A 72089-nucleotide genomic window follows, 5' to 3' on the forward strand; every position below is an offset into this window, starting at 1 on the left:
AAGCGAACCTGCGTTTTTGTTACTTCTGCATATGTTAGCAAATTAAACAGCATGAATCAGCAGCATAATACAAGTAGGAGGATTATTATTATAATTATTAATATTATTACTATTATTATTATTATTATTATTATTATTATTATAAATATTATTATTGACATCACTACACAACTGAATGGTTTAACTGCACTACCGGCTGTGCAAATTGCATATTTTTTCAAATAAATTTGAATTCAATGACATTCGCTTTTTCTTTCGGTCGCTAGATATCCTTAACCGTTTCGCGTGTATGAAATAGAACAATGCACGCATCGTTCGTTTTGTGTTTTCTTCTTTTTTCGGTGTTGTACATTTTGTCAATCTATATGGCGATTTGAAAACTTTGACACTCATCGCCCTGTAACATCGGAACCGGAAGTCGGATCCGGATGAAATTTCACAGTAGATTTAAAAATAATATGAGCTTTAATTCAAATCAAGATTTGTGAAAATCGGTTCAAGCATCGCAGAGAAATGGAAGTGAGTTCTATTTTTGGTGTTTTTCTTCACCACTTTCGGTGCTACCGGAACAGGAGAAGGGGGGACCAGTAGTGCCGAAGTAAGTTTTGATGTTCACAAACTTATAAGCTCTGCAAACTAGAAGAATGCATCAGAGAGTACCTGTTTTTGACCATCGTTCGTGAAAAAATACTAATGAAATTGGCAATTTTCCACTTATCACACTTTAGTTCCGGAACCGGAAGTCGGATCCGGATAAAATGTTCTACAATTTTTTAGGAAACTATAAAACCTTTCACTTGAATCTTAATTTGTGAAAATCGGGTGAGCCGTTTTAGAGAAAATTGAGTGTACACTTTTTCTATAATTTTCACATGGTACTATGCAGTGTTGGTGATTGCCGAAAATTTGACAGAAGCTGCTATATTGCTATCTATATTGTATACAACATTTTCAATCCGGTAGAAGATGCTACAAGAACTCGAGTCTCTAAATGCATGAACCGTGAGAGAATTTTGCTACATTTCTTCGCTCCACTTCATACTCTGAGTATTTAACACCCTTAAAAACATTACAGTCTGATAATGATCGTTGCTGTGTGGAATTTCCCAAGCGAAAATCGCAAGTTGACAATTATCGCAGAAAATCGAGTCAATTATTCAACTTGATGATTCTCGTATTAGGTTGCAATATTTCAAAACCCTTGTGTGGAGCATTCACAGACATTTTCATAGACACAACTTATACAAAGATTATATGCACATAGTTAGAATAAGCGACAATAGTAAAATGATGATATCCGTATCTCTTTGATGGCACTGATTCAATCGTTGAAGAGTTGCCAGTGAGCGTTCTTTGATACGATAAAAGCCATCCTTGGTACTATGTAACTTCGGAATCGGAATTTGGATCCAAATGAGGCTATGGCACCATTAGACCTTTCATTTGAGTCTAAGTTTATGAAAATCGGTTCAACCATCTCCGAGAAAAGTGAGTGCATATTTTTGTTACATACATACACACATACACACACAGACATTTGCTCAGTTCGTCGAGCTAAGTCGAATGGTATATGACATTCGGCTTTCCACGCCTCGGTTAAAAAGTCGGTTTTCACAGTGATTGCATTGTCTTTCTATACGAGAAAGGCAAAAAGAAGTGGTGAGGTACGTGAACAAGAAGTTGCGACAGCTATCGTCTAATGTTGATAGGGTCGAAGGACCCAAGTTCTGTGTGGCAGAATGTCTTTGAATTTGCATACAAAAATTACGAATAAGTTATCAAATTTGTGGGCAATAATGAACAATCAGCCATATGGTAAAAATCTATTGCCGGTATAATGATTTTTAATCGTGAAATCATGAATCATGTTTTCATATGGAATTTCATGCGCAAAATGATTGATTCATCGAAATTTTCATGAAAGATGTATTATTGTTCATGATATCAATCGCTTTGATCATGAAATGATGACTTATCATTCATGATAGACATGATTAATGATTCATGATTTTTAATCATGGTTCCGGGAATAGATTTTTATCCGTGAAGCTATCTTAAATGTTCGAAGAAAACCTTTTTAAAAAATAAGCGCGGAACAAAACTTTTCGATGAATACTGCGAACATTTTTTTGTTAATATAAGGAAGAATTGTGAGTGAGTGTAGTCTTTGCATAAAACTTTTACTTTTGTTTTCCATTACTTAGACTAGTTAGACGGGTGCTAACGCACCCCATTTACTCCCACTACCCATCAATTCAATTTAGAACTGAAATATTATACTAATAGCACTCGCTCGATACAGGCAATACCTTCCGATGGCCTTCCATCGAAGGTCGCTGTGCTGCGAATCTATCATCTCTAAGTATGTGTTTCAAATTAAGCAAATGGATCATCGATTGAACAGTCGATACACAGCGAATACTGCATTCCACACACGTTACTTCCCAGGGCCGTTCGAATGCATTTCCGCAATTATATGAGTGGTATTTCTCATCCCATATCCACCATGCAGTGGCATCGCTAATGCCCCGTTTACACTTCTGCTGGTTGCCAGCATGCTGGTGTCAGTGTACTGCCCTCTTAGGAAAAAAACGTTCAACGGTGGTCCTTCGTTGGTCTAATACTTTGAATCATTGGACCACAGTTGAACGTTTTTTCCTAAGAGGGCAGTACACTGACACCAGCATGCTGGCAGCCAGCAGAAGTGTAAACGGGGCATAAGTCCTTACCCATCGCAGCCAATACTAAAGCGAAAAACGGAAAAAATACATCCCGCACGATTGCATAACACCCGGGTTCGCCTTTGCTCCGAATCGGATTGTAAGCCGAGCACACGCTTCCTGTCACTTTGCTACAACCCGTTCTCATTCTCAATCCGAAAGGGGAGTGTAAGACACTCAACAAACAGCACATTGAACTACGTCCACCGACTATCTTCGTTTTTTTTTCTCGTATATAATCTTTGACAGTTCTTCGACATCAGATATTAAAAATCAATCCAACAGATCTCTTGGGATGAGAGACAGCGGGAGCACAGAACACGAGTAATAGCTAGCGGGAAAATTGAATTCCACTCTCAAGCCGTCCGTTTCTGTACCCAAATCTGCCATGTTAAAGAAAACGTTTTTCCCCACCCCCCCTTTGGAAACGATGTTCACTATCCCCCATGCGAACCACACAACTTCGTCCATTTAACAGCTCTCCAAACCACAGACTCCTTTTGTCAGGATATTTATTTACTTCTTTGGTTATTTGCTCTCCCGCCTCGGCTCACACCAGGGACCACCTAGCATTGCACGCTTTTTTTTTAATTTACACTAAATTAAGCCAGTATCATTATCATCTCCCGGCAGCCTTATTCTCTTTCGTTATCTGGCACAACCAGTTGAAATCCACACCGGTAATCCTATAAGCTATTTTTGCAGACGGCTAACCGATAGTAAAACACTGAAGAAACACCGAAAATCAAAACCCTGAATGGCTAGATGAGACTCTGAAGTTGGAGTTTTCGCAAAACAAAAGCACCGTCGCTGGCAAATCCTTTTCGACCGAACCGAACAAGAGAAAATCTCAACATAGACTGATCTCCGTGGGGCTGGCACCGACACTGTGCATCCAGCATCCTTTACCGCACATACACACATACATACAGAGAGAGCATTTTGTCATGGTTGAGAGAGCACCTTGAGATCCCGAGTGAGTGATGGCAGTTTTATAGCATCGAGCTCAAGTTGATCACGAGGAACAGAGCGGAGCAAAATGAATGAAACGAAGCCAACTTACAAAACAAGCGAAGTGAATAAAAAAGTCAAATGAACAAAAGATATTATGACAAATTTTGATGGTTTTGGTAATCGTAGAATTGAAACAAACAAAAAATTAACAACTGGCTACACTTCCTTCCAGTTGCTGCTTCCATGGTGAGAATTCACGAGAGCCTTTGAGAAGCCAAGAGCAGCGCTCTTTCTCGAGTAACTCATTCCCACTTTCGTTTCTCCGGCGCAAAGTGATTTGTATACAAACAAAATTTGCGGGAAAACAGCTGGGAATCCGACTAGGTTCTGACTGGTCACGTATATTCTGCGTTCTGAGAAAGTAGTGCCAGTTGAAAGCGACAATGTGCCAAGCCTGACCAGGACCAGCTAGCACGTTTCCTCCATCAATGTAGTCTCTCCGGCTAGTCCTCTTCTTTTCATGTCATTGTAGCGGAAAATACACACCCTGCTTCTTACAGTGGGGGGAAAGCTCACTGAACTTGAGACGTGCCAGGCTGGGACGAGAACGGTTTTCCGGTACATCCGCTTGAAATAATAAAAATATATCGACGGGTCGGAATAAACCGGCCCAATCTGGACGAGACGAGCGTAGGCAGTAAAGATTGCATTAGGGATTATTCCGCCTTCTTTGCCAGCTTAATTCTGTAGATCGGAAAATGGTAAAAACCGATAAAAAGAAATGACCAATGAAATAAGAAACTTGGATGCTGGACCACTGAAGCCAACGGGAAAGGAATTCTCTAATCAGGCTGAACGGAATCGGTCGAACTTTGTTGCTGTTTGACCCGAAGAACTTTTCCGGAGCGAGCATTCTTTGCTAGAGAAAAATATTTCCCTGTATCCATGGAATATAAAAAGATGCTTAGTTCGAGTCACATAAGGACACAGGAAGGGATTATTTTATAGGTATCACAGGTCTCACCAGTTTTGGGCTTTTTCGATGATAGCTGAGCAGATACCCATGCTTAACAATGAAACATATTCAGGAAGGATGCTGAAAGTCTCCGATGTCGATTCTCTAATGTAAAGATAGGCATTACAACAGCAGAACATACGCTATTGTAATCACAAAGATGTAGAAATAACCAAAAATAAACTTACCTAATCCACCTTGAAATGTATCGATGTCTTTCTCATAAAAGTTAATATTTAGGCAGTCTGTCCAAGAAAAAGTTATACGAAATCAATTAAACACTTTAATGCAGTGATTCCGTCCCTACCGCCCACTGGTGGGCTCTAGCTCATTTTTGGTGGGCTTCGCTAGTTACAAAAAAAATGAGATTGGCCCTGAGTAAATGTGGAAAACTGTTCAATGTATCATTGCGAAATACAATCCAGAATCAAACACAGAAAGGAAATTCAGGTACAGGGTTCGAATTGAGAATTAGAATCTAGGTGCACATTTATGATTCTGATGTATGCCTCGGATCTTTGTTGAATTTTTAGAATTCGAGTCCAAAATCTTGTTCAAATTCAGAATTAAGGCCCAGAATTCTGCTTCCCGGCTCAGAAATTAGGTTCAGATCATAAATTTCTTCAGGAATTCGGATCTAGAATCTAGGTCTGAGATAAGAGTTCATGTCCAAAACTGAAGTTCAGGTTTATGCTCAGAATTTAGGTTACAGAAATCTATGAATCCCTGTCAGGAGTTCAAGTCTAGAACCCAAATAAAAAAATCAGGCCCAGAACTCGGATCCCAATTTCCGCTTAGGAATTCAGGTCCATGTTCCGAATCTAGGACCAGAATTCAGGTGTAGAGGCAGGATTCATGATCTAGTTTCAGGTTCCAATGCTCTTTCAGGAGTTCCGTTCCTGAATCCAAATCCGAAATCAGGATTCTGTCCCAGAACTAAAGTCCAAGTCCAGGTGGAGAATTATTTTCCAGAATCCAAGCTCAGGTAAAAACTCTGTCAAGTATTTTGGTCCAGAATCTGGGTCCAGATTCAAAATTCGTATCCATGAGTCAAGAGTTGAGGTCCAGCATCTTGTTTCAGAATCCAGATCCAGACTAAGAATTCTAGTCCAGAATCAGTTTCAATACAGATCCAAGGTCAGAATCTTTATTCAGAATGCAGGTACAGCACTTTAAAGTCCTTAATCATGCTACAAAATTTGGACCCAGAATCCCAGCCCAGAGAGAGTTCTGTTCCTGAATACAGGTTCATATTCGGAATCCAAAACAGTGACAATTATGTCGTTTTCGCTTGATACCAAACCTAACCCAGTTTCCACCCTAACTGCTGTCAAACCGTTTGTTTGAAGCTAGTTTCGAACCTAGTTTTAACGTTGTTGAACTGAAAATCGAGTCAGTTTCGAACCTGGTTGTTATATCAGGTTTGCTCAAACCGCCGTTGCTAAGCGCGAAAACAACACTGTTTCGTGAAAAGTGTTTGTTTGATGAAACTACCCTGGGTCAGTTTCAGTTTTCTCAAGCGAAAACGACATTAGTCACTCTATTGCAGTGGTTTCCAAAAAGGTCCCTACAATCCACTGATGGGCTCTAGCTTATTTTTTTCATAGGTAGTAAATTAACGACAGGTGGGCAATAAGTCGCAAATTGTAGGCCTCGCTAGTTACAAAAAAATATTTCGAAGATTGGCCCTGAGTAAATATGGAAAACTTTTCAATATATCATTGCGAAATAAATTCCAGAATCAAACACAGAAAGGAAATTCAGGTACAGGTGTCGAACGAATTCAGAATTATAATCTAGGTCCACATTAATGATTCAGATGTTTGCCTCGGATCTTTGTTAAATTTGCAGAACTCGAGCCCAAAAGCTTGTTCAAATCCAGAATTCTGCTTCCCGGTTCAGAAATTAGGTTCAGATTATAAATTTCTCCAGGAATTCAGATCTAGAGTCTAGATATGGGATAGAAGTTCATGTCCAAAACTGAAGTTCAGGTTCATGGTCAGAGCTCAGGTCACGGAAATCTATGAATCCCTGTCAGGAGTTCAAGTCTAGAACCCAAATAAAAAATTCATGCCCAAAATTCGGATCCTAATTTCCGCTTAGGAATCCAAATCCGGAATCAGGATTCTGACCCAGAACCAAAGTTCAAGTCCAGGTGGAGAATTCTTTTCCAGAGTCCAAGTTCAGGTGAAAACTCTGTCAAGAATTTTGGTCCAGAATCTGGGTCCAAGCTCAGAATTCGTATCCATAGGTCAAGAGTTGAGGTCCAGCATCTTGTTTCAGAATCCAGATCCAGACTAAGAATTCTTGTCCAGAATCAGTCTCAATACAGATCCAAAGTCAGAATCTTTATTCAGAATGCAGGTACAGAACTCAGATCCTGAATTAAAGTCCTTAATCATGCTACAAAATTTGGACCCAGAATCCAAGTCCAGAGTTCTGTTCCTGAATCCAGGTCCAGGTTCGGAATCCAAAATCAGGATCAAGTTCCAAGTACACGATTAAAGTACATATCAAATTATAAGAGTAAAAAATCTTGATAAAGAATCCTGCTCCAGATTTAGACCCAAAATCTACGGCAGTAGTTCAAGTCAAGAAACTAGGTTCAGGTCTAGAATTCGAATCCATGCTCAGAATCCAAGTACAGATTTCTGCTTCAAGTTCAGAATTTTCCTGCCAGAATTCTGATTCAAAATCCATGTCCAGATTCAGTATTAAGATCTAGAAAACTTGTCGGGCCCGGGGGTTCAGTATTCTGGTCTAGGTTAAGAATCTCTGTCAATAAGTCAGGTCCAGAATCCAGTTTAAATGCACAGTCCAAGGGCAAAATACCGGTCAAGAATCCAAACACAAAACTCGCGTCTACAATCTAGGTTCAAAGTTTAGTTTCAGTTCACTCGTACATCTCAACCAAGTCAGTCGATAAACCAAAACCGCTTACGTTCGGGACAGAAGAAATCAAGTACAGAACTTGAAGGTTTGCTTAAGGAGAAAATGCATCTTGACATTAAACGTGTGCATTAACTTCAATGCAATAAGACCAATAATATTGTATATATTCAGTTTTATAAAGAGTTGGATCCAATTCAATTCGCTAAAGACAATAATAATGTGCACTATGTAGAGCATGAAAATATCAAGTACAACATTCCAGTATATATGGAAGATAGTGCTATAGAAGTGCGTGTGCCTGATCTACCCTCATGCGTCCCCGATCCTTATATTCGCGCAACTATGTCCCAATACGGAGAGATTCTCTCTATCGAAAAAGAAAAGTGGAAGAATTTTTTCCCCGGTTACATTCGGTCAGGATACAAGAATACCGTGCAAATCACTTGTTACCTATGACAATCAGATGGCCACATGTCAATATTGCCAAAAAGCTGTTCACTACAGTAAGCCATGTGATAAACCGGACAAGGAGACAAGTATACCAAAGGACAACGGTGCTTCCTTTACACCAACCCCAAGCAACCCCAGTACACCTGTGACAGTCACCAACAACAGGGAAGTATCCCCTTCAACGAAACCATCCAACGTAAACCCTATAGAACAAAGTACACCAGCTGCAGTTAACAGCTTACCATCCAACCAACCAGCAACTGCAAACAATGTACAACAAGGCGCATCTACAGCAACTAGCAATGAAATCAACAACAATACCACGGCAATGGATGACGAGACGAACCACGACCAAACTGCCCCTCAATCCTCGCAGGAGGAAAATGGAAGCTCCTCTCCCCCTAGAAAAAAGGTGACAACGAGATCCAATACAACAAAATTTTTATCTAAAAACTCAGCTAAATCGGCCACGTAAAGCTTGTACGCAAATAGGCCTGAATAAAATATCTTTTAAATAAATAAAAAAAAAGTTTAGTTTCAGAAACTGTGTCAAAAGTTCCAAATTCCAAGTCCAAGACTATGTTTCGAATTCAGGTTCAGGTTCAGAATCTAGGTTAAGATCAGGAGTTCACAATCTCGGTCCAGGTCTAGAATCCAGATTCATGTTCCGAATCCAAGTACTGAATTCAGCTTCTAGTTCATCAATATCCGGATAAAGAATCTCAGTCCAGAATCCAGGTTCAGATTAAGTATTCTGATCCAGAAACCTTGTTCGATAACCAGATCCAGTGTTCAGGACCAGAATACAGATCTAGATATCACTTAATTATTATTTTGTCTCTTACACAACTTAAACCAAAACCATAAATGACTCGAAAAATTACTTTTGGGCGAGCACTCGAAAGAAAATTCCCAGTGATCTCATACATACGCCAAAAGAAAACACACCTAAGGCAGCACTATTCTCTATTACCCAACGAAAAATAAGACTGAAATTATGACTGATAAAAAAAAGAAAAGAAAACGAAATCCAAAAACTGACGTCACAAGCTCTCCGAGACAGTTACAAATCGAATCGGTCTGGGAAATCGTTCTGCCAACTGAACTACTGCGGATGTGATGATACACGACTGAGGAGACTTCCCGGTAGAGAAGAACTTCGTATTTGATCAGACCGTATCAGACCGTTCACGGTCGGTGTGGTTCACATTTTAGGCAATCCCCTGTGGTAGAATTTCGCACAAAATCTTATTGCACATATTTTCTACTAGGCGACCTCTTCTCAATTCGCCGGTTGAGCAATTGTGTGATAGATTTCGTTGTGTCTCTATTGACCTAGAGCTCTCCTCTTCGTGAGGAATGGTTGTCTGGTTATTTGGATCGACAACTTGATGAACACATAGTTTGTTTTCCGAACGGTTCGCTGTTAGATAGCACGGCCATTCTAGTATCGACTGCCATGAAATGAGGCTAGAGCAGTCTTATTCACTTGGTGGATACTGCACTGTGTTCAAAGCAGAGATCCACGTGATTCTGTATGGGATTCAATCGGCACTTCAGCAGAGAATCTGTGGTAAATGAATTTATTTTTGTTCTGACAGTCAGGCAGCTTTGAAAGCACTCAGTTCGAATGATTCACGGTCGAATATAGTGATCGCATGTCGAACTTAAATTGATTAACTCAGCATTTCAAATGCTGTTTACTTCTTATGGGTACTCGACCATTCTCGTCTTACTGGAAATGAATGGGCTGATGAGTTGGCTAAAGCTGGTGCAATGAATGATTTCGTTGGTCCTGAACCAGCTTTACCACTTTTAACTAGTTGGATAAAGCACAAGATTCGTTCTTGGGTTGCATCCATTGTGATATTACAATTATCATGATATATGAATTTAAAATAATGAGAAATCACTCTACTTGGATTAATTTTGAGCATTCTGAACATAAGTTTTTTCCGTTGTTTATTGTTCATATCTTCATAAACAAATTTTGATTGAAGGGGCATGAAAAAACAGGTAATTAAAATTGAATTCCGTTCGATAGTTTTAAAACCGTTGTGAAATTTGTACCTTGTATCAAATTTGTAATTTCAAGTACTATACTGTCTTTTATTGTTGATAGGAAAACATTATGGATTCATTCAATGTTTATTATGGCAAAAAAGTTTCAACTAGTTTACTGAAAGATTTAAAATCATTTTTATACGGGAAAGTGTGACAAAAACTTAAATTAACATTTTAAAGCATTACGTAGTCTAAAGTTACGAGATAGAAATAAGAGCTCAGATGATAGAGCCGATACTCTGTTTGAATCTAAATTTGTAAAAATCCGTATCGCGATCTCAGAGAAAAGTGAGTACGTAGTATATCCATTTTTGGTGCATATTATCCTGTATTTCCGGAAGCGGAAGTCGAATCGGGATGATATACAACAGAAGACTATAAAGCTTTTCATTTGAATATAAGTTTGTGGAAATCGGTTTTCACAGTGATTGCATAGCCTTTCAGTATGGGTAAGGCAAAAAATGATTATTTTGATAATCTCAAGTAATTTTATTCTTTGGAAGATATACCTATATTCAGAAGAGTGTCTCCAAAAGCGGCTCCTCACTTCCCTAAAGACTCACGACAATCTTCTAGTTGGATTTCGCTTCATGCCACTACACGAAGGGTGAGATAGATTAGAGTAAAGTGAATTATGTTGACTTCTTGCCGAAAGATCGGAACCCCCTCAATTCCACCGGAATTGTGCCCATTTGAAGAATACTGGGCCATTGTAAAGGAGCACTTTCTAAAGCAACCAAAGGAAGAAAGAATGAAGAATAAATGAAAAAAACTTCACTTGATATGCCATAAATTGTTGATTCTGAGGTCATAAAATTCTGGATTGACTGGAGCTAATACCAAAAATTGCTCATTTGGTGAAATATAATTAAATGAATGATACCAAAACTAATTGTTTCATATTACTCCCTGAAAATCGTAATTTTATGTGTGCTGATTTGAAACGATACATACTGTGATTGAATCGATGTGTAGAAATATATTCAAAGCTGCACGTGCAATGAAATCGAAAATCTGGCAGAAAAGTAGGTGTTTTTTTTAACCTGGATTGCTTATTTTCCGTATTTTGAATTTACACCTCTAGACGATAGTCTACGTCAAATAAAATGACATGCCAGTGAACAATTAACTTGAATATGTCTCTGAACTATCAAAACAAAATGAGCATATTCTCTGTATAGAACACCAACAACTGAATAATCGTTCCGGATAACACTAGTAAGCTGTAAAACTTTAGCAACAAAACTAAATGTTCGGCCAAGCGATTGTTTTGAAAGAATCTTTCATAATTGATCTTTTCCGGATCTACTTCCAAGTTCTGGGTAGTGAATGTTGACCATAAAGCTTCCTTCAATTAGAATTGATGTGGCTCGGTGGTATACCAGCATCTTGAAAGTTCGAAGCGTAAGTTTACGGATGGATTCCCATCATCTCAGCAGAGCAACCGTCTCTTTCCACAATTCTTGGCTGGAACCAGGAACAGAGATGAGCTGTTCTGTCCAGACTGTGTTACCCACTGCATCTTTGAAGGAGTTTGCAATAATTACAAACTTCGCCGGTGCACAAGATGAATGGCGGACAATGAAATTAATAATTTACTTGTGCAAATCTGCAGTTGAAATTGAACAGATTTATTTTTGTTCCAGCATCCCGTACTACTCAAACTTTTTAAATGCAAATCAATACTTGTGAATTTGAAAGTTCTGGTTTGTCATCCTGCCACTCGACACTAGTTTAAAGTTTAACCCGGTTGTGTCAAATGGTGTTAGATATCGGAGCAATTGCAACTTTTGGCATGCCCAGGCTAATGGTTTTCCTGTTTAATGACCAAAGTAACTTTTCAGGCTAGGTCAAGTCTGGTGTCGTCGGGAAAGAGCAACACGGTGCAAATTTCCTATCCTCACCCTGCTTGGCTCGATGTTCGGACTTTGTTGTGGTTTGTCCATGTCTGTGTGGAATGCCCGGGAAGTGAAGAAAAGCGGTGTTTACATAAATAATTAATAAGATTAAAAGCGATAACGAGACAGAGAAAAATAAGAAAGTTTCATGGTGTAGTGTTTTTCTCAGTGTCTCACAGGTAGGAACGACACGTAAGCGAGGGTGAAAAACGGGATATTAAATTTTTCATAGCTTAGATGAGCTGGTGGGAAATTTTGATCCAGCTTAGCGGTGAAACAACAGCTGCTTCGCGGCCTGCTTTTTTCCTCTAATTGTTGGTAAGGAATCGACCAATGAATGGCGAGGTTCCAAGTGTACGTAGCTTTCTGGAACTGTAGAAATACCATATTACGTACGGCCACGTACTGCTCCCAAGGGCAACTGTCCTCGTGGTCGGGGACTAGCGGAGGACCTTGTCTCGAAACGAATCGTCAATTGATTGAAACACGTTCCACTCGAAAGACGTGTGTTTCCGGAGGAATATTGGAAAACATTGAACTTCAAAATATAGTGCGACTTGCATTAAGCATTCGGTGAACGTTCGGAGTGCCAAAGCAAACAGATTTTTCCGTTGCCGCAATAGATTGGCTGCTGAAAATGGAGTGTGAAAATGTTGGCTCTGGACAGCTTAAAAATTAGTGCGGTCAGATAATTATATTGAAAATTTGAAACCCTCATGTGCATAACTCTAAGAAGTTAAAATAAATATTCAATAAAAATTACTAGCGTTGTTGGACTAAAAAATCTATGAAAATAAACTAAAGTGGATTGTGCTTATAATATTAATCAGAAGGGAAAAGATAGTCTGCATACCATAAAGAAAGTGATTCAGATTTTTATTATCACAACACAAGGTTAGTTGCTAGTTAAACTTATAGACAATTGATATTCATACCGGATTGGTGTGAAGACTTGTTCCCACTAAGAGATTGATACTTCCTATTATTCTTCTCCGATCAGATTCCAGCCTTGAAGCTATGAGGCCATGAGGCAAAAATGAAAAGTGAAAGAAAAATATTACTAAGAATAGATAAGCATCCAAAATCACATACCGATAACACGAACTGACGTAAAAAACTGCCATGATTTCAGCTGTTCTGATTATCTGAAAGCAAAAAAAAACATACTCCCGGGCCAAGCGAGTAACATTTCAACCGCTTCAAATCATTAAAAACCTACGTCTTGCATAGGACATATTTTAGACGTGATTTAAGAAAAAATGCAAAAGCGAAGCATGCTTGGTTTTTTTTCTAGTCAATTCGACTTTCTCTTCACGTGTTTTCATATGCAGGGTAGTTTAATTGGCAAAATAATTTCCCCAGTTAGGAGTTAGCTACGGGTTCGAGTCCCGTCTCTACGGTAACACTTTCGCGGTTTTCATTACACATGTCAATTTTCCAATTTGTTTTCCTCGTTAGATACTGATCATATTAAAAAAAATAGGTCAAGAGGTATCTGACGTCTCATTTATTGGTTAGCTTAACGTGGCCGATTTTACATGATATTTTTTTTCATTACTACATCTCGTTGTTCTATTCATCCTTGGATGTGGTGGCAAAATCAGAATTTTAGTAGTTATCAATTGCGTTTGGGTTGTGCATAAAAGTTGAAACAGAAATATAATTATTTTTAGAGTTTAGGTATATTTACCAAAATTTTTAAGATTATCAGTGAAATCCAAGTTTCATTTTTTGTTGTAAATTTTGTTCATAATGAATTTCCAGATGAAATAATAAAAAAATGTATGTCATATAATTTAAAATTTTTGTTTTGATTTTGTTTGGCAAAAATTTCTAAATAATAGAAATTCTCTTTATTCCTACCAGATTATATGTCATCGCTTTAATTTTTGAGTTATATACAAACATGTGAAAAAAAATGAAAAATTCATATATATTTATACATTCATCGATTTTTTAAGGTTTTCTTTCGATAGTGCAAGAATGGTAGTTGGGCGAAAATAGTGTGTGTGTGTGTGTGATGTGTAAAAATATATAGGTCATCGCTTCGAAATTCGAGATATTTACGATCATTGTAAAAAGTCTCATCTTTTCTGAGGTCATCTATCTTCAGTTTTCATTATAATTTTGGGTAGACAACCCTATTTTTCGTTTTTTTTTTTCAATTTTATTTCTGGAAATAGTACCTTTTCAATGGTGAACATATTTCGTAAATCGGTTGATTAACAACAAATTTATGACTCGGTAAAGTTGAAGTGTTCAATATTTGCTATGCGACGTTTATGCCAAAGGAAAGAAAATTGGAAAGCAGATGGGGCATATTGGGCGCGTGAAAAAAAACCTGGAACGGGAAAAATCAAATTTTCATTGGTTTTCCTTTGCCAATCGTCTCCTACAAAGTTTTTAAATCAATCTACAAAGTTCACAAAATTCGAGGGTGTAAAATTTTTTGAGATTCGTTGAAATACAGCTTAGCTATGACAGCTCGAAGTTATCGTTCCAACTTTTTTTCAGGCTTGATATTTGGAGTGTTAAAAGGGCCACAGCTCACCAGTCCACTCATTTGCGACCCAGCCGACGGCATTATGAAGAAGGGAACATTCTACGAACTGAACGGATCATCGACTCTTCAAAAGCCAGTTCTGAAATAGCATCACTGTGTGCAAGAACTTTCGCTTTAAGGTCTGAGGCCAGTGTGTTTTAGAGAACTATTTTCACACTTCAAAACTGATTTTCTCAGAAACGGTGACGAATATCAAAAAAACCCAACTGACAATCTCTTAGAAAATTAGTTTAGAATATTCTGTGAAAATTTCAGAATGATCCATTGACTTTAGCGGTCGGGAAAGTATTTTCTCTGAAGGAAGAATTGCATAGCTGAAAACGCCGTCTTTAAACTTGTTCATTGAATATCTCGCCTCCAGAAGCATATATCAAATATCTATCCTGACAATGTCTAGATAATTTAACTTCAAAGTGATTGGTGCATAAAATGCTCCGTGTACAACGAGTCATTTACCATACATGTTGTCGTGATAAAAATGAAGTGAATGTTATTTTTGTGAAGATTTAATTTTTTATGCTCCAGTTTCCTGGTAACGTAACGAAAAATGAGAGAGAAATAAAATCAGCAAGGCTGCCAAACAAGCGGTAGCATATATGCTTATATATGTCAATCCCATTTGTTATTCTCTCAATCAGAAGGACCAAGACAAAACCCCTAGTCGCTGGTCAAGCCACGGGGACCGTCTGGGGCGGGCTTCAACTGCCTCTTTTACTATGGCTAGCTCGAGCTTGAGAGGCTTTATCCTCAAGGTCGGCTTCAAGGACCGTGATCAGAAACACTTTTTGATTGTTTTACAATATTTACATTTATTACCTACTATTTGTGTATGTGTGTGACCGGGGAGGAAGGGTACTGGCTGCTTCGACGTTGCTATTGATCGGTGATGTCGTTGACGTTGCTGCTGATCCACGGCCGACGTAATCGTAGATTCACGCTCGTTCAATTGTAAATCGTTTTGCTGCTGACCGATATTTCGAGTGATGGTGGAAACGATGAATAGTTTGTTCGCTCGGGTCCGTTAGGGAACTAACGTGTTCAACCTAACCTTGATGCCCAAATTCCTGCTCGGACTTAATGGGTCCTGAAGGTTGTATAGGGGAGGTATGAGGGTTTTGTAATAACAGGGCCATAATTTGTTACCTGACGCGTCTCAAATTCGGCTTATCAAATCTTTGTTCACTATTTGGATTGTCAGAAATAACTTCGTCGAAATCTAATTCTGTACTTTTTCCACTACGTTTAAGTAAACCGTCTTAAGTGTTCGGTGTCTAAAGCGGAAAAGAGCGACTTATACTCCTTTGCCCATTGGTATACCTTGACTATCACCTCACCTCCCCCTTTCCACCTCTTTTCCCCACCATTAACACTTATTTCCTGATTCCATCCGTTAATTTCTTTCCATGCTCTCTCGCAAATGTGCAAAATGACTCTCGATGTGGCCAAGAAATTTTTGATATTTTCAGTTACAAGTTTGACTACATTACATAAAATCCAATAAAGCTACCGCTTGTTTGGCAGACTTTCGACTTACCTTCACAAAAATAACATTCACTTCATTTTTATCGCGACAACATGTATGGTGAATGACTCGTTGTATACGGGGCATGTGCCAAAAGTTGGGAAAGAATCTCTGGCCATTAAGGGCTGAGGACAGTACCGTAAAGTGGTAGGTTTTTTGCTATTTTCCCGATTCAAATAAAATTATCTTGGAAACGGTGCAGAATATAGAAAAACCCATCTGAAAATGTCTTCGAAATTTAGTTGAGAATATTCTGTGTAATTTTTAGAATGATTCATTGAGTTTAGCGGTCGTGTTGTACTTTTTCTGACTGAAGAACTTCTGAAAATTGGAACGCTCGGAAATGCATACCTCTACTTGTTCATCGAATATCTCGGCTTTGAAGGCTTGTATCATAAATCAACCGTGACAAAGTCTAGATAATTTAGTTTAGATGCGATTAGTACATAAAAACATATATGTTATCGCGATAAAAATAATGTCTTGTATTTTTCTGTGAAACAAAGTCAGTTTCAATGCATCCGCCATTTTTTTCGTTTTGGTTTCCTGATTGCATTCTGAAAAAGGAGAGAGGAATAAAATTGGCTCGACAAGGCTGCCAAACACATAGACATTCAATCTTTGTGAAAGTTGAATATTTTTTCATTGTTCATTGGAATCCATGTAATGTTCAACCCATACGATAGATTAATGTGATAAAAGTTCTCATCAAAATAATAAAATGTATGCTGGCAACCCGGTTCAGTTTTCTTATATACGAGAGAGTACAAGAGAAATACGATGCGCAAAAGGAATTGAACGAGCCACGTGGTCGATTTAAAACTCAACACGTGACCCTCTATCCTCAGACCTTCACGGAATAAATGGAACATTGCCAGTAAAAAAATCTTACTGCTCACTCAGTAGGCCATGGTACAATCCCGATTCTAAATGTATTTTAATACAGTCTAGTCGACTTTAAAAACATCGAATAAAAATAATCTATATATATAAAAATGCAGAGATCATTCTTTGTAATCGCATCACGTAAGAACGGATGGACGGATTTACATGATTCTTTTTTTGTTTGATCAGTTTTTACCCCACCGGGTTCGTACATCAAAAAAATTAGGAAAACTTGTCGGAAAAATGAGAAAAATCCATAAAATTGTTTTGTATGGATAATGGAATTTTCCACTGAAAAGGTCGCCAATGATTGCTAGATCATCGATAGGTGTTTGGTGCATAACGAGTTGCATAAGTGTTTGGCCGCCGAAGTAAGGAATACTGGATCGTTGAAAGAATCTTTTGGCGCGCAACGAGTTGTTTTGTGTGAAGTTTTTAAATGCATATGTTACTTGATTTACGTGATGCTTTATTTCGAGCCACGTGCTTAATTGGGTATCAAAATTATTGCTTACTAATGTCGTTTTCGCTTGGTAAAACTGAAACTGACTCAGGGTAATTTCATCAAGTAAACACTTTTCACGAAACTATGTTGGGCTCGCACTTAACAACGGGGTTGTGAGTAAACCCGATATAAAAATCAGACTCGAAACTGACTTTATTGTCAGTTTAATAACGTTGAAACTAGATTCAAAACTGGTTTCAAATAAACGATTTTGCAGCAGTTAGAGTGGAAACTGGGTTAGGTTAGGCATCAAGCGAAAACGACATAAATGACTGGCGGAATCCATATAACTGTTTCGCTGTAGGCAGAAGAAAAAGTTCTAATTGTGTGTATTGGAGTGAAATGAATAATATTGGTTCAATCAATGAAAAGATTGTGCTGTAGAAGCGCTCAGGTCAAAGTAAGAGAATCTTCTTGTATTTTGCTTTATATAACACGAAGCGCACATAATAAGAAGCATTTAGATATCAATATTCAAGACAAATTGAAACTATTTCATATTCAGAGAAGCAGTGTAGGTGATAGCCGTTAATTTGGCAGAGAGCAGTTCAATATTTCTCTACATTGTATACAACATCGTCAATCTGGTAGATGATGCTACAAGAATTCACTGCCTCTCAATGCATGAACCCTGAGAGAATTTTTCTACACCTATTCGCTCCACCTCATACTTTGAGTATTTCACGACCCTTACCAAAATAGATATAGTTTTGCAATGATCGGCGCTGTGTATTATTTACCAAGAGAGAATCGCAAGCTGACAATAGAATCGATGATTCGACTTGATAATTCTCATACTAGATTACAATCTTTCAAAACTCTTGTGTAGTGCACAGACATTTACATAGGCACCACTTATACAAAGGTTATATGCACATAGTTATAATAAGCGGCAATAGTAAAACGATTCTATCGCAATTATCCTGCCCGTATAGAATCGGACCGCAAAACGAGACTGAGCGACCGTTTGTTGTTTCAGAGTGAAACTCCACAGCAGCGTACTAACCCGTGATGCTCAGATGGGTCATCGAAAGAAATTCGCTCTCGCACTGGTGTCTATTCTATGTTAAATGAACCATGCCGGTTTTATGTTGCTGATATCCGTCTCGCTTTGATGGCGCTGACTGAATCGTGTGATGAGTTGCTAGAGAGCGTTTTTTGATACGATAAAAGCCATCCGTGCTGAGAAGAATGCTCAAATTAGTAAGATCAATATCTACTTAAAATGTAAGCGAAACGATCCAAGTTCCTTAGTACCTAAAAATATCCACTTTATTAGAGCTCTAAAGTATGCGTGGCACTTTTTGGCAACTTGAACGTACAGAACAAGTTCTGAGAAAGTAAAAGGAACTGCTTCAAAGTTTGCTCTGTTACGTCGGGTGAACATTAAAGTAAGGGTAATTCCCCAAAAACGGATTGTTCAGAATGCTTTGTATACAGCTTAAGAAAAATCTTTTTTATCAACTTTTGGTTACTTGGGCTAAATACAAATTGTAAATATATCCTGAGATGACAATTTGTTCATTTGCTCTATTTTTATTTAACAGCAGTATTTCCCATTTTTACATTAATTTTTGATGATGTTTCATTTTTTGGCCTAAAGCGAATGTGTGTCGAATTCTGTTGATTGTAGGTTAAGTAATCAGAAAAATATTTGAGAGAAACGTTAACCACTTAGTCGTTCGAAAATTCTGCTATCCGAATACATGACTGCGAACAAATAATTTTAGGCGAGACGAAGTTCGACGGGTCAGCTAGTAATCAAATAAATGCAATTAAGTTTGCATAGTATTGTTTTGTTCTGTGCAAATCAATTAATTTACAATTATAAAAAATAAACATTCAGTTAAATCTAAATGAGATGATAAGCTGATACATTGAATGGTTTCACTTTGATGAATATGAGCTGCTTCGCGTCCTTACTAACATGCCGAACGTGAACAGGTTTTGACCTTCTTTCCGATTCAGATAGTGGTATTTTAGGGGTTATGCACTGTAAGCCCAAAAGTAGGTGATTTGTCAACATGCTCAATCATACGCATTTTGATTTGAATGAACCACTGGTAGCTGTCAAACTGAGCATCGTTTACTTCATTTTGTGAGGTTGAATCAATTTACTGTATAACCTAATTAGCAACGCAGAGATACTTGACACTAGGAGCTACAAAAGAGTAATAGATGTTTCCTAGGCAACACACGACCACTCTTACACCGGCAACACCGTGCTATAAATCGAATTTCATAACATATTTTCTGCTGATTTCAATTATTATTAAAATTCACTGTCGTTTCATTTCCATTTTTCATTCTCGCACCAGATGAACGTTCAACCCATGAAGTACACCGGTCTGGTGGCGGATCTGATGCCCAACATCCGCTTGATGCAGGGTTTCGGACATTTCATGTTTCGCTACATCGACGGGCCGATTCTGATTCGGAAACTTTATTCGTGGTTTAACCTCATAATGATTTTTCTGCAGTTTGTTGCCATCATCGTCAATTTGGTGCTCAACATGCATGACGTGAATGAGCTAACGGCAAACACAATCACCGCCCTGTTCTTCACCCACTCGCTGACGAAGTTTATCTACTTCGCTGCCAACGCGGACAGCTTTTACCGAACCCTGGGAATCTGGAATCAACCGAACACCAATCCACTGTTTGCCGAATCGGACGCCCGGTATAATGCGATCTCGCTAGCCAAAATGCGGAAGCTACTTGTTATGGTGATGGCAACCACATTATTTTCGGTAGTAGGTAGGTGACATTCGGAAAGTTTAAATTGCGAACCCCTGGTGTGTAGAAACGAAGAAATGATTAATGGCGGCTATTTATCTTCTACTTCTTTATTATTGCTTAACTAACTGTTCCTAGCCTGGATTACGATTACGTTCTTTGGTGACAGTGTGAAAAATATGGTCGATAAGGAAACCAACGAAACCTACACTGTGGATATCCCGAGGCTGCCCATCAAGGCTTGGTATCCGTGGGACGCAATGAGTGGGGTGCCATACGTATTCACTTTCTTATTTCAGGCAAGTATAGCAAAGCATTTTAAAATCTGTGGTGAAGAGAAGAAGGAAATTGAAAACAAAATGTCGTAATCGTCTGTCTGTAAGCTGCTCGAAAGCTAAATGAAGTTTCAGTTTCGCGACGGAGGATCTCGAAAAAAATGCTGGCAGCCAGCAAACATTCAATTAGATTATGCAACAGATTTATATAGTTATCACCAGTAACAAGAAAGCGGAAATTGCGGGCTAAATCGAGAAAAGCTGGCAATTAATGCAAACCCGGTTGGATTATCCTTCCAACCGTGCTACCGCTTTCCTTTAAATAGATTATTTTCATGATTCAATTTTCACCTTTTCACCCACCAGAGCTACTACCTTCTGTTCTCGTTGTGCCACGCCAATCTTGCCGACATTCTGTTCTGTTCGTGGCTGATCTTCACCTGCGAGCAACTGCGCCATTTAAAGGTAAAGCAACCCGGGTCACGGGATTTAGTTCGCTTCAAGTCGACCCATCCGAGGCCATAATATTAATTTCAATCTTCATAGTTTTTCATTTCGATGAAAAATTTCCAACTGTAACTCATTCTGTGTTCCTTCCACCGTACAGGGAATACTGCGCCCGCTTATGGAGATCTCATCCACACTGGACACCTTCCGACCGAACTCCGCAGCCATGTTCCGCTCCATTTCCGCCGGATCTAAATCGGAACTGATCATTAATGAAGGTAAGTACGGCACTGGTAGACAAACGGCGGATGAAAACCTTGTTATCGAAAGTTAAGAGAAAAAATTGCGATAAAAAGGGAGCTGTCTCATACAGAGCAGACCCAATGGGGAAAGCTTTTTTGCACCTCGGTTGGCTTCCAATCGACAGCGACAAAGGGAAAACTTTCAATTCACTGTCGACCTGCTAATAGCGAGTTAACTATCGAAGATTGTAAGATTAAACGGGATTGAGTTGTGCATTTCGAGCAGTTTCTGTTCAACTATGTAAATAGCTTCGTTTATCACAAAATAAATTCGGTGCTTTGGCAACACAATTTAAAAGAATACCATACGAGCAATTCCAGAAATAATTAGTAAACCAACAGACTTCACAAACTCCGATTCGGATAAAATTTTGCACACGTTTTCAGTATGACAAAGCACAAAACGACTCAAGGCGGCATGCACTTTCTTCAATTCGTAGTATGGTAACCGCTCCCTATTTCATCTGAGCTCCTATTTCCAGCTCATCCCTTTACCCCATTATTTTAAACATCTTACAACGTACCTGAACCAAACTGTGAAATGTTTTAAAATGATTATTGAAGCTATTGTCACACTTCCCATTGGAAGAAATGGTTTTAAATTCTTCGGTGATTTGGATTTTGAAACGAGCGCAAACTACATTTTCTTGCACTTACTCTTCACATCCGTTTCGAAAATAGTCATATGATGGGCCGTTTTTACATTCATTACACAAAACTTTCAATGTGGAACACATTTTTGTTTTCTATATAGGGGTGCAAACTAGAAACTCAAGAAAAATACATGTAAAAATGTGGTCAGGTTTTGAACAATTACAGCTCAGTCAATTTTGTATCAATTATTAATATCATGTCACCATTTGATTGGAAATATTTCTACGTATTGATTTGAATGTTCATAGCCATGTATTTTTAATTGTATATCATTGAAATGTTGATTAATAGCTAGAAGTGTTCTATTTTGTCTAAAAAAAATCTCCGGCATACCGGATTTCCCTGCCATAGTCGACGGTTTTGAAGGAGTAAGCGATATATCAAAGGGAAAGCAGCGCTCTGATTGGTCAATCGATGCAAAAGCGAAGCTGTTGGAAGCACGCGAAGCTATAAATATAAGCAAAATTATAGCTAACGTTTCAGTCCTACGCCAGAGTTGCCATTTTAAAATCTGTGTTTCAACTTGAAAAATCTGTGTGCCATCTGTGTTGCATATTTTCGATCATAATCTGTGAAAATCTGTGAAAAACATTTAGAAAATCTGCCATTTTTATGAAATATTCATCAAAATCTGTAGAAATCTGTGAATTTTAATAAAATCTGTGTTCTGTGACACAGAATCTGTGCGGCAAATTAGGTAAAAATATCTGTGGTTTTACAGAAAAATCTGTGAATATGGTAACTCTGTCCTACGCGTAGCTTGCTAGAGGTAGGTTGTTGCTAAACAGCAAGACAAAAAGTTCCATAAAACGATTTGAAGCTTTAATTGCTATGCCCTGATCTTGTGTCATGAAAGATTGGATGAAATCCCATGTTATGTCGTTTCGCCTGAGAAATTGACAACTACCTCAGGGTAAATTTTGAATGCATAAGATTAATTTCTTATTTATATAAGATGAACTTGAATGATAATGAGAAAAAGTTTATCGCTTCAACCGAAATCGCAGAATGGTAGTAATGGATGGAAGAGAAACGCTATAAAAATAACTACTTGCATACAAAACTTGAACACAAGCTTGGCGAAAAGAAACTTAAATATCGATATCTGTATGGCAAAAATGTACAAACATATAATTGCATACATTTGGGCTATTGATGTAATTTCGCCGTCTAAATAACAAATACAAATCATGACAAATATAGTCTATATTTTGGGTTCGCGTGTTCGGTGTTGATTCATAATAAAGACTAAGCAGACTCTCGTGCATTTGCGGATTCAAAAGTGTGACGATTAATTGAAAATGTCGAATTTTGGTTGCCTTGTTCCACATCAATGGCTCGAACAACCCCATGGGGCTGATCCTTGTAAGTTTTATTCCGAAAGCTGAACCATTTTTAAATAATATATCCAAAAATTGGCAATGTATGTTTTTTGTTTATGACTTTTGAACCACTCAACCGATTCCGCTAATTTGTGGATATTTTGTTAAGAAATGTTTGCAGTTTAAAAAAAAATGTGAATAGTACAAAGTTGGAGTTTTGTGTTTTAGAACGTCATTTGTATACCCTTTTAACGGTTTTCATGGTAGGTAGGCCAATGTTCACTATGTAATTTTAAGACTTTTGCTTTGAAAGTTTAAATATTTTTATATATCATGTCCAAAAACTAGCAGAATCGATCTTATGGTTCAAAAGTTATCAATTTCTCAATAACATCTTTTGTAAAGAAAATAGAAAAAACCTATTTTATTCCACCTAGTAGTGTAATGATGCCTTTCTCATTTATATTATTGTGGTATTCTATTCAAAATGTTTCTCTTCGATTTTTGAAAGAAACCAAGAGATTGTTTGTGCATAACATACAGAATGAAACAGTGCTTTGCTCGCATAGGTCATCCTTAAGAAAACGAAGTGGGTTTACTATCATATGCACTTCCGGCACCGGAACCCGAGAACCGGTATAATCGAAGTCGGCTCGTACGGCCACCAACTAACATGACGTACAAACTCTGCTATTTTTTTATTCAATAATAACATATTTAAAGGCACACTGCTTAAGCTCTAAAATGCCAAGGGTATTTTCTAATCTTGATTAACGACTAACTTAAAACTAGGGTATTATCATTAGGGTAGTGACGTATTCCGATCGCAATGGCTGATTCTGGCACATTCAGCCTGCAGCTGGCGATCGGCAATGGTCGGTGGATTGAATATAACACGAGTGTCTTCCAGATGACAATTCTACGTATCAATGGGTCCGCGAGAAACTCCCCAGGCAACGAATACCCGGCGGGTGGCCCGCATGTTGAGCATCGATTGTACAAACTCTACTAGTTTTTATTCAAATTTTAAAGATTTCATACAATTTTTCCATCGCACTCTAAATGACAATTTAAATGTTTGTTGTATCCGAAAATATGCAGTAATTTTTGATAAGACCATAAGACCTTTCATTTGAGCCTAAGATTAGGAATAACGGTTTTGAGTCCAGTTTACAACATTTTTTACGGTTTTTGTTACGCAAGTTTAAGTGACGGTGTACAATATTCAACATACATTACCCTATAAAATCTGAACGCGAAGTCGAATCCGGATGAAATTCAGAAATTCCGTATGGGACCGGAAGACCTTACATTTGAATGTAAGTTTGTGGAAATCGGTCAAACCATCGCTGAGAAAAGTGAGTGAGATCCATTTTGGTATATATGACCACTATTTCCGGTACTTCCGGAACTGGATACCGGGAACCAGTATAGCCGGAATCGGTTTGTTTAGTTTCCTACTGATAATGATTTTTTTACGTTTTTTGTTTCGCCGGTTTAAGTGACGGTGTACAATATTGAACACACTTTACCGAAGTGTGGAAGTCGGATCCGGATGAAATTCAGGAATTACTTATGGGACCATGAGCCTTTCATTTGAATCTAAGTTTGTCGAAATCAATTCAGCCATTTCGGAGAAAACCTAATGAGATTATTTGACACACACACAGACATTGCTCAGCTCGATGAACTGAGTCGAATGGTATATGACACTTGGCCCTCTGGGCCAATTTTTACTAGTCGACTTTTCAAGTGATTGCATAACCTTTCTATATGAGAAAGGCAAAAACACGGAAACTACGAAAACTTTAAATTTTCAAAATATTATCGAATCGAAAACAAAACCTGTTTTAATACACCTAGTGATGTAATGATGCCTTTCTCATATTACTTATATTTTCAAAAATATCACCAGAAGATTTTGCGAAGAATTTTTTGTTCAATCTTGAATAGAATAAGAAACTTTCTTTGGGTATAAACTAACATAATCTTTTCAAATTGTAAACAATTATGTCAAGTTGATATGAAGTTTTCTTTATTTTGCATCGTCGCACTAAATGATTAAACACTCTTTACCCTATGGTTCTTGAACGCACGCTATACAAAATTGATCAAAGCACGCTGTGAATGGAGCAAAGCCGCACGTACCGTCGCGTACCAGTTTTGCATCGTTTTTTTTTTCGATTATAGAGGTTTTAACTTTGTTGTCATTCACCTCTTCGGGCCAGAAAAGTTTTCTGGCCCTATGTGCGGGGTTGGGAATTGAACCCAGCTGGGCAGCGTGAAAAGCATCGACTTACCCATAACGCTATACCCGTTCCTCTGTATCTTCATTTTGAATTTGAATGTTATGACACTCCTTGCCCTATAACTTCGGAGCCGGAAGTCGGATTAGAATGAAATTTCACAGTTTGTTTAAATCATGAATCATGAATCGTGAAAAACGGCTTAACCGTTGCTGAGAAATCGACGGAAGTTCCGTTTTTGAAGATTTTCTTTACTATTATCGGTGCTTTCGGAAGCGGAAACCGCGGACTAGTAGTTCCAAAGTAGTTTTATATATTCACTAACTAATAACATCTGTTAACTAGATCAATTTAGCAGTAAGTTTTATAAAAATGTGCACCTCGTTTCGCCATCGCTTTTGGAAAAATGCTCATGAAATTGAAAATTTTCACTAATCGCACTTCAATACCGGAATCGGAAGTAGGATCTGGATCAACCCTTCGGTTTTTTTTAATTTCAAGACCTTTTATTTGCTTCTTAGTTTGTGAAAATTAGTTAGGAAATTTCCGAGAAAATTGATTGCATATTTTTTCATGCATTTTCACATATCTCCTTGTAATTCCGGAACCGGAAGTCGGGTCCAAATAAAACTCAGGAAAATTGTATAAGGTCATAAAACCTTTCATTTGAATCTAGGTTTGTGAAAATCGGTTGAGACATCTTTGAGAAACGTGGATGACTATTGTTTTCCTGTTTTTGATGCATATCACCCTGTAATTCCGGAATCGGAAGTCGGATCCATATGAAACTCAGGAACTTTGTATGGGAACACAAGGCCTTTCATTTGAATCCAAGTTTGTGAAAATCGGTTCAGCCATCTCTGAGAAAATTGAGTGACATTATTTGTCACACACACACACATACACACACAGACATTTTGTGATCTAGACGAGCTGAGTCGAATGAAATATGACACTCGGCCCTCCGGGCCTCGGTTCAAAAGTCGGTTTTCATTGTGATTGCATAACCTTTCTATATGAATAAGGCAAAAATGTAAAAATGCTTCAGCTTTTTTAGAAAAATATATAAAATGATAATGTGTCCAACCGTTAAAAAGTAATACAATTACCCTTTTCAAACATAACACTTCAACTTTACAATATATCCAAAAATTACCAGAGGCTGAGTGGTTATGACTTAAAAAAATATTTTTTGAAGAAAATCGAAAATAATCGATTTTTTGATCCACCCTAACAAGGAAATGGTCACCTTAATGACAAAATAAAAAGATACGGGTCTTACATTTTTCAATGGAGAACGATTCTTCCAAATATTACGAAATTCTGAGAGATCGTATATCAGTTTCTCATGGAACTACTGATGTATAAAACTTTGCACTGTCTTTAGGGACTAATAATCCGACTATAAACTATTTTCGTCTTAATTATTCGTTACGTTAATTAATTTTTTTTTTCATAAATACGTTTATTTCATAGGCAATATACATAAGTTTTTCTTCGCCGTGGCATCCACAATACATAGTATTTTAAACCTGCATACATTTCGAATATCATATTAGTATGTTGCTACTCATTAGTAAATCTAAACACTGTTTTTATCAAGCAAGTTGCTATTTTAAATTACATTAAATAAAATACATTTATTTTGTACATGATCTTATAACTATTTCAGGATTGCTTGTATCAGTTCACCACTTATATTCAATATCCTATAGTTGGCTATTGGTTGAACTCATGGAAGAGAAAACAGTCTAACATAAAATAAAATTTAAATTGGAACTCCAATGGATTTAATGAAATGATAAAGAAGTTTCATGTATGGAAGGTCACGACAAGCAAGAATGTCGTGAACTGGGACATTGGATAGTCTACCTTGGGTACGCAAGGAATTTATTAGTTGAGATCTGACATCACGAAACTCCACGCATGTCCAAACAACATGGTCAATATCGCGGTAACCTTCGCCGCAAGCACAATGATTAGTCTCGGAAAGTCCAATTCGAAGGAGATGTGCATCTAACGTGTAGTGATTGGACATGAGTCTGGACATCACACGAATGAAATCTCTACTCACATCCAGTCCCCTGAACCATGCCTTTGTCGATATTTTAGGAATAATTGAGTGCATCCACCGACCCAGATCATCTTTATCCCAAGAAGCTTGCCAGCTGGCAAGTGTTCTTTGGCGACACGCGCTATAGAATTCGTTGAAAGCAATCGGTCTCTCATAAATTTCACCCTCAACAGCACCACGTTTGGCTAAAATATCGGCTCTTTCATTGCCTGGAATGGAGCAATGAGCCGGAACCCAAACTATTGATTGATAATTATTATTCAATATGACGTTCAGGCACTGTTTTATTTTGGCCAAGAAAAAAGGTTCATTTTTGCTAGCGGCGTTTGAGCGAATAGCTTCAATTGCACTCAGACTATCTGTGAAAAGAAAATAATGGTTTGGAGATAATGTGACGATTACACTCAAGCTATAATGAACTGCTGCTAACTCTGCTATATAAACAGATGCAGGTTCTTGAAGCCTAAATGAGACCGAAACATTATTGTTGAATATACCAAACCCAGTAGCCTCTTCAATTCGTGATCCGTCCGTGTAAAATATTTTCTCAGAGTCAATATGCCTGAACTTACTTGTAAATATTTTTGGGATTTCCATCGAGCGTAGGTGTTCCGGGATTCCACGCACTTCGCGCTGCATGGGTGTGTCGAAAAATAAAGTTGAGTCAGGGATATTTAGGAGACTGACACGGATAGGAATATATCTTGAAGGGTTGATTTCCTGTGACATATGGTTAAAATATACTGTCATGAATCTTGTTTGAGATTGAAGCTCAACTAGCCTTTCGAAGTTATTAATAACCAGGGGATTCAGTACCTCACATCTTATTAGCAGTCGCAATGAAAGCTCCCAAAAACGATCTTTCAATGGAAGAACTCCCGCCAGAACTTCAAGACTCATTGTATGTGTCGAATGCATGCACCCTAAAGCAATTCGCAAACAACGATACTGAATTCGCTCCAGTTTGATAATATGAGAGTTTGCAGCGGAACGAAAGCAAACGCATCCATATTCCATCACTGAATGTATCGTTGTCTGATACAATTTTATTAGATCTTCCGGATGAGCACCCCACCAAGATCCTGTTATTGTTCGAAGAAAATTTACTCTTTGTTGGCATTTTGTTATCAGAAACCTAATGTGTCCTCCCCACGTGCATTTGGAATCAAACCACACCCCAAGGTATTTGAAAGTCAAAACCTGTTGGATCATTCTTCCCATCATATGAAGCTGAAGCTGCGCGGGATCATGCTTTCTTGAAAAGACGACCAGCTCTGTTTTCTCCGCAGAGAATTCGATACTCAGATGAGCAGCCCAAACGGACAAGTTATCTAAGGTATCTTGCAATGGTTTTTGCAGATCAATAGCTTTGGGTCCAGTAACTGGAACTACGCCATCATCTGCCAATTGTCTTAGTGTACATGGGGTTACTAGACAGCTGTCAATGTCATTCACGTAAAAATTATAAAGGAGCGGACTGAGGCATGAGCCTTGCGGTAGACCCATGTAGCTAATTCTGAATGTTGCCAAATCGCCATGTGAAAAATGCATGCGTTTCTCTGACAAAAGGTTGTGCAAATAATTATTTATAACCGGTGGAAGTCCATGTTGGTGGAGCTTGTCTGAAAGAACATCAATGGAAACTGAATCAAATGCTCCTTTAATGTCTAAAAATACAGATGCCATTTGTTGCTTTTGAGCGAAGGCAATTTGGATGTCAGACGAAAGTAATGCAAGGCAATCATTCGTCCCTTTATTTCTACGGAAGCCAAACTGAGTATCTGACAACAAACCGTTCGTCTCGACCCAAGTGTCGAGACGTCGTAGAATAATTTTTTCGAACAATTTTCTGATGCAGGACAACATCGCAATGGGTCTATATGAGTTGTGATTGGAAGCTGGTTTCCCCGGCTTTTGAATGGCGATAACTTTCACTTGCCTCCAGTCAGGTGGAACAATATTTTGCTCAAGAAACTTGTTAAACAATTCCAACAAACGTCTTTTTGCGAGGTCGGGCAGATTCTTCACCAAGTTGAATTTAATTCTGTCCAACCCAGGAGCGTTATTGTTACAAGACATGAGTGCTATGGAAAAATCCATCATTGAAATGGGGCTATCAATGGAACCATTATTTGGAAAAGATTCCCTTATAATGCTATGCGTAGGAACAGAATCTGGACAAACTTTCCTCGCAAAATCAAATATCCATCGGTTCGAGTATTCCTCACTCTCATTTCCTACGTTACGATTCCTCATTCGTCTGGCCGTATTCCAAAGAGTGCTCATTGAGGTTTCTCTTGACAAACCTTCGACAAAATGTCTCCAATAGCTACATTTCTTGGCCCGAAGTATGCTCTTGTACTTGGTTTCTAAAGTCAAGAAATTTTCAAAATTCTGAGGAGTTCCTCCTCCTCGTTTTAAAAACGTCTTGAAAGCATTTTGTTTCGCGTGCTTAGCATCTGAACACTCTTTGTCCCACCAAGGGTTTGGAGGCCTTCTGTTAGACGATGGACCAAGAAATCGTTTGGTTTGGGCTTGTTCTGCGGCCTCCAGAATCGAACAAACGAGGAAGTCATATTCTTCAAGTGGGGGGAGCTCTTCCATTGAAGTTAAGACACTTGAAATATTACTTTGGTATTTAATCCAGTCAATATTTTTTGTCAAATCATATGGAATATTAACTGAATTAGCAATGCCTTTGTTACTGCTAATTGAGATGATGATTGGTAAATGATCGCTACCATGTAAATCAGGAAATACTTTCCAGGTGCAATCTAGTCGAATTGAAGTCGAACAAAGAGATAAATCTAATGCACTTGGACGTGCAGGAGGTCTTGGGATCCGTGTCATGCTACCCATATTTAGTACCGTCATGCTAAAATTGTCGCAAATATTATATATTAGAGATGATCTGCTATCATTGTAAACGGAACCCCACATCATTCCGTGCGAATTGAAATCTCCTAAAATCAAACGTGGAGCAGGAAGGGCTTCGACAATTTCATTAAGCTGTCGTTGTCCAACTTGAGCTCTTGGAGGAATATATACCGAAGCAATGCAAATGTCCTTTCCTTTAATGTTTATTTGACAAGCAACAACTTCTATACTAGAAGTCGAAGGAATGTTTAATCTATAAAAGGAATAACATTTCTTAATTCCTAAAAGCACTCCACCATACGGAGAGTCTCTATCGAGACGTATAATGTTAAAGTCATTAAAATTTAAGGCTATGTTTGATGTAAGCCACGTTTCGCATAAAGCAAATACATCACATTTTTGACTATGCAACAAAACTTTAAATGAATCAAGTTTTGGCATGATGCTTCGACAATTCCACTGCAGAACAGTGATTGAATCATTTGCGGCGGATGATAAATTATCCATCAAATGATACAAAACCTGAAAGAACTGGCCATTGAGCTGATAACTGTTTCAAAAATGTTCTAGCTATTGGAAGGAATGCTGTTATGATGGTCTTTAGAGGTTCAGAAATATTGAATGCAGCGAAAATGCATTCTACAATTTCCGAAAATTTCAGTAATCCTGTTGGTGAATGTGAAATAGAGCCCACTGGATTATTGTCTTTTCTTGAGCTAGTTCCTGGATTGGTTTGTGAATTTGACAAACCAGGAGGCACAGTTTTTGGTTTTAAATTTGGCTTTTTAGCTTTAACACGGGGATCTTTTTTTGAAGGTGTAATTTTAGGTGTCTTTTTTGTATTTTATGGTTTGGTAATCTCCTCTTAACAGACCCTTGAGGAGTGACAAACGAGGTATCTTCACTATTTCCGTCAGAGTCAGATTCCTCTGGCTCCGCAAGATTTGAAAAACCGTTTTCGGTTTCCGAAGGGGAGACATGTATGACCGTTTTAAGCATTTCTGCATATGTGCGCTTAGACCGTGCTTTTAAAGAAAGCTTCATTTTGTCTTTACGCAGCTTAAATGCAGCGCACACTGAAAGATCATCATGAGGACTTTCCCCACAATAAACACATTTTTCAACATCTTTATCGCAAAGATTATCCTTATGAGGCCCTTGACATTTTATACATTTGGACTTATTACTACAGTAAGTAGCTGTATATCCGAATTTTTTACAGTTCGTGCAATTCATAACATGCGGTACGAAAAGCCGAACAGGAAGACGAATTTTATCGATATAGACATGGCTAGGCAATGCAGATCCGGCAAATGTTACGCGAAACGAATCTGAGGGACGATAAGACTTTTTTCCATCGACAATAGATGCTGAGTACAATTGTTTGCACTCGAGTATCTTAACTCCCTCAAGCATGGAGTTTTTAAAATGGCCAACTCCATTTTTAAGTAAATCATCTGCTGTCAGACTTGCTTCAGTCACAACACCGTCAATTTCTACCTCCTTCGATGGAATGTAAACTCGATATTCAATAGCAAATAATTTACAGGTTACAATATCGTTTGCCTGTTTCAAGTCGTTAACAACAACTCGAATTTTATCTCTATTAACCTTACAGATTTCTTTAACTTCAGAGAAATATGATGTCAAATCCTTTGTAATTTGCATCAAGTTTAAAATCTTTTCTTTTTTTCGAAGATAGACTATCCATGGCCCAGTGGTACCCTGTGGATAATGTTTAGCCCTCGGAGTATTTAAATTCTTACTAGTATCCGGAATCGGATTCGGATGATCTTCCATGAGATCATCCATTACATTAAATTTTTTTGTAAATTAATAATACCAAAATAAAAACTTATGTTTAGTAAAATTTCAGATATAAGAAATAAAAAATAAATTAAATTAAATCTAACTTGTAGCTGATGTCTCTGTTCCTTTATCGTGAAGAACGACGTGAAGCTCTTCCAACGATTTCCAATTGTCTTCTGCTGTTTCCAATTGGCAGTCTTCTGTCGTTTACTGCTATCTCAGTTGCTCTGCCGTCGTTGTGGACACCACTGCACTTGCTGTGCTGCCTGTACCTGACCCCAGGTACAGTGCTTTTGCTCTTGGTGGCGATCAAATGCGATGCTTGCAGTGTAGCACCTCGCGATATATGCCGTCTTTTTTGATCCTACGCAGCGTACAAATTCTGGTACCTGGTAGATCAGCACTGGGTTGCTTTAGCACCTCTGTGCCTTTGCACCCCTTCGTCTTCGCACCTTTATGCGATGGCACCTCTGTGACTCGTCACTTCTATGCTCTTCCACCTCTGTGTCTCTACACCTTTGTGCGTATGAACGGGATGGCCTTCGTTGCTAGCTTTCCAGTCGGGAAACGCCCCGAATATTGCGTTTGCTATGGGCAGTTTAACTACCTGAAGCTTAGAATTGTCTCGGTAGCAGCCGTTAACTCACGAGCCAGTACAATCGAAACACAACCTCTTCGCTTGAATGGTTTTTACTGAATGAATACATGAGATGTCACGCGTACAGTAGACATCGTCAAACTTGTACCATTTTGTATGTTATTTAATTGTTCAGAATTATTGAATAAACAAAATTTACCTCGACTTGTCCCATGTAGGGGCCCAAGTAGGGTACTTTATGAAATTTCAACATAGAGCGGTTTACATTAACAAATATTTATGAAGCCATTATTCCGTCAACGAATGATGTTTGGAAAATTGAAGTCAAAAAAATAAATAAATAAAAATACAGTTTCAAAATGGAAGTCCAATTTTTTTTCGGTAGTTGGCATCATAAACCAGAGGAAATATCAAGCATACCCCGCTTTGCCCCCTTACTGCTACTAAAGTAAAATAGTCCGTCAGATGTCGGAACAATGTTCTACGCGGTGTGAATCGTGTAGAATATTGATACATCGCTGAGCTAGCAATCCTTAGGACCAAACAGAATACTGCTTTTGATGTTCCTGTTTCATGTTTGGCTTCTCTCTTAGCTTCAGATTACGTGTAATTTTTCTGTTAAAATTCACTGTATATAAAATGTTTCCGGGAAATCACGACAAAATGGGTACCACTATTCTATTGGATTGGATTGACTAATCGATTGGTAGACTTAATTGAGCAGCGTTAATAATCAAGCCGTCGAACCACTAATCGATTACAAGATAGAGAAACTGTCGCAATAGTCTAGTTAGCATATTATTTTGCTTCTTACTCAGCTTACAATCAACGGATTCCTTTCAGTAATATTTGTAATACTCTTGCAAAAATAGGACGTACATTACTCTAACTAATGGTTTTCTCAAAGCTATGATATTAATGGTGCAGCTGATATGATTAAGGAAGCAGTTATCCTAATTGATTGCTTGAAAAATTCAGACATTACTGTAGCACAGCCAAATTTTGGAAAAATAATCGTCGCCATTAGGTACGACGCTTTTCCCGTGTTCTTCTTCAACCGGAAGTTCCGCTGCAAATTATAACTTTGTTATTTTCGGAGCATGTTTTTGTTTGTTTGTTCGACTACTTTATTCTTTCATTCATTTAGAAGCAGCCTCAGATTTTTTTCAGTCTAGTTCACTAGACAAATATTTACCCATCCCAGAAACAAGCGAGTGAATAGTGGTATAGAAAGGGGACTTCATTTGCGATTTACAGGCAAACGGCAGCGGGGTGGTACAAATCATACCTGTCTTCAGTATACTAACATTGCCAACGATGCTCGCAAAAAAAGTGGGCCAACGGAGACTCATTTGTCAGTACCACCGTCTACGTGCGACCACGGGGATGTGGCTCATAGATGGTAGATCACTCGCGTAGCAAGTGAGAGGTACTGGGATCGATACCCCCGGCATCTCCGGAGAAAAGGTTTTCTTTTGTTCCGTCTCACAATAACTTATCTTTTTTTTCTTTTGCTTCATTGTTACAGAGAAAAATCCCGAAAAGGATTTCGATCTAAGCGGCATCTACAGCTCGAAAGCAGACTGGGGAGCCCAGTTCCGGGCACCGTCGACGTTGCAGACTTTCGGTGAAAACGGCATGAATGGAAATCCCAACGGACTTTCGCGTAAACAAGAAATGATGGTTCGTAGTGCAATCAAGTACTGGGTCGAGCGCCATAAGCACGTAGTCAGGTTAGTATAGACTCGGATTTCGTTGTGTTGAGTTTTTAATGAGCTTAGCAAATTTTTGGTAACACCCATGGATAACTTTCCAAATGAGATTAAAATTTATCGAATAACCTATCTGGCGAAGGGAATTAATTGAATTGAGCTTGATTCATAGTGTATTCAATCACTGAATACGATTATTGTACACTTGTAGATTGAGTACAAGTTTGTACAACATTGTTTGAAATCCTTCCAGGATTTTTGTTTGTTTTCATAACTATTTTGAATTGCTTTGTCTTATAACTACTTTTTGTCTTTCAATAAACGGTAATATTATTACTAACGTTAAAGTGTTGAGCAATGAATCGGTAAATCATTTAATATTGAAAAGTTTTTTTAAGTTGTTCCGATATGGTTCCATTACATTTTACAGAAGTGTCATTTAATATTTTAGTAGTATTAATATATGTCGCTTTATCATAGCTATAGAATAAATTTCTGAATTCACTCAATAAACACGTTGCATTGAAATATACGTGAAACAAAGTGCACGATCGTTACACAAATGAAAAATTTACATTTTGCATTGAAATGGGTCAAACGTTTACGCAGACACCGAATGCGTCTTAAGGGGTTGCACCACTGTAGAAAAAAAAACAAAAGGTCTTTTTTGGGGAATTATTTTGGGATCCAAAAAATTTTGTATAAAGCACTTTTTAATATGTATATTTAAGTACAAAAAATGATCAGTTTTAAAAATTGATCAACAAAATTGCGACTTGGCGACATTTCCGCGGAAGTGCTGCATTCTGACGGCCGGAAATTCAGCTCCCGAAATTTTCGATCTAGAACAAAAAACAAAACATTTACTAATTTCATATTACAGTGTGCATAGAGGTACGTAGGGGTTTTTAATAATTTGATTTCCAGTAAAATGGCAGCCTTTTGAAAATAAAACCTCATTTTTTCATCACAAAATTATTCATAAAAAAAAATTCACAATTTTCAATAATTCCTTCGTACCTCTGTGGAGATAACTATCGAGAATATTCTGTAAAATTTTTGAATCGATTGGTCAATATTTACTTGACTTATGTTTCCGTCCAGCTCAAAAAACGTGGTTCTGAACACAAAAAGCGCTCGGAGTATAATAGTCGGAGTCTCGCGGTAAAACTCTAAATTAAGACGTCTAGAAATTTTTCCCGCTCTTCATCTTTTAGAATATTATTTTTAAGATCATACACGACCTTTTGCATTGAGAAAAATATTTCCGATTTTTTGAAAATTCTACAGTGGTGTGACCCCTTAACAACGAGACGAAATACACTTTCAAATAGTGTTTTCGTTTGAGTTGAAGCATCCCACCGATAAAGCGGTTAGATTTTGATGGGCGTTGAGCGTTTGTTGAACGGAATACTGGGCAAACAGTTAATTTCAATAGTAAATCTTAGAGCAGCCATCGTTGTTAGATATTTGACACATATTTTCCGAGGATAAACTTAATTATATTAACGTTAGAAAAAAAATATCTATTGTAAAATTATAAAAGTTAAAATGATTATACACTAAAACCTCAATTTTCGTAAACCTTATTTACACGACTTTTTTTACGCGTTTTATTTGAAATAATGCTAATGATTAGGATGGTCACGTAGAAAAAGTTTTTGCATGATGAATGAAATTTTTATTTATACGTATTTAAAACAATCCAACGTGCTTCAGTGAATTTAATTTTATTAAATGTACATTACGGAATTATTTGGTTTTATAGAATCTAGTTAAGATCGGGAGCATCCAAGAATTCTCTGGAAAAATGAAATCAGTATATTACGCGTGCCTGATAACTTTTGTATGCGGTATGTTCTCGAAGTATTATATTCAGCATGTTGGCATACTGTGATAATGTCTTTGGAAGTTCTTGTCCGTCCAAAACCTTGTTGGAATACAGGCCTTGAGGTCTACCAACGAAACCGGTAACATTTGTGAGTTTCTTTTTTGCTGTCCACACTCGTAATATCACATTCAATTAATTCGATCATTGTGATGAGTTATGAGATAGTGCTTGTTTATTCAAAAACTACTTGGAGTATAGGTCTTAACATCTACCAGCGTAACCAAGTGAACTATCAAGTACCTTGTACACGGTTAATGTTCGTGATACCAAATGCCAATCATTTGCTTATTGTGAATATTCTATGTCATACTAAAACTACCTGGAGTACAGACCTTAAGATCTACTAGCAAAACAAACTATTCTTTACGTTTCGTCTTCGACTCGTCAGTGCAGAGCAGTTCAAATTGAACTGCTTAATGCAAAAACTTAGACGGTTCAACGCTATTTACGAAACATTTTAATGTGGAACACATTTTTGTTTTCTATATAGGGGTGCAAACTAGAAACTCAAGAAAAATACACGTAGAAATGTGGTCAGGTTTTGCACAATTACAGCTCAGTCAATTTTGTATCAATTATTAATATTATGTCACCATTTGATTGGAAATATTTCTACGTATTGATTTGAATGTTCATAACCATGTATTTTTAATTTTATATCATTGAAATGTTGAGTAATAGTTTGCAGTGTCCTATTTTGGCTGCAAAAAATCACCCTCATACCGGATTTCCCTGCCATAGTCGACGGTTTTGAAGGAGTAAGCGATATATCAAAGGGAAAGCAGCGCTCTGATTGGTCAATCGAAGCGAAAGCTAATCTATAAATAGAAGCGAAATTATAGCTAACGTTTCAGTCTTCTGCGTAGCTTGCTGGAGGTAGGTTGTTGCTACACAGCAAGACAAAAAGTGCCATAAACGATTTGAAGTTTCAATTGGTATGCTCTGATCTTGTGTCATGCAAGATTGGATGAAATCCCAAGTTATGTCGTTTCGCCTGAGAAATTAACAACTACCCCAGGGTAAATTTTGAGTGCATAATACTAATTTCTAATTTATATAAGATGAACTCGATTGACAATGAGAAATATTTTATCGTTTCAACCAAAATCGCAAAATGGTAGTAATGGTAGAGAAACGCTATAAAAATAACTGCTTGCATACAAAACTTGAACATAAGCTTGGTGAAGAGAGCTTAAATATCGATATCCGTATCGCAAGCATGTGCAAACATTTAATTGTATACATTTAGGCTATTGATGTAATTTCGTCGGCTACGAAACAAATACAAATCACGATAAATAGAGTTTATATTCTGGGTTCGCGTGTTCGGTTTTGATTCCTAATAAGGATCAATCTAAGCAGACTCTTGTGCATTTGCGGATTCAAAAGTGTGACGATTAATTGAAAATGTGAATCATTGGAAATTTTGGTTGCCTTGTTCCACATCAACGGCTCGAACAACCCCATGGGGCTGATCCTTGTAGTTTTTTTTTAAATATTACGTCGAATCGAAATTTCTTTTCTGACGTCCCGAAGGAAACGAATATGCGACTGAACTGGCTGACCACAGATTTTAGTTATTTAAGAGTTATGTTGAAACCCGTTTTTTTTTTGCTTTGGGCACATAACGGATTTCACTATTCTTTACTGGGGTGATAATCGTGGAAAACTGGAAAAATGGTTGTCTCAGGTTTATAATACAAACGAATGTTGTTTACTGTCCAGCAAAAAACATTCGTTTGTATTATAATACTGAGACAGCCGTTTTCCTGTTTTCCACTATTCTTTACGTTTCGTCTTCTGCACTAACAAGTCGAAGACGAAACGTGAAGAATAGTGAAATTGGTTATGTGCCCAAAACACAAAAACGGCTCTCAGCTAAATCCCTACATAAAGCAATAATGAACTTATTGATCACGGTCTATACTCGTGATTCCACTTACAAATCAAAGGTTCATTGTAGATGCTCTGGGTCACCCAAAAACTACTTGAAGCTCAAGCTTTAAGATCTACTAGAACAAGGAACTTCGTTTATGAACTTTTTGTCAATGACTATGAACAGCATCGGAAAGTCGCTCGTCGTAAATGAGTTTCGTCATCAACTAACCAAACCAACAAATCGGAATAATGTTAATACCAATCTTGGCGATATCATCCCTGTTTCTACGTCATCGACCATATGGAGGTTGGGATTTGTAACACCCATCATTCTACAACTTACAAAACTATAATTTCGAAAGAGATTATAGATAAGACTTTAAAACTTCGTAACTTTTCTAAGTTGCCGCTTATTTTACTGTTTGAAAAATATTCAAAACACATTACCTTTGATTCTGCAACCGCAAATCGCATCCGAATGAAATTCAGATGAAATTCGGAAGGGACCATAAGACCTTTCCTATGAATTTAACTCTCCTCTTCGATACTCTCCAAACCATAGCAGTTACAACGAGAGAATGCGAGAGAGGATTTTGTCAGATGAACTTAATAATGAATCCACAAAAAGCTAATTTTTTTCTGAAAAAGATTACACCGCTATCGGATTTCAAAATCAAAGGGGCCACCACCAAACATATTTTACCCTATGAAGTGTATGGCAAAGCCTTGGTATTACATTCCTGTAGTGGAATTTGACCTTCTGTTTCAACAGGCTTCGCAGCCGATTCAGAGTGTACAGAACCTTTGCATGGCTGGTGCTACGATTCTACTGGCACTACGAATCCTTCCAGGTCGGGGCTCGAACATACGACAACTGATTTGTAAGACCAGTGCCCTATGCATTGAACCGTCAATCCGGGCTAGTGAAGTGTATGGATACATGGTTAATTAAAAATAATCATTCTGCCATGAATCCAAACAGAAAAGTTCATAATCGCAAAAAGATTTTTGAGTCCAATTTTATTGAAATTTTGAAGCTACTTTAAATTTGTTTCACGTATGATGAAAACAAAAGTTGCTATTTTATAACAATAAAACCCAAATAAAGCTCAGCTGTTTTATTTTACTAGAATACTATGTTTTTAAACAATGAAAAAAGACACTAATTCAATATTATCTCCTTAAAACATAGTGGAGGGGATACAAAAAACTATGCCCTAGCAGAGAGAAGTGACAAAAAAGACCCGGTTACAGAAATGAAACTCTGCAGAGGAAAGTATTAGTGATTTAATTGTAACGATGAACAATACTTTGACTTAAGTATATCTGAGCAATACGCCACTTGTTTAGAGAATGTATGTCACGAATACGATTAGCTTAAAAGGGCTGTATAATAACGGTTTCACTTCCTATCTTTCTACAATTTTCATCTCATCTAAGAACTAGTTGTTTGCTGAAATCAACATCTAGTAAACATCAAATACATCATCTTAAGTAAGAAAACTTTCGATGGCCGCATAAGAATGCTCGAACGTTTTGAGCAGCTCAACCGTTTCAGAAGTTTCAATACACTCATCCAGAAAAATATTTTCATTTTTTTTAACCAACGCCATCTTAAGTCGAGAAATACGACCACTAGAACGGGTACGACAAACATATGTTGATCGTTGCTTTGAAAATATTTATTTCACGTTAAGGACAAAACGACTGCAAACATTTTTCGTCAAGTAGGTTGCAACATTTAAAATAATCGATATCGTAAATTAGTCGTTTCCGCATCGATTATTTTTATTGTTGCAACCTACTTGCCGAAACATATTTGTAGTCTTTTTACGCTGAAGATTAACATATAAAATATAGATATAGTAAATACAAATATTGTAAAAGCATCAAAAGACCAAAAACCCCATCTATAAATCAGAGAACTGGAATTTTCAGACAATTTCTTCCGCTCAGGCAAAAGAATAAAAGTTTTAAAGATTGGTATTATTTGAAAAATATATGCAGCATAAAAATATGCTGACCTTTTTACTATCTACATAAGGCGGGATCAGTTCAAATAATTCCACAACAGATTCAAACTGATCAAGGTTATTTTTCCAAAAGCCCTTCGAAAGTCATATCGCCGAAGGGGTCATTTCGCCGAATCGGTCACTTCACCGAATGTCATTTCACCGAAAACCATTTCGCCGAAAGGGTCATTTCGCCGATTCCTGCAATTGTCTTAATATTTTAATTGGAATTGATTTAAAATAAACACAAATGAATGATAATACGTTAACGCTCGTTTTGTTGACCTACAATCGTACTTCTTGAATAAAGATTGATTCATGAACCTTAGAAAGAGTAAAGAAACCTAGCTTTGAGCAGACCGGGCAAACGAAGCGGTTACAGGTTTGTATGCAAGAGGCCGCCACTTCCGACCCTTTCGGCGAAACGACTTTCAGTGAAATGGCATTCGGCAAAACGACTTTTGGCGAAATGACCTGCTCCCGATTTAAACAAATTACCTTCAGAAGAAAAAGTGAAAATTTTTATTAATGTTTATTATGATCATTTTCATGATTGATTATAACTATGATTTGCTGTTTGAACAAACTTTATTATGGTTTTCTGTAACAGTTTAAGTTTGACCTACTTATATATTAAACGCCTAAGAATAACAATAAAATATAGGTGTTTTTAGCATAAATATGTTTTGTTTGTTAAATATACCAAGTGTCGAAGTAGCTAATACGTAATATCAAATATTAAATGTAACTATTTTAGTTTCCGTGTTGCTATAATTTTTTTTCTACAAGAATAATGCGTAAATTGAGTGTTTTCTTCATATAACAAGAAAATGTTTTGTTATTCTACCCGAAGTAGAGGGGGCTCATACTTCTCACAGTAAAAATGGCTCAATAATGGACCTCTGTCTGCCGTACTTAAAACGTACATAAAATGGTGCGCCGTTTAATGGTCTGTTTCAAAATCGGGAAACGAAAGTCTCGAATCGACCTCCCGTTAAACGATTTATTGAACTTTAATCGGACCAACGGTCTAACGTATTGGACCAACGGAGGACTTCTGTACAACTTTGTACAACAAAATGTAACCACTTTTTTAGTGGGTAATTGACCATCGATAGCTGCAGTGTAACGTACCAGCATTGCGCCTATAGGTTATGCAATTCTTTGTTTTGACTCCTATACAAATTGTAAGTGTAACGGTTATGGGTTTCAATCGCTTCTATCAAACGAAATTAACTCATAAACTTTCAGCTCTTCGAAAAATATTTTGAGATACAAGTCTAACTTAAAACCAAACATAGATTTACTTCAGTCAATCGTCATTCACTTGACGTCAAGAGTGTACAACTTCAAAGGTAAAGATTTTCATTGAATTCTATTCCCACATTTTCTAACAACAGTGATATTTGAATTATTTTTGATTCCGTTGCGACAAAACACGTTCGTTACGTTTTTGAAAATGCAGAAAATTGAAAATGCCACTAATTGTTTTTTCTTGTAATTCATTTGCGGTGAGCACGATGCCACTAAAAATAAATTAATCGATTATTTATAAATTTTGAGGTAAGTTTTCTAATTGCTATTGAAAACTCGTGAACAAAGAATTTTGCATAAAAAATTTTAGCATGATTGCAACTCTCTTATATAGAAATGCTATGAAATCACTGTGACAACCGACTTTCGAACGGATATTTTCTGAGATGGCTGGACTGATTGTCACAAACAAAGATTCAAATGAAAAGTCACTTGGTCCTATAGGTTGCTATTAAATTTTGCTCAGATCGAACTTCCAGTTTGAAAGTAACGGGGTAAAATATGCAAAAATATGAAGAAAAAGTGAACTTAACCGATTTTCTGTAACGTAGATTCAGATTTAATGCCCTATAGTTTCTATTAAAGAGTTACAGGGTAAAATGTGTAGAATGAACTAAAAAAGTGCACCCGGTTTTCTCAGAAAACCGCCCATCCAATTTTATCGAGCTTCAAATGAAAGCTCTTACAATACTATATAACTCTACCAAATTTCATCCGGATGCAACTTTCGGTTCCGGAGTTACAGGGTGAAGAATGAATAAAAATTTGATATCGTCACTTCAAGCTACTCAGCAAAAAACTTGTAGTAGGTAGTCTCAGAGACATAGCCGCGAGATTGACGTAGGACTGCATTCGAAATGTGTATAGATATTAACAGATTTGATACCGTTTTAATAGTCCTGAAAAGGTCCACTCGGTATTTATTGTATTTAGAGGATTTAGAGCGGCAGCTTAAGACAGTTTTCTAAATAACTTTTCTAAGTTGTTATTTAAGTTTTTGTACCTCGTGGGCACCCGTTTGTGCTAAAGCACACATGACTATTTTGATTGTTTTACGTTTCGCATTCAGCTCATCAGTGCATCAACAGATTATATTGGGCTCCGAGCGTTACTTTTGGGGTCCTGAAATGGATTTGGAATCCTGGAAAGGACTAATTTGGGACGGATAATTACGTTTGTATTCCAGGAAAAGGGAAACCAGTAAAAACCATTGGTTAGTTTGAGCCTTGACCTAGAAAAAATCTTTACTTAAATATAATCGTAACACAAGTCGTACAATCGCTTATAAATCTCAATATGATAATTTTTACCATTAATCTAATCTAATAGTTAAAGTAATCTTAATGGTCCTTTAGATAACATTAAGAGCCATTCGAATGGCTGATTTTGTATAATTTTTCCCATCGTTATCTTTTTCTCCAATGCAAACGATCAGCAGCTGGATGGCGTAATCGCTCAAAATGCTGTACGGGATTTATTTCTGGCATTCAGAAGGACCAAATTGTTGAATTATCTACGATATTAAGCACCTCCAAAATTTTTATCGAACACGAAGCAGCCAAATGCTAGCTTCGTTTCCGTTCGTTTGGAGCGAATTTCGCACAGCGAAAAGTGTTCAAAGCTAATCAAATTATTCTAGATTTGCACTAAACTGATGATATTTGCAAAGAAGCGATTTTAATAGTTCTTTAGATAACATTTATAGCCATTAGAATGACCGATTTTGCATAATGCACCCCATCGTTGTCCACTTTTCGTTTTCTTTTACTCCAACGCAAATGACCAGCAGCTAGATGACGGAATTACTCTTGTTTGAAGCGAAACTCACAAAACGTCCAACAGCAAATATGCTTACAGAAGAACTAGTTATTGTTTTCCTGCGTTTAGGCTTGCAGAACGGAACCTCACATCCGCCACCAGTTGAATAATGCCGGGTGTAGCTCCACTGTCTTAGCCTAGATGGCAGCCTGCTCACTAGATGTACGAGGTCTGTTCAAAAAGTACCCGGAATTCTCATTTTGCTAAAAAAATATTTATTTATTCGTCTACATCTATATGGTCCCCTTCAAAGTAATCCCCCCTAGATAAAATACACTTATGCCAGCGTTTTTTCCAGTCTTCGAAACACCCCTGATAGTCACTTTTTGTAATGCTCTGTAGCACTCTCAGCGATTCTGCCTTTATCTCTTCAATCGATGAAAAACGCTGTCTTTTCATGGGTCTCTTCAACTTTGGGAACAGGAAAAAATCACACGGAGCGATATCTGGTGAATAAGGAGGTTTAACAACTCCTGAGCGATGGTAATGCGTTTGTTTTTTTGATCAAAATTCAGCAGTTTTGGAACGAATTTTGCTGCCACTCGTTTCATGCCCAAAACATTTGAAAAAATATGATGGCATGAGCCAACTGATATGCCAACTTCATCAGCAACTTCTCTAATAGTGATTCGGCGATCATCCATAATCATTTTTTCCACTTTTCCCACATTTTCATCGATTATTGACGTGCTGGGTCGTCGTCTTCAACGTCTTCAACGTCTTCGCGGCCATCTTGGAAACGCTTATACCACTCGTAAACACTTGTTTTTCTCATAGCAGACTCACCGTAGGCTCTCTGTAACATTTCGCACACTTGGTTACACTTTATTTCATTTTTCACGCAAAATTTAATACAAATTCTTTGACTTTTCAATTCAAAAATCGCCGAGCTCATAAAAACACGTCTACACCAGCCGCTACAAGACAGAATGTAAACAATGAATACAGCTGAAAATTTCACCATACATTAAGGACATATGTACCAACACAATAGAACAAAAATTTGACCACCGGACTCTCCAGACGCGCGCAATTAAAAAATTCCGGGAACTTTTTGAACAGACCTCGTATCTCCGTTCTTGGATTATCATAGACTGAAGCTAGTAAACGTCCAAAAGGGTCTATTTATAGATTCGGTTGATTTTGATGTTTTGTGTTTGGCCCATTTTTGCACTGTTTAAATAATGTTTACATAATAAACGTGGTATTAACAGCAATTTCATACCTTTTTACATACTACAGTGCTCCGAAACGGGAAATCGACAAGACAAAAATATTGTTACTATTAAATATTATTTTTTTGTAGTTGGTGTCTTCTCAAAAGTAGTATTTATTCAGCTGACGCATCTTGTCATGTTAAAGATCATTTGGGTGGTCCATGTTTGGATTAACATCTGAATTCTAACTTTCTTAATTGAATTTAAAAACTAGTAGTAGTAGCAAATTTTATTTTGAGCAGCATTGCTGAAAAAACCATCTTCCAGCAGATTTCTCTTTAAACTTTCTTTATTTTATGACCTTTCAGAAACCGTATACGATTAGTTTTTATCAATCTAGCATCTGTTGAATATTTATATTAGAAGGTTGACTAGTTTTTGGTAGCTAATATTGAAAACCTTAGTTGAGCAAAATTATGTGCAATAATTAGCTAGGCAAATCTCTGGGAGATGATTTTCTCTTTTTAGAATCGAAAATATTAGATCAAAACCTTGTTTAATCCACCTAATGGTGTAATGACTCCTTTCTCATATTACTTATGTTCATCACTAGAAGACTCTGTCAAGATTTTTTTTTCAAACTTAAATAAAATCAAAAACTTTCTTTGGTATAAACTACCATCACCTTTTCAATTTGTAAACAGTTATGTCAAGTTAATTAGATTTAATGTGCAACCCTGCACGCTATACAAAATTGAACAAAGCACGCTGTGTGCTAGACGGGTGCGTTTTCTTCTTTTTCTAAACCAGCACGTACAGATGCATACTGATTTTGCATCATGTTGTATGACAGTTTGAAAATTTTGATACTCATTACCCTATAATTTGGGAACCGGAAGTCGGATCTGGATGAAATTGCACAGTATTTTTTAAGACACTGAGAGCTTTAATTTGAATTATGATGTGAAAATCGGTTCGACCGTTGCTGAAAAATCGAAGTGAGTTACGTTTTTGGAGCTTTTCTTCACTATTACCGGTGCGTTCGGAATCGGAAACCGGCCACTAGTAGTCCCAAAGTAGATTTATATATTCACCAACTAACAAGGTCTGTCAACTAGATGAATTTACCAGTAAAATTTATAAAAATGTGCTCCTCGTTTCGCCTTCGCTTGTGAACCACCACCAAACCACCAGATCACATTGCAGCCAAGTGGACAGGTTTATAAAGCAAAATGAAGAACAGGCATAAACTTGCCTGAAAAATTTTGAGATTTTCGAAACCGAAAATAATATTTTCATGCCAAATTGCTTTAGGATTGCATGAAATATAATTTAAAAATATCGACACCAGTCCATAGAAAAATTTTGAGCTTTCCGAAACCGAAATATTTTTTTATGGCAAATGTCCTAGTATGAAACTCAAATCTCCGAATTCCCAGACGGTTTTTTTCAAAAAAAAAATTATTTCGAGACGACACTATTTCTCGACGCTTCAGATAATTCTTCACGAAACTAAAGTTGACTTCACGAAACTAAAGTTGACCCCAAAATATTGGCACCCTGTACATTAGGGCATGAAACACTACAATGAATAATCATTTGGGCTGTTCGAACTATTGACGTAGGACTACACAACTATTGTCAAAATCGCTGTAACTTTCTGTTTTAAACATTCAGGAAGCAGTTATCTTTTGTTTTCTTCATATCCGTATTAATATCATGACGAAATGTACTTTTGATATTTTTTTTCAAAATTGTGAATTTCCTAAAAACTACCATTAGTTGCTTATGTCGGTGATGAGAGGTGTTGTGTTGTGTAAACATTATTCAATTAAAAACGAAACACTTTTTGCGCGAGTCCTTGTACGGACAAGGGTTTGTGGTTTAATGCATGAGACGCTGGTCTTACAAGCCAATTGTCGTATGTTTGAGCCTGGAAGGATTCTTAGTGTCAGTAGAATGGATGCATAATGTAACTTACTTACTTACTTAAGGCTCCTGCGCCCCCCGAGTGGTGCAAAGGACCGACTTGAAAGATCTCCATCCTGGGCGATTGCCCGCCATCGCCTTAACCTGTTGCCAGGTTAGATTTCTTTATAGAGGCTACGCCGCCATGAGCCTCTGGGTCTGCCTCTGCTGCGATGTACTGCTGGGTTCCAGTCTAATGCTTGTCTGTAGATTTCGTTTCCGCTCCTACGTAAGGTGTGGCCGACCCAGCCCCACTTTCGTTCCCGAATTTCAGTTGCTATCGGCTTCTGGTGGCACCGACGATGGAGCTCGGTGTTTGAGATCCAGTTATGAGGCCACCAGGCTCGAATTATGTTCCGCAGGCACTTATTGATAAACACCTGCAGCCGTTGAGTGTTCTCCACTGATACACACCATGTTTCACTAGCGTATAGCAGCACAGATTTCACATTAGAGTTAAATATTCGGATTTTGGTGCGTTCACTTATCTGCCTGTTTTTCCAGATGTTTCTTAAACTTGCAAAGGCAGCCCTTGCCTTCTTGATCCTTGCACCTATGTCAATCTTGGTACCGCCGTCTGATGCCATTTGGCTCCTAAGACATTGGAAGCTTTCAACATTCTCCACTGATTATCCTGCTACTGTAAAGGTGGAAGGGGTCACCGTGTTCACATCCAACGATTTGGTTTTGTTGACATTGATTGCTAAGCCTGCCGATGAGGAGCGTTCGGCAAGGTCGTCAAGCTTACTCTGCATGTCAGAGCACCGTTGAGCTAGGAGTGCAACGTCATCAGCCAATTCGAGGTCGTTCAGGTGCTCCATAGTTATGGGATGCCATAGCAGCCCACGGTTTGGTTCACGGTCAATCGCACCTACCAGGATCTCGTCGATTACGATGAGGTATAGTAGCGGTGATAGAATACATCCTTGCCTCACGCCAGCTATGACCCGGATGGGTTCAGACAAGACCCCGTTGTGCAGAACTCTGCAGGAGAAGGCCTCGTACTGCGTTTCGATGAGGGCGATGATTTTCTCAGGTACTCCCTTGCGTCTCAGGGCGTCCCACATATTTTCGTGATTGAGACGGTGGGCCCTAGGCGGGTCATGCCGAGGTGATGGTAGCCTGGCTGGCACTTGGAAAAGTTGTTTGAAGTGCTCGAACCAGCGTTTAAGTTGATCAGTTGGGTCGGTTATCAGTTGGCTAATCGCGTCTTTCACAGGCATTGTCGCATTCATCTTCGCCCCACTTAGGCGTCGTGAGATATCGTAGAGGAGACGAATGTCCTCGGTTGCTCTCTCCTTCGTCGGCGAGGGAGTCCGCCCACGCTCGCTTGTCCCGTCTACCTGAGCGTTTTACTTCCTTCTCCAGAGCCGAGTATCGTTGACGGGGTTTTGGATCGCTGTATTGCGGCTTTGGCTCCTCTTCGCTCCTCTATTTTCGTCCAGGTCTCATCAGTGATCCATTGCTTTCTCTGGGTGCGCAGTTCATCCAGATTATTCTCTCTGGTGACGATGAAGGCATTCTTGATGGCAGTCCATTGGTCTTCCATGCTTCCACCTTCCGGAATGTATGCAGCACGAGTCTGCAGTTCCACAGTGAAGGACCTTTTCACTGTGGTATCATCCAGTCAGCGTGTGTTAAACCGCCGTCCAACTCTCTCCTCTTGTCGACGAATACGCGCAACACGCAGGCGTATTTCGCCGATGACGAGGTGGTGGTCAGACGCGATATCGGCACAACGTTTATTCCGCACATCAAGAAGGCTCCGTTTCCACTTTCGGCTGATGCAGATGTGGTCAATTTGATTTTCGGTAAAGCCGTCACGGGAAACCCACGTGACCTTGTGAACCAGTCGATGGGGGAAGAGCGATCCCCCTATCACCATGTCGTTATTACCACAGAATTCTGCAAACAGCTCTCCGTTTTCGCTCATTTCTCCGAGACCATGGCGCCCCATATTGCGCTCATAGTTCGAGTTATCGGATCCGATCTTCGTGTTGAAGTCGCCCATACAGATCATGATGTCGCCCTTCGGAATTCTATCTACGGTGGCATTGAGTTGACTGTAGAATTTCTCTTTGTCTTGCAGGTCGGCAGCATCGGTTGGCGCGTAAGTTTGGATTATAGTGAGGTTTCGAACCCTTTTTCTGAACCTGGTAACGATTATCCTTTCGCTTATAGGCTCCCACTTCATAAGCGCAGAGTGTGCCTGGGCGCTCAGTAGGAAGCCAACTCCACGGTGCCGGGGAGCGTGTTCACCTCGTAGGCCAGAGTATAGCAAAATTTGTCCCGATGGAATTCTGTGTTCTCCAAAGTTCGGCCAACGGACTACACTGAGTCCAAGGATCTCAAGTTTCACTCGACGCGCCTCGTTGACAAGTTGTGCCAGTTTACCCTGCTGGGCTAGGGTTAAAACGTTCCATGTTCCTATTCGTGTCCGTTGTTTCATGCTAAATGTCGTTGCCGTTAAATCAGTCCGTAATCTTTCATTATCGGTTTCTCAAACAAAGTTTAAGTTTCGGGAACAGTAGGTTGTTGGCCCAAGGTTCCCTATCCTCCGGGACGGGGCTGCCGGTATAGCTTCCGGGGAAAAGCATTTCTTATTCAGCCGCTGGATGCCAGGACAGACGCTGTTTGAGCCGCATCTCCTTGATGAACAGACGCTCGGTCAGTGGCGTCAGATTTGTTTAGAGTACCACACCACATCAGGACTGGGCTAATGCGCTTCGAGCGGCACACGGTCGCATTCTTGAGGCCTACTTGCGGACACATGCAGCTTTTTATAGAGGTTTAACAGAGCCCACTGCCAAACCCCACCACATCCTAGGCAGGCCCCGTAGGTCGCACCCCCTCACTCTAGCTGATGTCAGAAGGACAACAGTGCCCAGGCTACACTACCAGTTAAGTACGAAACCCTTAACTGGCGGTCAATTGTTATCGGAAGACCCGTGGAAGCGTGAGAATTGGAACTTGTGAGGACCAGAGCTATGTTGGACGCCCCTTCCCAGATGTCAACTCACCATTTCGTAGCCCAAGGCATAATGTCACCACTGATAAAAACTATCCGGCACTCGATGATCGAGGTCGTTCAGCATCTCCAATGGGAAAAATACGCCGAACTCTAACAAAAGTCATTGCTTCTCATGCAAGGCTAACGGCGCATAAAAATCAATCGAGAGCTGACGAGCATGGCATCCTTTTCCACGGCACAAACGAACCACTCAGAATGCAAGTCGATTTAATACTAATTTCGATTGTGTGAAGAGGATTAGTTTAAATAGTCGAAAAATGCAAAGATATTTAATATAAACGAAATTGTCGTCTCTATTAGGGGAAGCTATGAATACGGCTTTGTAAACATGGAAAATTATACATTGTTCGTTATTTAATTATGTTTCGATGTTTTCGTATTTTGAATTCGCATACCTATATAGAATTCAACGAGTAGTCCTACGTCAAATCTTGCGATATCAGTGCAGTTAATAGTAGTACAGATATCTACGCACTTGCACATTTGATTAAATTTGGACCTCCCAATAGTCAATTTTTGGGAATGGTAATCCCTTTCAGGGAGGAAGGGGAACCTTCCTAATGGCTTTTAGAAAATCTAATTTTTGCTCTTTATGAAGTTTGCAGGTTTGCTCTCTAAAAATTAGATTTTATGTAGGTCCAAGTGTACAACTACAATCGATAACAGAGCGTTTCTTGCTCATGAAAAACAATTGCTACGATCATCGCTAAATTGTGGTTCTGTATTCTAAATAACAGTAGAATTTTATGTATATCCATGATAATGATTACGGCGACATCTCATTGGATGTTTGTAGTAGAATAATACTAATCTGAAACTTGATATTTGCATAAACTAATTGTACAACAAATATTTACCAATTCCATCATGCTTTGGCGCCCCCTGGATGTTGGTGTTCCCTGGATGTTGGCGCCCAAGGCGGTCGCCTCACTCGCCTCGCCCTCACTACGGCACTGTTTTCCATACAACCAACTTCAGCTATTCCGGTTCTAGAAAGTAGGTCTCGGAAGTATTGGAAATAATGGTCAAAAACTGCAAAAAGTATCTGTCTCACTTTTATTGAAGATGGCCAAATTGATTTTCACAAACTTTTAGATTCAAAGAAATAATCTTCCGGTTCCGGAACTATAGGATGTTTTGATTCGTAGATTTTGTTAGATTACCTTCAACCAAACATTAGAGTTTCTATTCAACGAACAGTTGTTTTTAGAACCCCACGGTAATATGTATTTTTGAATTATATGCGAACTCACGATTTGCTTTAAACTCAAGTAATCTGCATTTATTTGATTTGTGTTTAAAACCAAAGCAGTGGTGAGAACTCTTGGCAAATATGCACTGCAATCATTCTTCTGATAGCCACTGTTCTTCGCCAGTGTTCAAATGGGCAACGAAGCCAGTAAGCTAATGGCTCATATTAATATTAATCATCATATCCATTAAGTCCTATTAAACGCCCGAAGGTGTAGTTTTGAGCACCTTATTTTTTGCGAATAAATAACACACTACAAGCTTCTCTTTGCTGCATCGAAGAACTCAATTGAAAACAGTCAAGATTCCTGGTGCAGCAATCTAAATTTCATTTCGCTCGTCTACCCAACGTTGTCGAGGCGTTCCAGTGAGTAAGCGGAACTTTCACGCAACGTTTGCGGCTAGAAATTCCATAAAAATACAAAACATACCGAATGAAGAGGATTTTCTTTTGTCACCATCGCTAAGCTTTGCCAGGGCTATGAGCGCTCTTTTCAAGCTTTCTGTTTCGCACTCGAGAAATCGGTTGGCTGTCGTGTTGACTGAACTGAAACGTTCTTTGTTCGCCAAGTGTCTGTTTGCGCTGTAAGGATTCCTCTCACGAACGACGACGCTAGGCGGTTTGAATACGATGGAGAAAAAAAATACCCTGGCCGCGACACCGTTGGAGTTCGGGTGGGTGGAAATGTTAGTCATGCGAGCGCATGTATTCCCGTAAATCATAGCCTTCGCGGGGTAGAAAAATGAATACGATAAATTATGATCCTACCGAAAGTGAGAAAAACAATAATCCGTCTCATGAAACGGTACGGTATACTTTGGTGTTGTGAAGATCTGCTCTGCTCCTTGAGTTTCCAAAAGAATACATTGTTTTCAGCTTTCTTCGGTATTGACTGCCAACCTGCGTTCAAGTTTATCGTTGGATGATTCTCTGTTTTTTTTTCGAGACCTAAGCTGTGCTCAACAAGCTGGAAAAAATTTGTTGGGTAGAATAATTTGTTGCTCTTTTTTTTACCTTTATGACCTATGTTAGACTCGTGAGTGGAAGCAAAACTTTTATCTCACTGCATCAAAGATTGAAATAAATTTTCGTATGATTTTCCCAATCGAATTTTTCCAGACTGGTTGGTGCCATCGGTGATACGTACGGAATAGCTTTGCTCCTGCACATGTTGACCTCGACCATCAACCTGACCCTGTTGGCCTACCAAGCGACCAAAATTGACGGACTGAACGTGTACGGATTCACGGTCGTCGGTTACCTGGTTTACGCGCTGGCTCAGGTGTTTCTGTTTTGTATTTTCGGCAATCGGTTGATTGAGGAGGTAAGTCCAGACTCCAGTCGCCGCTAGCCCTTTTTCCTTCTCATTTGTTGCTTCTTTTTTCTTTCTCACAGAGCTCCTCGGTGATGGAGTCCGCCTACTCGTGCCACTGGTATGACGGTTCCGAGGAAGCCAAAACCTTTGTACAGATTGTTTGCCAACAATGTCAGAAGTCGTTGATCATTTCGGGGGCCAAGTTCTTCACCGTCTCGTTGGATCTGTTTGCTTCGGTAAGTAATGAAAACGGAAAATTCAAGGACGGTCAGTAGCTTTTATCACGGTGTTTCCTTCCACAGGTACTCGGTGCCGTTGTCACCTACTTCATGGTGTTGGTGCAGCTGAAGTAAACTGTTGAAATTTTAATTGAACTACTATTAGCTTTGATAACCGAAGCGGAAACAAATGGCACGATATTTATATTAGCTCAAATCATCAATATTTGTTTTAGTCGAATACAACGTTGTGATAGTTAATTTGTTGTTGTATAATTAAGGCAAACCAAAACACACACCGTATGCGGGAAAGTGTTCGGTACATTCGAATTTTTTCCACGTTTTGGAAACATATTTGAAATGGATATGAATGTGAATAAGTGAACTACCTTTCGAATAACTATAACGAGTACAAAACAGCATTGCATGAAAATGTTACTAGTGAAAACTGTTACAATGCTCGGCTGCTCGATGATTCATAAAATTGGTACTAATATGTAGAAACTCTTCATTTTTTGCTTCGATTATAGAAATTTTAACCATAGGATCATAAACAGGGCTGGAAGAAGAACCAAGGTAGACTATTTGAAAAGTATAAAACTTTTAAAGAAGTGTTTCAGATTTGTTGTGAGTCCCAGTACAAAACCAGCATTAGTAAAAATTATTCGCAGTAAGATCCAAAATTTGAACGAGGAATCTGAATGTATCGATCATTTTTCACACGCAGCAGAGTCGCATTCATTGATGGAAAATAGGATAAAAGAGAAAGTGTTTTCACATTTTGCAATTTTTACAAGTTTCTTACATTTTGAAGATTAACAACAGAAGCACTACCAATAAACAGATAAACGCTCAGCTAGGTTGTGTTGTTTTCTTTAATCGTGATATTTGAGAAAACCATAAGTCGTATTTCGCAAGTAACGTCACACTTTACGGAGGAAGGGCGATTTCAAATAAAGTGACAAATTGGACAAGGGGAGAAGGGACTTTTTTTTTAATAACTTTTTATTGGAATATGAGTTAAAATTAAATTATTAAGATTTAAATTGGGTGTTCAGCCACAAGTGGTGACTTTTCAGCCCTATTATATATATGATTTGGTTACTACCATGAGGACATCATTTGCCTCCGCAATTCTGAGATTTTTGTGTAGGGAAAATTCTAAACCTACTTGTATTGTGTAATGGGGAAAAGGAACTTATATACTAACTTACTAACTAATACAGAGAGCGAATCGATTCAATTGAAGATTGCATCGATTTTTGTCGGAATTTGCCTATAATATTATACGACATTACATCTAATTGCTCTATATTTGTGAGTCTGTGTAACTCATTTGTACTAAACCAGGGAGGACGCTTCAAAATCATTTTCAGAATTTTATTCTGAATCCTTTGAAGCGTTTTCTTCCTGATGGAACAACAACTTGACCAAATTGGTACTGTTTAAAGCATGGCTGGTCTGAAAATTTGTTTATAAATTAACAATTTGTTTTTTAGACAGAGCTTAGATTTTCTGTTTATAAGAGGATATAAACATTTAATATATTTATTACACTTTGCCTGGATTCCTTCAATGTGATCCTTGAAAGTGAGTTTTTTGTCATACCTTAAACCTAAGTACTTAGCTTGATCAGACCATGTCAATTCCAAGCCATTCAATTTGAGAATGTGATTATTGTTTGGTTTAAGGAAAGAAGCTCTAGGCTTATGAGGAAAGATAATTAATTGCGTTTTTGCTGCATTTGGTTTAATTTTCCATTTTGACAGATAATCACTGAAAATATTTAAACTTCTTTGTAGGCGACTGCAGATCACTCTTAGATTTCTACCTGTGGATAACAGACTTGTGTCGTCAGAAAATAGCGATTTCTGACAACCAACGGGTAGATTTGGAAGATCAGAAGTGAAAATATTATACAAGATTGGAGCTACGCCCGAACACCGGCTCGTACGGGTAGCAATTCAGATTTACAATTCTGATAGCTAACCTGAAGAGTACGATCAATTAAATAATTTCGAATCATTTTGATCAAATAAATAGGAAACTGGAAATCAGACATTTTTGCTATTAAACCTTTGTGCCAAACACTGTCGAATGCTTTTTCTATGTCTAGAAGAGCAACTCCAGTGGATAACCCACAAGATTTATTTGATTTTATCATGTTCGTTACTCTGACAAGTTGATGAGTAGTTGAATGTTCATGACGAAATCCAAACTGCTCTGGTAAAAAAATTGAATTCTCATTTATATGAGACATCATTCTCAACAAGATAATTTTTTCAAAAAGTTTACTGATAGAAGAAAGTAAGCTAATTGGTCGATAACTTGATGTTTCTGCTGGATTTTTATCAGGTTTCAGGATAGGAATTACTTTAGCGTTTTTCCATCTTTTTGGGAAGTAAGCTAATGAAAAACACTTGTTGAAAATTTTAACCAGGAGTCTCAAGGCAACATCGGGAAGATTTTTAATAAGAATATTAAAAATTCCATCATTACCAGGAGCCTTCATGTTTTTGAGTTTCCTAATAATTGATTTAATTTCGTCAAAATTCGTCTCAATAATGTCATCGTGTAAAAACACTTGGGTTGAAATATGCTCATATTTCAGTGAGACTTCATTTTCAATAGGACTCACAACGTTCAAATTAAAATTGTGTACACTCTCGAACTGCTGAGCAAGTTTTTGAGCTTTTTCGCCATTCGTAAGAAGTGTTTGATTTCCTTCCTTGAAAGCAGGAATTGGTTTCTGAGGTTTCTTAAGAACCTTAGAAAGTTTCCAGAAAGGTTTAGAATATGGTTTAATTTGTTCAACTTCTTTAGCGAAATTTTCATTTCGCAAAAGAGTAAATCTATGTTTAATTTCTTTTTGTAAATCCTTAACTATGTTTTTCATAGCAGGATCACGAGAACGTTGATATTGTCGTCGACGAACATTCTTCAACCGAATGAGCAGTTGAAGATTGTCATCGATGATAGGAGAATTTAATTTAGTTTGAGCTTTGGGAACTGAAAGATTTCTAGCTTCGATAATGTAATGATTCAAATTATCAATTGCTGTGTCGATGTCCGCAGAATTTTCTAAAATAGTTTCATGATCCACATGATTTTCAATGTGAGATCTGTAATCCAACCAATTACCTCTATGATAGTTGAATATAGAGCTAATAGGATTAATTATAGCTTCGTTGGAAAGTCTGAATGTTACAGGAAGATGATCTGAGTCAAAGTCAGCATGAGTAATCGGTTCACTACAAATGTGACTTTGATCTGTTAGAACCAGATCAATTGTAGACGGGTTTTTCACGGAAGACAAACAAGTAGGATTACTGGGATGAAGAACTGTGAAGTAACCAGCTGAGAGTTGATTATGAAGTATTTTACCATTACTGTTATTTTGCCTACAATTCCACTGGACATGCCTAGCATTTAAGTCCCCTACTACGAAAAATTTCGGTCGATATCTTGTGAGTTTTTGCAAATCGCCTTTAAAGAAATTTAATTGTTCGCCGGTGCATTGGAATGGCAAATATGCTCCAGCGATGAAATAAATTCCATGAATGGTTTCTACTTCGATTCCAAAGCTTTCAATAACTTTAGTATTGAAAGAAAGTAAAATTCGATGTTTAATTTGCCGTTGGACAAAAATGACAACTCAACCACCCATTCCAGTAAACCTGTCAAATCGATGAACCACGTAATGTGGATTACTTTTCAATTTGACATTTGGTTTAAGAAAAGTTTCTGTCACAATGGCAATATGGATTTTGTGAACTTCGAAAAAAATATAAAATTCATCTTCACTCGATTTCAAAGATCGAGCATTCCTATTTAAAATATTCAAATAATTATTTAACATCACTGTTAAATTTTAAATTCATTATAATATTATTTGCAAATTTCCATCCGATTTGAAATGCTTCAAAAAGTGATGCAGTCGAATTCATTTGGATGATCATTTGAAAAAGTTGATCTTGTAGGTAGATCATTTTATTCTCAGTTATATCACAGACTAACAGACAGGACACTCAAATTAGATTCTTTAATCATTTTAACAGTCATTTAGAATATTCCTTTATTTGGGACAGTACTCACATGTGTCATGATGGCGCCACGTTACCCTATCAAAAACATCTTGTCTGTCATCTAGACTGTGTTTATTTTTTTCATTTACCAACAGAGTTGCCATTCATACAGAATTACCTGTAATGTTTTGATTTGTATACGTCCATGCGAATTTCATGCAGGATACAGATTTAATACATATTGCCAAAACTATATACATAATTTTGCCTACTTCTCATCCTCCAACGCAATACAAAATCGAACCCGCTTTGTTACAATATTTACTTGCTTCTGGTCTGCCGCCACTTAATTTCGGGTGAAAACTACCAACACAATAAAAAATAGTCTAGATGAACAACGTTGAGTCAAATAAATGGTTACCTTCCAACATCGCGAAAAAGTTAAATATATTATCAACATAATCCAATAATTCATTGTGACGATTTATTTTCAAATATTTTGATGAAATCAGGCATCCCTGCAAGCAGCTCATCGGTGTTGACAAACTTTTACATAACACAAGGGGTGTACAGATAGTAAATAGTTCGCGCAGTACAATATAGTTGGAACTAGTGCAATTACTCATACTGTCATGTCTGTTAGTCTGTGGTTATATCGCCTAAATCGACTTCATTTAAAGAAGCGAATGGCATTGAAGGAATATTTGTAGGTATACTGCCATTAGAAGAAGATGATTTGACCGGTCTACCTATTAATAAATTGTTTTCGTTAGAAGATGAACTGCAAGGCGGTTCTGTGTTTTGATTATTTACATTAGAAGAAATAGGTGGTAGATTTCTACCTAATATACCAGCATAACTGACATTAGAAGAAGATGATGACGAGGTCGATCTACTTGTCAATAAATTGTTTTCGTTAGAAGACGAATTGGCAGGCGTACCTGTTTTTTGTTTTAAATTCGAAGAAATAGGTGCCTTAGAAGAATTAGGCGTGGGATTTGTAACGGTTTTTTGATTTTCAGGTATGTTCTGTAAATTTAAGGTCGTTGATTTGACTGACAGGACATTTCAAATAATTGGATTTATGATTTCCATTGCAATTTGAACATGAAAATTTATCAGTGGTTTCATTCATTGAACAAACGTCTTTCGAATGCGATTTACCACAATTCAAACACCGTATATCCATATGACAATTTTTGGTTCCATGGCCGAAGCCTTGGCAACGACGACATTGCGTTAAGTTTGCAATACGATTATGCCGTTTATAATGTTCCCAATGAATTTTAATGTGGGAAATGAAACGTACTTTTTCTAAAGTTTTCAAATTGTTTACATCACTTCGATTGAAGTGTATTAAGTTCATGGGAAATTCCAGAGCGTGGTTTAGAAGTACCATTCGCTCTTTTTTCATAAGTATTACTTGGGAAGGGGCCAAACCAACCAATTCTTTAGTTCATTTTTAATTTATATCATATGAATAATATTTATGAAGTTTTTCGGACAAATATCGGATAAGACGTTCATAATCTTCCAATCCATCAAGCAAGACTCGACATTCTCCTCTTCGTCCGATTTGAAATGAGACTTTTATTTCCGGGAGAAAAGTAGAAAGCTCAGTACGGAATGCTTTGAAGTCGGAAATCATCACCGTCACTGGTGGCATAGATTGTTGTTTCTTTCCAGAACGACAAGCGTCCATTTTGGGAATTTTTGAAGAATTTTCTTCTATGTCGCTACAATCGGATTCAGGAAGAATCTCGTAAATATTGTTAGACGGCATAGGATCAATGGAAGGGAAATCCGTCCGTTGTCTTTTATTTTTACATTCAGATTCTATAAGATCGTGAATGTTATTAGAAAAATGTTGAATAACGGATTGTGATTTATTCCGTACTGAATTATTTTTAGCCTTAGGCTTGTTACCTTTCCGGTTGGATGCAGGCATTTTTGAAATGAATGGAATTCTGAATTTTGAAGTTTGAAAAATAGTTCTTTGAATAGCTAGCCTTAAGAAAGGCTGATTAATTTTTTAGTCACTCTAATATCACTCTTTGTATCACTTAGTCACTCTAATATCACTTATTGTATCACTTAGTCACTCTAATATCACTCTTTGTATAGCCTTGAGAAAGGCTGACTAATTGTTAGTCTTTAAAAAGACTGTTAGTGATTCAGGTAGCTTTGAAAAAGACTGAAGCCTTGAATCAATGAAACTCTAGGTAGCCAGAAAAAATTCCAGGAGCCAAGAGCTATATGCGTGCGGCGCGAACGACTGTTCAACACCGACTGATCATCATCTTTATTTTTGTATTTATTATGGGTACCTTAGAATTATTTCATTTTTAATGTAATCGTGATCGGTCGTGTCTTGCAACAACCCTATAATTTTTTGCACTAAATTTTCTCGGAAATGGCTGAACCGATTTTCACAAACTTAGATTCAAATTAGAGGTGGTCCCATACAAAATTCCTGAATATTATTTGTATCCGACTTCCGGTTCTGGAATTATGGGGTAAAATGTGCATAAAATTATGGAAATAAGTGCAATAATTTTTCTCAGAGATTACTGAACCGATTTTCACAAACTTAGATTCAAATGAAAGGTCCTGTGGACCCATACGTAATTCCTGAATTTCATCCGGGTCCGGAAATATAGGGTGAAGTGTGTTAAAAATTTTATACCATCACTAGTTCTTATCAGTAGACGGTCAAACAAACCTACTTCGGTTATTCTTTTAAGAATCGAAGAAAATTATTTTGAAGAATGAGAAAGGCATCATTACACCACCAGGTGGATTAAAACAAGTTTTTATTTTTATTTTTGTGAATATGAAAAAAAAATCCTTTCTCAAATTGTAGCAATATTCAATCGATTGTTCAACAAAAATTCTTGGATGGTCACTTTGAATTCCTTGTATAACTAATATTTTGATATTTCAGTAACTTTAAAATAATTTTCATCTTGAAAGAATAGTTTGTATCAACATCAATCAATGAGAATACAAAAGCACCTAGTTTTTTTCTTAGCATTTCTCAAAAAGTGCTGAGTATAGCACTTCGGTTCAAAGGGTACCTTATGATAAAAAAAACAGGAATTTTCATTTTAAAACTCCCGCGCTTGTCCAATCTTTAAACTTTTATTCTCTCAACGTTAGAAAAGGCCTTTGGTGAATCGTGTCTAGGAAAAACACAGGCATACGAGTGGTATAAATGCTTCAAAGGTGGTCGTACAAGCTTGGATCATGATGAGATTCCTGGCCGCCCAACAACATCTGTTACTGAAGAAAACATTGAATCGGCGAAGAAAATCGTGTTGCAAAATCGTTCTGTACCGATTAGAGAGATTACTGTGTTGTTGGGCATCTCTTATGGATCAGCCGAACACATTTTAACTGATGTTTTGGGTTTGAATCGCGTCGCTTCTCGGCTGGTGCCAAAAAAGCTGAATTTCACGATATTGCGCCGGCTCACACAGCGCTGGTTGTGTCGCAGTTTTTGACCAAAAACTCAACGAATATCATCAACCAAGCACCGTACTCTCCAGATATGGCCCCGTGTGACTTTTTCCTCTTCCCCAGACTCAAATTGCCATTGCGGGGAACGCGTTTTGAGACCATAGAGGCCGTAAAAGAGAATTCGCTGCGTGAACTAAAGGCCATATCTTCGGCGGCCTATACAACTTGTATGGAAAATTGGATCAAGCGTTGGCATGCATGTATTGCCACAGGAGGAGAGTACTTTGAAGGCGATAATAAAGAAATTTATTAAAAATTGAAATTTTGCGTTTTACCTTTTTTATAGATATAAATAATAGGTATAGAATTCGCTCAAACTTTAGAAAATTTTTCCGAGGCCCGGAGAGCCGAATGTTATATACCAATCGATTCAGCTCGACGAACTGAGCAAATGTCCGTGTGTGTGTCTGTATGTGTGTTGTCAACTAAGAGGTCGAGATCTCAGAGATGGCTGAACCGATTTTGACCAAACTAGTCGCAAATGAAAAGTCTCCCCGTCACCCAGAACGCTATTGAATGGTTTTGAGTTCGGATGTTTACTTTTTGAGTTATACGAAGTTTTATGTCAAAATTTTCAGTTTTTTGACAGTATCTGTCACAATTGACCTTGAAAACAGAATATATTTTCATACTTAGATTCCGCACGGTAATACCTATCCAACAAGCCATAGATTGTTAAAATCCGTTCATTTTTAACGGAGATATCGAAATTTTTGTGTAAGCGACTTTTTCCCCTATTCCAGCAGTAGAAGTTTTGAGCGCTGTCTGGCAAAGAAATGCTTGGGACCAACATAAAACACGATTTTTGTACTGTCACATACATTTGTTTCTAAGTACCCAAAAGACTGTGTACAGCATGATATTTTGCCTCGGATCGATTTTAGCACGGTTCGTTTTTGGCAACATAATTGTTCAAATATTACATAAATAAACTAGATGATGGCAGCATTTTCGAGTTGATAACAATTCCATAATTTACTACTTACAGCAATAAATGCTGGAAGAACATAACACTATGGGTGTTCGAATCAGTTCGTCGAGATCAGCAATTGCGTGTGTGACAAATAATTTCACTTAATTTTCTCGGAGATGGCTCAACCGTTTTCTACAAACTCAGATTTATATGAAAATTCGTATGCTCCCAAACAAGGTTCCTGAATTACGTTTGGTTCCGACCTCTGGTTCCGGAGCTACAGGAGGATATGTGAAACGAAATTAAAATTGTGTAACTCATTTTTCTGGTAAATGGCTGAACCGTTTTAAGATTAAAATGAAGTCTAAGAATTATCTAAGATTCAAATGAAAATTCTTTAGATTCTATAAGACGTCTTGCTTTTTAGTCAGATCCTACTTCCGGTTTCGGGGATACAGGATGATGAATATAAAAATGTCTATTTCACATAAATTAATCGGGTTTATCGGGTTTGCAGATTTGGATAGTCGATAACCAAATAAACTTTTTGGTTGCATTCAGTTTTCGTTTCATTTTTGGTTGTACTCAGTTTTCGTTTCGGAAAACACCCAAAAATTTAATTCGCACTACGATTCCTCAAAGATATCTACATTGATTTTCAAACATTTTGAAACAGGTGTAAACTATACAGTTACTCAGGTGAATTTGTCTGACTTCGGCTACACCGAATTTCGAATTCCGGTTCAAGTATCAAATCGTTCCTCAAAGCTCAATCGTTTCCTCAAAAAAAGCCAAATCGAATTTCAGAAACAAAAGTTCAAATTAAAATAGATCCAATTTTATCCAATTCTGACTTCCGATTCTGGAATTGTAGAATAATGAATTTTTAAAATTCAAAGCGATATAGAAGATAACAATCCCGAAAAGCTTTAAAGTTGGACTCAAAAATGTTGCAATTTATTCGTCATATGGCCATACGAATCGGTTTGGGTTATGCTGGTTCCTGAATACCTGCTCTGGAAGTACCTTAAATTACCGTAAACTCTAATGTGGAAATTACTTCGACATGCCATGGAATGTTTAATCGATTGTTACACTTTTAGATTCAAATTCGATTCGATTTGCAGTTTAGACATTACAGAGTATTGAGTGATTAAAATCGCAAATTGCCACTTAAAACGACGGAAATTAGAATAATGTCATGAAAACTGAAACACCGATAAATATTCATACAAAAAACACATGCGGATAGATAAAAAAAGATATCATCTCACTGCTAGGTGGATTAAGCACGTATTTTAATAAAATTCCGGTTCTTTTTTCATCATAAGTTATATATGTAAATAGCATTAACTTTACGGCTGCTCAGCGGTTTATGTTGAACCGTTAAGTGGCGTTAGCGGTCCCACATAAAGTGCTGATAAGCCGAAGGCGAAATGTGGAATTAGAAAATAGTTATGTGCACTTAGCACAAAACTGGTACCCATGCGGTACCAAAACCTCTAAATAACTATCGTATTCTGTTTTGGTTCAGTTAGACTTCATTACTTGCTGGATGGAACCAGACGAACGAGTTGACTTTTCTGGTCTCCATTCGAATTAAATGATTTTGCTTAAAAAGGCGGGTGGGTAATGCCAGAGACATAACTGGATGTCGTGAATACGAAAACAAGTGGCATGTTCCTTAACAATTCCGAATATCAATTAGTTGATCAATCGTATGAATTATGCAAGCATTCTCCTCTTTCAAAACTAGAATTTGAAACGATGCACCTAAACTAAAGTTCAGGTTAGTTACATTAAGCATTCTAAACACAATTGAATATTATGAAATAACCAGTATAGTTCTTAATAATAAAAATACAGATTAATCTGTATACGTGGCAACCCTGTTTCGCATGGCATATTTTCAAACGACACCCGTACTAGTGTAAAGATGTGTTCTACATCAATACTTTCATCTTCGCATTGCGTGAGTCGTAATGGAATGTGTGTTAGTGATGGTGCAAACTTCGTCTACTTCCATTTTGATAAATCTGATGTTTTCGGTACGAACGAGATAATTCAATTAATTCTTTACGATGATCTGTAGCACTGAAAAGTGCTTTGAATTGTCACGACCAACAAGATCTGCATTCAGATCCGAGATGGTTCATTGTGCACTGCACTGATGACTTCAGCTGGCAGGCTTCTGATGATAGAAAAAGTGAAAAAAATAGCTTTTATATCGCTGGTGCAGCACAAATTTTGTTCTCTTCCTCAAGCTTCAGACAGGTTTTTCAATAGTGTACTTTCGAATCTATTGGTAGTTAGATTATATAAATCCTTCCACAGATCATGAGCTATAAGCTTTCAAAATACGAGAAAGGCAAACAAACGTCATGTGTTTTCCTCTTTGCTACTCGTTGATACCAAATATTTCAGAAAAGTTTGATTTGGAATTATTTGAGATTATGTCACACAACTGAAAATTTTATCATAAAATTGTGATCATATTTCCGATGGTATGTAGCTAAAATTATGTTGATACGTTAGATACAACAAGAGATATTCACGATCAAAAACTTATCACTCTCTTAGGGGGTAAACTTTGAAAAGGCACCCCATAGTAAAGTAAATCGTATTCACGACAAAAATCCCTCATCTTCCATGCGTTCATAGGGTTGCATTTCTTCGCTTTTGTTTCGCTGCCAGCCCGCCGCGAGATCATTTGGGTTACATTGAGCGATGCTCAACTGTTTCACGATCCACCTATTCTGCCCATACTTACATATCTGTCCCATATGGAAAATCGGCATGTCGAGAAAAAGCCGATCTAAATTTTATTAACCATTTTTTGATTTATTGTGTCATCTAATTCAAAATCATGGTATTATTACATGAAATATCGGTAATACACCTTTGCTGTTCCAATATTGCAACAAATTAAATTATTGAAATTCGCACTGAATGGGGACTGATACGCGGGCACTTTGCATATGGGACAGACATGAGTTGATATTTTTTCACATTTCATTGAACAAACTCTCAACTTTGATTTCTATTTCTGAGAGTATATTGAGGATAGATTTCATTCCTCAAGCAAACTCAAAATTGGCGAAAATCGATATGAGACTGATATGCGAGTATGGGCAGTATTGGACTTACCTAGATTTTCCACAACCGTGCACAGAAGTTTTTGTTGAAGAGCTTCTTGCTTGGATGCCGTCTGCACAACCACTTCCCAAATTGTAATAAAATTTTGCACACGTAAACAATACACTTTTATCTAGTTTTGCCCGTAATCTGTAAATTTTTACCCATCCAATGAAAAGTTATTCATTTTTTTAAATGATATTTTTTCGAGTATAGTCCTTAATATACTTGTGCTTGGAACTTGCAAGTCCAGGATCATGATCGGTAATATGGTAGGTCCAGACCCATGCCCAGGCCCAGGTAAGTGATGCGGTAAGTCTAGGTTCAGGTCGAATTCAAGAAATGGATCAGAACCACGAGCCAGACTAGTTATGTAATAAATTCTGGTTTTGGTTTGAATCTATCGATGAATTCTGGATCGGGATGTTGTAGCTGAGTTCTGGAACAGACTTTTGGTGCTGAATTCTTAATTTTAATGATAGAACCGGATTCTAAATGTAAGCTTTGAATCTTAATTTCAGTTCAACCGTCCAGATCTAGATATCAATTCTCGTTCCAGCATCCATTACTTGAATTCTGAGCCAGAGTTTCAGTTCCAGAACTCAGGTGAAAAACCCAATTCTAGTTCCAAAATTCAGTTTCAGAATCGTGTTTCGTTCTAGTATTTCTGATATGAATTCTCGACCTGATGATATCTGGTCTGAACATGAATTTTATTTCAAGAATTCCGGTCTGAAATTCTTCCGCAGAATTAAGTTCCAGGACTCAGCGTCAGAATTCAGGTTCCGAATCTAGTTCCGAGATTCAAGTAAAAAATCTGTTCCAAAGAAGTTTCACAGTTGAAAAGAGAAAATTTTCCGAACAATCTGGCGTCAACTAAAGACTACACCAGAGCAAGTACACTGTCGTACAATGACGAATGAGACGATATATGTCCTACAGACCCTGTTCAAAAGCTGAAGTCATAGAAACGAAAACGAACTTAGATAAAATTATTTGATGATTTTATAAATAAATTGGTTTCATTATCAATTTCAAAGGAATGATTTTTAAAAGTTTCCTAAATATAATGAGATGTATATTTTTTACTAAAACTTATCAATAGATAAGGAATTCTGTTGAAAGTTTATTTGATCTCTTAACATTCGAACGAAGCTAGATTTCCAAAATACCTTGAATTTCGTACGGTGTCAGAATTATTATTGTAAGTGATTATTAATATGAAAAAAATCACTGAATATATCTGAGCTGCAATAGGCAGACCATTTTACAATGCACATGAAAATTCCGTTTGTTTTTCACCGGTGAACAGCAGCACCATTTTCGAAACTCATGTGTTAATTAGCCCATCCTCAATTCAACCGGAAATATATCTCCGCTTGAAGCTCGACAGTAATAAATCCGCTCGCATGGTTTCCGAAGCGTGAAGGACGAGCAAATCAAATGCAAGCAGCGCAGTTACGGCGGCATTCGGCGGGGCCTGCCTTCAAATCGGAAAGTGCATGATGAAAGCACAGTAGGTACGGTAATTGTGTATGTGCATACGAATGAGAAATGTAAGGCACTGGACGGACGGCAGCTGACGTATTTTCGGGCTCTATTTTCTCTTCACTTTTCGGGATTACCGAAGACGTTGCAGTGGACTGCAACTTCCGCGAACAAGACTATCTAACTCGGTCATTGGGCTTCACACGTGTCGCGTCAGCATGAGCGTAAATTGGGATCAGGAAAGTGGTCGTGGTGAGTGATAATTCATTGTGATGGAATACCGATAATGATTACTTCGGTATGATGTAAAAGTAGAACTAGTTTTATGAATTTCAGTCAACACGATAAAATAAATGTTAAAACGAAGTACAGTAAACCGAATTACAGATCTTGTGACACCTTAATACTTCGAAGATAATTATTGGTAGCAGACTGAACTACGAAGTTCCAAAATTTTACCCATTGAATAATGTAATTTTAGCCTGATGGAACATCCAAATTCTAGCAGTATGAAATCGCATGTTATGAAACTGATATTATAGAGGCTGAACCACTCATCTGCAATTGACACAACATTTATGAAAGCGCCGGTGAAAAATAAAACCAACACAACAAATATACTAGTGGCCACTCGTTTTGCAATCCGAGACCTGCGAGGCTGCGAGGAAAACTCACAATGCGTAAACATAGAAGGCACAAGGTCCGCTCGCTTGCATTCACCATTGTATCTATCCTCATACCTACAGCATGTGCATTAAGGTTTCACCAAGAGGAAACGAAATCGGTTTAAATTGTATCACGCGCTGCCCGCAACCGCCGGTGTTGGGCTGAAGAAATACCTGTTGGTGATTCATGAATTTTTCAAGTATGCGGCGTGCTACGGTATATGATTCATTTGTGATCCTTCTTGCATGTGAAAGTTGAGTAATATGTGTTTTTTCGGAGATTAGTTTCAATTGCGAAAAGTCCGAGAAAAGACCACACTTTAAAACATTTTCTAAAAAAACGCCCTTTGCCAATAAACCACTGATGGCTTTTCAAGCAACCGGAAAATGCTCGTGTTGAATAGTAAATTGTGAGACCCTTGGATTTTTTTCTTTCACGTTCTCATGATAGGTTATCTGTGCAGAATATGCAATTAGGTTTTGCAAGATGACATCACAAATGAACTCATGGTAAATAAAGTTTATATTTGACATGTACCAGTGGTTCGTTTTTATTTCCAATATCACGTATTAAAATTAGAGTTAACACGTAAACAAACCACCGTTAGCTGTCAAATGATGCTTATTCAGTAGATTTTGTGAGGTTATGTCATGTTTGTGCAAAACCTAATTGTTTGAAAACATGAATTTCAGAACTTTCCAATTTAACAGTTCGGCTGAAAAGTTCGTATCGTTTCTATGAGAGGGCGCCACTAGAATTAAATCCATACCAATTTCAGTTAGTACCAACCTTCAAAAGATACGTGTATAAATTTGACAGCTTTCTGAATATTAGTTTGTTAGATATTTCATTTTGAGTGTAGCTACTTTTGTTATTGTGCAAAAAATAGAAAAAAAGGAATTTCGTGTGTCAAGAGGGAATTTCGGAGTGAAGTGATGGAGCCATGTTTCGTCCATTGTTATATATCGACGAAAAAAATCGGTTTTATTTCGATATAACAGCTCCAAACACTGCTCAGAATCATCAATTCGTTGTTGCTTTTGATCGATTGTGAGCTCACGCGGCACCCATTTTGCACAAAGCTTTCTCATATCCAAATATTCGTGAATAATATGTCCAACACGTTCCTTTGATATCTTTAGGGTGTCAGCTATCTCGATCGACTTCACTTTACGGTCATTGAAAATCATTTTGTGGATTTTTTTCACGTTTTCATCGGTAATAGCCTCTTTTGGACGTCCACTGCGTTCATCGTCTTCGGTGCTCGTATGACCAGTATGAAATTTTGCAAACCACTTACGAATTGTTGCTTCGCCCGGTGCAGAGTCTGGATAACACTCATCAAGCCATTTTTTGGTATCGGCGGCACTTTTTTTCATCAAAAAGTAGTGTTTCATCAACACACGAAATTCCTTTTCTTCCATTTTTTTCACAATAACAAAAGTAGCTACACTCAAAATGCAATATCTCACAAACTAATAATCAGACAGCTGTCAAATTTATACACGTATCTTTTGAAGGTTGGTACTAACTGAAAATGGTATGGATGTAGTTCTAGTGGCGCCCTCTCATAGAAACGATACGAACTTTTCAGCCGACCTGTTATATGTATTAGAATTTTCCGATTTATATTTATATAGGGCCTTTCAGTCAACGAATTGTGATATATTGTACAATTTGTTATTCTATTCTATCTCGTAGCATTTTTGCCTTTCTCATAGAGAAAGGCTATAAAATGACTGTGAAAACCGACTTTTGAACTGTAATTTTTTTTCAGATACCATTCGACTCAGCTCGACGAACTAAGCAAATGTCTGTGTGTGTATGTATGTATGTATGTATGTATGTATGTGTGTATGTGACAAACAATGTCACTAGATTTTCTCAGAGATGGCAGAACCGATTTTCACAAACTCAGATTCAAATGAAAGGTCTTTTGTCCGGATCCAACTTCCGGTTCCGGTATTACAGGGTGATGTGCACCAAAAAAAAAAACATTGTCACTCACTTTTCTCAGAGATAGCGTGACCGATTTTCACAAACTTATATTCAAACGACAGGTCAAACTAATATTCAAACGAAAGGTCTTGCTATTGAATTTTATCTTTATCCGATTTCTGGTTCCGGAATCACAAGGCAATATGTGCAAATATAAGAGAAAATGCGCACTCAATTTTTTCGGAAATTTCTTAACCGATTTACAAACTAAGATACAAATGAAAAGTCTTAAAACTTTTTAAAAAGTTCCCGAAAAATTGATCCAGATCCGACTTTTTGCTCCGGTATTACAGCGCGATAAGTAAAAAAATAATCATTTTTATGAGGATTTTTTCTAAAGTGATGGCAGAACGAGGTGCATCATCATTATCAAATTTACTGGCAAGTTCATCTAGTTGGCAGACTTTGTTAGTTATTGAATATATGAATCGGCTTTGGGACTACTAGTCCCCGGTTTCCGCTTTCGGTAATAGTGAAGAAAAGCTCTAATACCGGAAATACCGGTCCCAACCCGTGGTGGGACAAAGAGTGTTCAGAATTAAACGCGGAGAGTGCTTCATCATTTATCGAGTTTAGGAAAAACGGAATACCTAATAACTTTAGAAACTACGCGGCATTAGACGCTAAAATGAAAAGCTTGATTAAAGCGAAGAAAAGCGGTTATTGGCGTCGATTTGTAGACGGATTATTAAGAGAAACATCAATGAGCACTCTTTGGAACACAGCCCGACGAATGAGCAACAAAAACACCACGAACGAAAGCGAGGAATATTCTAACCGTTGGGTATTCGATTTCGCTAAAAAAGTATGTCCTGACTCTATTCCGGAACAGACGATCGTGCGCGTCTCGTCATCAAACAGAAACGAAACACCTTTTTCGATGGTAGAGTTCTTACTTACGTTTTTATCGTGTAACAGTAAAGCTCCGGGGTTAGACAAGATCAAATTCAACATGTTGAAAAATTTGCCTAACTCTGTCAAAAGGCGCTTATTGAATTTATTCAACAGGCTACTTGAGGATAATATTGTACCATATGACTGGAGACAAGTAAGAGTTATCGCCATTCAAAAACCAGCCTCCGATCACATTTCGTATCGGCCGATTGCTATGCTTTCCTGTATCCGGAAATTGTTCGAAAAAATGATTCTGTTTCGTCTAGACAATTGGGTCGAGACTAATGGATTACTTTCAGACACACAATTTGGCTTCCGCAGAGGCAAAGGAACGAACGATTGTATTGCGTTGCTCTCAACAGAAATTCAAATGGCATTTGCTCTTAAAGAAAAAATGGCATCAGTTTTCTTAGACATTAAGGAGGCTTTTAAATCGGCTTCCATCAACATCCTATCTGAGAAGTTGCATCAGCATGGTCTTCCACCAATTTTGAACAACTTTTTGTATAATCTATTGTCCGAGATATACATGTATTTCGCGCATGGTGATTTGTCGACAATACGATTCAGTTACATGGGTCTTCCTCAGGGCTCATGCTTAAGCCCCCTTTTATACAACTTTTACGTAAACAACATTGATGAACGTATCAACACATCTTGCACGCTAAGACAACTTGCCGACGACAGCGTTGTGTCTATTAAAGGACCCAAAGGTGCAGATCTCCAAGGACCATTACAAGATACCCTCGACAACTTGTCGACATGGGCTCTTCAAATGGGTATCGAGTTTTCTACGGAGAAAACAGAGGTGGTTGTATTTTCAAGGAAGCAAGAACCAGCACAATTATAGCTTCAACTAAGGGGTGCAACCATAGCTCAGGTCTTCAAATTTAAAAATCTCGGGGTCTGGTTCGACTCTAAAGGCACCTGTGGATGTCACATTAGGTATCTGAAACGAAAATGCCAACAGAGAATCAATTTCCTTCGTACAATAACCGGAACTTGGTGGGGTGCCCACCCAGGAGATCTGATCAGGCTGTACCAAACAACGATATTGTCCGTAATGAAATATGGATGCTACTGCTTCCGATCTTCCGTGAACATCCATTTCATTAAACTGGAAAGAATTCACTATCGTTGTTTGCGTATTGCCTTAGGTTGCATGCAGTCGACTCACATGATGAGTCTCGATGTGCTCGCGGGCGTCCTACCGTTGAAAAATCGATTCGGGGATGTCTCATATCGATTGCTAATCCGATGCGACATCCTGAATCCGATGGTGATTGAAAACTTTGAAAGGCTTGTCGAGCTCAATTCTCAGACCCGTTTTATGTCCTTGTATTTTGATTACATGGCTCAGAATATTAATCCTTCTTCGTTTGTTTCCAACCGTGCTAATTTCTCGGATACTTCTGATTCTACTGAGTTTTTCGACGCATCCATGAGAGAAGAGATGTGTGGAATTCCGGATCACGTACGCCCTCGAGTGGCCCCTAATATCTTTCATAATAAATTTAGAACAGTCAACTGTGAGAAGGTGTTTTACACTGACGGATCAAACATCAACAGGTCCACAGGCTTCGGCATCTTCAATCAAAACAACACCGCTTCTTACAAACTCAGTGATCCGGCTTCAGTTTACGTCGCAGAATTAGCTGCTATTCAGTACACCCTTGAGATCATTGAAACCTTGCCCAAAGACCATTACTTCATTGTCACGGATAGTCTAAGCTCAATAGAAGCTCTCCGGGCAATGAAGCCAGGAAAGTATCCCCCATATTTCCTGGGGAAAATACGGGAACACTTGCGAACTTTATCTGAACGGTCTTATTTAATTCCGTAAGTCCCTTCGCATTGTTCCATTCCGGGCAATGAAAAGGCAGACTCATTGGCTAAAGTGGGCGAATTAGAAGGTGATATTTATGAAAGACTAATCTGCTTCAATGAATTTTTCAAAATCTCTCGTCAGAAAACTCGCGAAAGTTGGCAAACTTCATGGAGCAATGGCGAACTGGGACGATGGCTACATTCCATTATCCCTAGGGTATCGACGAATTCTTGGTTCAGGGGGATGAACGTGAGTCGCGATTTCATTCGTGTTATGTGTTATGTCGGCTCATGTCAAATCACTACACCTTCAACGCATATCTCTGGCGTGTTGGGCTCGCGGAGAGCGATCTCTGCAACTGTGGCGATGGTTATCAGGACATCGAGCACGTCGTTTGGTCATGCGTAGAGTATCGTGACGCCAGGTCGAAGCTACTGGAATCCCTTAGGGCCCGAGGTAGACCGCCAGAGGTTCCGGTTCGGGATGTGTTGGCGAGTCGGGATAGTTTATATATACTTCTCATATAAGTGTAATGTGCTATTCCTCGCTCAGAAAGTACAATCTACACCCACAGGTTCAACACTAACATCCGCCCGATTCTCTCGATCCTTGTCCACCATCTTCATTGGAACTAACAAGATCTTTTTTTTTGTCACTAACATTTTCGTTTCCACTTCCCTGTCTCTTCACCATCTCGATGGCAACTGATTAGATCTCTGTCGTTTTCAGACATTTTGTTCCCACATTCCCTTTTTACCACGTTTTCCACAATATTTACTTCTCCTTCATTCTCTTCGGCAATATCATCATCACCGCTCACGGAAGACCGCTCCAGTCGAAAACCAACATGCGGGCCACCCGCCGGGCCATCGTAGCCTGGGGGTGTTTCCCGCGGACCCACATGGACCAACGCCATCTGGAAGACTCAAGCAACACTCAATTTATCGACCACTGCCGATCGCCTGCTGAAAGCTGGATTTACAAGAACCCGAGGTGACATAGTGTAATGATACTATTCTAGTTTTAAGTTAGTCGGTAATTAGGATTAGAAAACACCCTTGGCATCTTAGAGCTTAAGCAGTGTGCCTAAAATTATATTACATTATTGAATTAAAAAAATATACAAAAAGTAGAACGGCATCGTAGACCAGTTTTAAATTTGACAGAAGAACTGGTCGAATAAATAAAACTAGAACGGCTTGCTGGGGATACGTTTGTTTCAGTTTCTGCTCTATTATAGATCTTCCAT

General features: G+C 38.0%; 1 protein-coding gene across 1 annotated transcript; it reads left to right on the top strand.

Moving 5' to 3' along the window:
- Nucleotides 1–12488: 12488 nt before the first annotated feature.
- LOC131428398 (odorant receptor coreceptor) lies at nt 12489–53229 on the top strand. Its single transcript, XM_058592333.1, has 9 exons — nt 12489–12887; nt 19787–20225; nt 20343–20503; nt 20846–20944; nt 21087–21204; nt 34337–34541; nt 51961–52165; nt 52237–52392; nt 52459–53229. The coding sequence occupies exons 2-9, from the start codon at nt 19787–19789 to the stop codon at nt 52507–52509; spliced, it is 1434 nt and encodes a 477-aa protein (XP_058448316.1). The 5' UTR covers nt 12489–12887; the 3' UTR covers nt 52510–53229.
- The last annotated feature ends 18860 nt before the right edge of the window (nt 53230–72089 follow it).

This window comes from Malaya genurostris, chromosome 2, assembly GCF_030247185.1.
Source record: "Malaya genurostris strain Urasoe2022 chromosome 2, Malgen_1.1, whole genome shotgun sequence".
Lineage (NCBI taxonomy): Eukaryota > Metazoa > Arthropoda > Insecta > Diptera > Culicidae > Malaya > Malaya genurostris.

What these genes read in the sequence shown, in the direction of transcription:
- LOC131428398 (XM_058592333.1), top strand. Translation starts at nt 19,787, where the DNA reads ATGAACGTTCAACCCATGAAGTACACCGGTCTGGTGGCGGATCTGATG. An exon ending in AGCAACTGCGCCATTTAAAG is followed by an intron (nt 20,945 to 21,086) that starts GTAAAGCAACCC and finishes TCCACCGTACAG; the next exon opens with GGAATACTGCGCCCGCTTAT. An exon ending in GGAACTGATCATTAATGAAG is followed by an intron (nt 21,205 to 34,336) that starts GTAAGTACGGCA and finishes TCATTGTTACAG; the next exon opens with AGAAAAATCCCGAAAAGGAT.